Below are 68,983 nucleotides of genomic sequence, written 5' to 3'. Positions count from 1 at the left end.
CGGCTTTGCCCACGGGTTTCCGTGGCTCTGCCTTTCCCTGAGGCTGGCTGAGAAGGAAACCTTGCTGTGCTTGGGAGCTGGAGGAGAGGACAGACCGGAGGCCACAGAAAGGACTCTGCTGAGAGAAGGGAGCAAGTGGGGGAATGGGAGACCTGTGACAAGCATAATCAACTGGGGTTTCACCTTTGTAGTTGCTCATTATGTCAACCAAGGCATAGAAATTCATGGCTTTTCTACAAACCCCAGTGCAAGCCAGAGGACACCTGGGTCACCTGAAGTAGGGGAACTTTGGGAGACACCCAGAATTAACTCCGGTGAAGAGTCCTACCTCGCTGCTCAGTTCCCCCCCAGGTTGTCACTGTGTCCTGAGAGTGTGGAGGCTTATGATGGAAAGGAGCAGTGACTGCTGTGAAGAACTTGGGTAATGGGGTGTCCCAGGAAAGGCAGGCCTGTGCCGTTTGACTTGGCAGCTGCTATGACAGTTAGTGAGGCACAGCATGTATCTTCAACACAAGGATAGTCCTGGTTGCCATCGTGTTACCAGGGAACTACCTTGGAGCCAGGGATCTTCTGATGCACCTTGGTGTTGCACAAGGGTGGAAGGAGCTGAACCCAGCCTTCCTCCATGCCCAGCGATGTGTAGGGCAGGTCCTGGAGGAAAAGCACTTGCTTCAACAGAGGCCACATCAGGCAACAGAAGACAAAAGGCCGTCTGCGAGAGCAACCATGTCGTATTGTAGGGATGAAGTGATCAGGACAGGAAATTTCTTCTGGCAGGGTAGTGCTCATGGGTTAGGCCCAAGAGGAGTAAAACTGTCTATTAAGCCATGCCCAATAAACTTAGCTTACATTAACAGGAGAATACGGAATGTAAATATTCATGCTTCAGGGCATAAGGTAACCACTAAATGCCTAGTGTTAAAAAGAAACTTCCTCCTCAGCAATTTATTCCCTATTTTTTGATGATGAGAACTTTGCTCTGAAGCTGGTGATATAGGTCTTGTCCAAGACAGGATACTGGCCTGGACACACCATTGGTTTCATCTGGTCTGGCAATTTCCATGTGCCTTTAGCTCCTCCAACCCCCTTGGTTAGCACTGGGCAGAGGACTTGGACACTTTATTAGCAGTAGTGTAGAAAACCACTGAAGAACAGAAGGAATTGTCTGTGATGGCTGTAGGAGATACAGATTTGACTTTATAGGTGAGAAATTTAAATAGCAATAATTTGACAGGAAAAAAGTCTGTAGGGGAAACTAACAAAAAATAACTAAGGAACATCTCCTGACTAAGGTTAGATCATGGACTGGAGGAAAAAGGTGTGTAAAGAAAATGCAGAGGCTAGCAGCTGATAAACAGGTGAAAATGATGGTGCTGATCCCTTCCAGCTGGAGCTCCCATCCATCATTCACACCTCTGCCGGGAAAGCAGCCACTGTACTGGTGATTGAATAACCTGTAATCCACAGCAAAACCTGCTGCTCCTGCTGGGATCCTGCACAGGGCCAGGGATAAATACCCCACCACAACCCTGGAAATCCCTGGGCACCGCAGGATTTGCACAGGGCAGGGGCAGATTCAGTAGTTTTGCTGGCACAAATCTATTGACTTCAGAAGATTACTCCGGCTTAGCAGTCCTGTAGTACAGCAGCCGTAGATCTAAGTGTAATTAACATTACATCATCTGTACCACAGTTTCAAGGTTGAAATAATCACGTAGTTCACATATTGGAAATTACAGGATGGTTTTCATATAAATGATTAACTGTCACTATTACTTACCCCAGAAAAGTAGTTTCTATGGTATTTGGTGTATAAATAATACCCTGTACCTCTATAGCGCTCGGTTTCAAAGTAATACTTTGGTGCTGTACCATAACTAATACCCTCCCATTCTGTAATAACCGGTCTGCAAATGATGTCTTTTCCTCTGTTGTAAATTATACCATGCAGTTACTGCCACTGCTGCTATTGCATTCAGTCTGGTTAGTAAATAATACTGTCTCCCTACCATTGTAACTGGGGTTTAAATAATACCCTGTCCTCACACAGCAGTTGGCATGTAAGTGTCACCCTAATCCTACTCGGTACTTTGGAGTGCACAGAACATCTTGCTGCTGCAGAACAAATTGCAGCCTTCCTCTCTGTAGTATTTGCCCTCTAAATATTACCCTGCTGTTTTATATAGCACTTATTGTATAAATAATACCCTGCTGCCTTGTAGTAATTGATATGTAAGTGATACTGTCGGACTGCAGGGTACTTAGTCTGCTAATACTGCCTGCTACACTGGCATTAGATGACACAGCAGGGCTCTGCAGTGGAGGATGCTGGACTCCCACCTCAGCCCTTCGTCACTGTTACTTGGGCCTTCTCTCAAAAAACAGGGTGCTCAGCAGCCGCAGAGCTAGAGCTATCCTGCAGCCGTCACTGCATGTCAGCAGGGAAAGGGGATCACCCCTTTGCTTGGCCAGCTAGCTCACGGGATCTTGACCCTTCCTGGTATCTTTCAAGATCACAAGCCACTTTGCCAGAGACAGGGTAAAATCTTTGCCCCTTCACGATTCCCAGATTCCCTGCAATTTGCCTCCTAAAAAAACCCCTTGATGTTAGCTGACAGCAGAGATCACCTTCCAGTCTCAACGTATGGTTTCCTGCCTGTTATAGGACAGCATGAAATGATTCAGCACCACTGATAACGTTGAGTTGTGTTTAGCAGAGGACAGAAAGGTCTTCATTGCTCTTGTTGTTCAGCTTTGAATCTGTCCAGTGTTTTGAAATGCTCCAGACCAACCCCAGTGTCCCCCTGAGACTACAGCACTCTGTAGTGTTATACCCGTTTCATCTGTGTAATTATTCCCATATTGGTACGCCGATAGGCATGCGTACCTTCCTTTGCACCTTTCTGAAGTATGTGAATGTTTTTGGGCCACTCTTTTGCTATATCCAGGCAGGCATGTGGGTTACAGGCATGAAGATCTCAGAGTCAACCAAGATCTTAATTTCAGTTCATCTTCAACGCTGTGCTTCCAGCTCTCACTAACATACCCAATGTTACTTTGAATTAGCTAGCCCAGGCACCATCACCACTCCGACCAAGACAGCACTGAGTTCAGTGTGGGCTACAAAATCTTCCTGAGAAGCAAGATAAGTTCTTGAGTTAGTTGTCCTCTGCTGGACGTCACACTGCCATGACATGGTACTTAGCCATGCCAGCTCAGTCTTGTCTATAGTACCTAGTGACATTCCCCTTGAAGAAAGTGCCCCTCAGTCTTCATCTGCGTTCTCCATTAGGGAAACTACGTATTTTCTCCTAAAGGCCCTGTTTTAAAGAGTTAATAATCTTCTGTCCTTCCTTCTGCTAACCCAAACAGATGTTCTCCTTTAGTCAAGGTAAGGTTTGTATGCAGAGGTGGTATCTCCAAGAGCAGCTGAGAATGCCAGAAAATAAATATTCTTTGGCTAACACAAGTCCTTTTTCCCCGCTTTTCAATCCACACAGGCCACCTCAATTCTGCTCTGGTTTTGCCCAGTTTCATACAATTGCTACTGGCCTCCTACTTTGAATGAGTGCATCAGACCAACATAAACCCACATACTTTGTGAATATTATGCTCAGCCCTTTCTTTCCTAGGTGCTAAGTCCCTCTGCTCCCCCTGCATCCTCCATGGCAGCTCAGCTGTTCACGTGTTGATGGGGTGAGGGTGTTTTGGCAGCTTCAGAATCAGTCTAGCGTCAAAGACAAGAAGGTTGGGTTTGCTCATGCTTAAAATGGAAATATCTTTCTCATCCTGTAGTCTCAGAGTAATGCTGAAGCTTTACTCATGCCTCCATTATGTGTATTGGTGAAAGTGAAGACGCTCAAATACATTGGCTGGCACCTTCTCTTCAATCCTGGCACAGTTTATTTCCAGTTTCTTCTAGCCTCCAACCGGATTGCTCTCAGTTCTGCAACTGCAAATGCAGCTGACTTTTTCTGTAGATTTGTGGTGCCTCAACAGTCAGAGATGTCTCTCTCATCTGTGCTGTTAGTGTAATTAAACAATAACATTTCAAAACTGATTGGGTATCAGGGTCATTAGACACTCAGATAGCTGATTGGATTTATCTCCCTTATAAAATTATTTCCAGAAGTTGCATCAGGGACTGAAGGCCACATTCTGCAGAAGCAGCGGGGTGCCCAAAGACACAGAGAAGCACTTCTGCAAATTCCATTAGGTGCCTCACTCATCCATTTGCATCTTTAAATTCTGAAATGCTGTGGACAATTTGGCAGGCTATCAGAGTTTTACTAAACAATTTCGACATTTCCAGAAATCTCACGGCATCTCATGAGAGTGCACTGTATCTTCTGCTGTTGTATCAAAACTTGTATTCACGATCTTTTAAAGCTCAGTTTAGAAGCCATCTGCTAATTTTGTTAACCACCAGTGGGGCTTGTTTCTCTTGCTCTCCAAAATACTTGCTTATGCTTCTCATTCTCTTTGGCAACATCCTTATGGTAGGAAGGAGATTGCATTGAGTCTTTCAGAGAGCTAGCAGAGTGCACAGCCTAAGGGGACAGGATGTCCAACATCACTTTTGAACATCCTCGATGCTGCACAAGGGTCTTGAAAGGCCACAGACATTGGCTGGACAAGTCTGGGGTCTGCATGGACCAGTCTTTGAGGGCCAGAACAAATATCAGCTGTAGTCCCTCACCTTCCCAGTATGCTTCCATTAAAAATCATTCAACCATGTTTGCAGGAATGTTCATCCTAAATATTAGAGAATTTTTTTGTTTTGAACATTTAACTGTCAATTAGTTTTCCTGAACATCGCTCCCGTTGTGTGGTTTCTTTAAATGGTGCGGATCAATGTACATTAATGCTGTGATGGCTTTTCAGTTGCAGCTATGGAATTACCACGATCTGCAGACTGCTCCACGACAGTACCCAAATGTTGCATTTGATTAGATCCAGTTCACATACTGTGTGTAAAAGCCAAACAGGATTTGCCTTGCTATATTGTCTTATGGAATTAATTCTTCTGTTTGAAAGCAGAGTGCTCTGTACAAACTTGTGGGGATTTAGACTTCCTTTAGAGATCTCTCCCTGCTGTCTGTTCGGGACTTGCAAGCAGTTACTTGTCTAGACTAGGTTTTAATACCAGAACTTGGGCTTAATGTTCCTAACCTCAGAGGTAAATGGCATCTTTTCTAGTGATTCCAGTGGTAACTGGATATGGCCACCAGATAATTTACCTGCCCATCTTATTGGAAGAATTGCAAGATAGTTTGGTCAAAATAGATCATAATTATTACTTGTCTTTGAATTGGTCTTTTATGCCAATAGTATAAAACAAATTTTACTTTTATACAGTTTCTCTTGCTAGTGTTGTGTGTCTGAGTTAAAATACCAGTGTAGCATTCTCCAGGACCCATTTTAAAGCCCACATCTCCTCCATCAACGCTGGAGCATATTTGCTGGTTTGAAACACTTTACTAGGCAGTTATTTTGCCTACAAGGGGATCTGTGTTGGTGCTTTTCTGTTCCCCAAAATGTGGGCACTGTTGGTTTTAAGCTGTTCCACGTACCTCTGGAAAAATAACATTTTCTGTTGCCCTTACAGAACGCTTCACCAAACGCTGGGCAAAGTTTTGGCGCTCTCCCTCAACCACATCTCATACATAGGAATTTATTTGCCTCTCACAAAACTTTGTATTCCCATCTAATTGCTGTTTTGGTTTCCTCCATACCTCACTTTCTCTTTTTGAAAGAGCAAACTGTAGATTTGGGCTTAGCAGCAGTGGCTCTCCAAACGTCTGTGGCTTATGTTAAGGTTAAATTTCTTTCCCTTCACAGTCTACACCTCACAGAATTATTTTATATTTCATGTAAGAGCCTTGCTTTTATTCAGGATTCCCGTGGTCTCCCCAAATTCACATTTGTGCTCTCTAGGCTTGGTCAGAAGCATACTTTCTAGATTGCAATATCTTTAAAGCAGGGACAGTTGTCTGCCTGTACTGGGGTAATTCAGTGGAGCCCTGAGATCTGAGCTGTAATGAAAAGATTATTGCTATGCATTCATTAACCCTAGACTGAAACTACTTTTGGAGAGGCCAATTGTCTCCATCTTGCTCTTTCTTTCAATGTCATATCATCACTGTTGCTTCCTAAGTAATACCATACTTAAGCCCATTTATAAATTCATGTATATGTAGAGAGAAAGCTCTATATATACATAACATACATTCAGGTCAAAGAGTTTGGCTGTTTTTAAAGTGCAGTGTTTCTATTCTTCAGGCTAGTTTCACCATGTGTTTGAAGGGAACAGACCTTTCAGTATAGGCAGAGTTATGTGAAGACACAGATTTCCTCTGGAAAAAGCGAAAGGCTGTGATTGAGTTTTGGATTGAACAATGGGTCTCATATGATTAAAATTTATCCTTTTACATTTGTTGCTTGTTTCAGAAAGTGTTTGTTTGAAGGGTTTTCTGGGGGAAGTTTTGGACTGACCCAAGATGGAAATCTCAGCCAGGGAACTGAAACCCTTCTGCCAATTATGCCCTCTCCTATGCTGAGGGATCTCGTTATCCTTTCTGCTGGGTGGATGAATACATCACCCAGAGACCAACATCCACCTTCATGGAGGGGCCAGTGGCTAGAAGAGGACAATTTCATAGGCATCTTTTCCAACACCTTGCTCCTTCCCTTCCAGCTCCCTGCCAGTCTCATAAAGTAGGACTTAAAGCTTTTGAGGTCTCTGATGGATGGTCTTTCTCTGTGGCAAACCCAAAACAAGCTTGTTTGGCTGTGAACTGTTTTGTCATTATGTTCTTTCTTGTCGTGTTTTGTCTTCCGCTGTACAATTTGGCTTGGTTCAAAAGTAGCAGTATAGAAGAAAAAAACAAGGGGAAGATTTATTTTCTGCCTGGAGTCCCTGGTGGTTTCTTCCCAAAAAGAAAAGAACAGGCTGAACCAAAGGCAGGAATTACTGTTTGGATAAAGTGACTTGACAACTGAATAGGAGCAGTAGATGAGTGTCCGTGCCCAATGGGACTGCCCCTAGCAAGGAGAGCTGAACATCCACCAACATGGTGAAATCCCCTTGAAATGACTGGTGCAGGACGGTGGTTGACTGTGCCTTGAGGTACTTCCATCCCCCAAAAGGAACGGAGCAAGATTAAAATAAACAGGGACCTTATTGACTGAGTCAATTAAATTGAGTTAAATACACACTGTGTCTCTTGGCTAAGAGGGAAGAGGGCACTGCATGCCAGAATGGTCTCCTGGTACATGAACAGTTTGAGCACACAAAAAAAGGAAGGAATTGTACAAGGATACAGGGCTACCAGATGCCATGAGATAGCACTGTCTGGGGGAGTCACTGGGGACAAATATAAAGGAAAAACCTGAAAGAAGAGGTGGCCTGGTGAGATTTTAACAGGGCCTTAAACCCTCTGCACACTTACAGGAAAGCCCCTGGTTTGTACAGCCGAACAACAGCCACGGACACTGGCCCTGCTCAGCACCCGCCTGCTGCGTGACTAGGTCCCTGGAAGGAGAGGCAAGGGGGAGCACATTGTCTGTGGTCCGTGTAATCTTCCACTGCTGCTAAAAGTGTCAAGAGGGGGACAAAGTGGGCTGGGACAGCTGGTCTAGGAGGAAATGAGAGGAGACAGTGAACCATTCTCCAGCTGTCATGCATGAGGCGGTTTCAGGCGGTGTAATGCCCAGCCATTTATTAAGCTTTCCCAGAACCAGAGATAGGAGTGAAAAGCTGCTTCTCTTTCTTAATCCTTCCTGTACCATTCAGTCTCCTAGATTAATACAAGATGGCATGGCTGTTTTGTGCTCAGTCTAGTTGTCAGACGTTTGCTGGCAGAGGAAACTGAGAAGTACAAGAGTCTTCCTCAACACAGCCAAGGGAGCAAAACCCTCATTATAGTCTGAATGTGAAGTCTGTGGTCTCTGTTTATACTGTGTGCCCTCTGCATAAACTGGAAGGCAAAGCCAGCCCAGTGCTTCCAGAACTGAGGTTCATCATATCAGTCCCAGAAAGCAGACAACTTTGATGAAAACCTACTGCAACATTTTGGTAAAGACTCTTCTTCAGACACCGGAGTGCATGAGATCCTTCATCAGCAGTGGCAAAACCCACACCTGCATTATGGTTGGGGGTTCAAATTGCTGCCAGAAAAAATATCTGAAGTCCTAGTGACTAGAGGCTTGAGAGGAAAAGCTCTTTTGCTCCTAAGAGACTCTCTCTGCTTGCCTGCACAAGGAGTGCACATGAACATTTGATATGCATGTGCCTTTCTAAGAAGTCACAAATAGTTTGAGCACCTGGAAACAGGAGAAAATAGTAATCCCTTGCTTCTCCACTGAAAATGCCAGTGTTCTGCTCTGAAGGAAAAGATGGTTCTCCAGCTTTGGGGGTTATGAGGAAAAAAAATGCCAAGAGACTGGTAGATTTCAAATCTTGCAGATTATTTATGGCAAGTAGTAACACTCGCTTGGACGACTGGCACTGCCTCCTGAACAGTGCATGGCAGGATGTCTCCCTGCTTTCCAGCCAGTAACTAAAAAGCCCCAGGCCCTCTCCCATGCCATTTGCCCTTTTGTCTTCCAGGTCATCCCAAAGGGAGGATTGAGCTGAGATTCCACCTTCCTAGCAAAACTAAATTGTGCATGTCTTGAATTTATGAGACAGGAAATCTACCTGGGAGGAAAGCTAGGGCTGAAACAGCCTCATTTAAGTAAATCTAAGCACAGTGTTTACACAATGTCTGGAATTAATGCAGAGAAAACTTTCAGGTGCCAACTTTGGAAAGAGAAAATGGGGAGCAAAAAGAGGCAGATACTGAGACTGTGATGAAGCTGGAAGGTCTTCTTCCAGGTTGGATGGAAGGTTGCTTTTACTGCTGTTAAGCACCAGCAGCATGCTATACTTGGTAATGTGAAGGCCAGATAGGATGTGATTGCTCACCTATCTCTTTTGTATCCAAGCTGTGACAGTGTGAGGATGTTTAGTATTGCCAGCTGTGTGTATTTCCAGCATGGATGGCCTTACCAAAGATGGCAGTGCGGTGTGATGCATGTAGCACGTCAGCAGGTGTCCTTAGCAAGAGGTTGCTGCAGCCTTTGTATCATATAAGAGGTGCCTATTTACATGAAGGGACATTAATGCAAGCTGAGGCTACGCACAATATTACACATGACTGATACCAACCAGAAATGTGGTCACACTACATGTCATTAGCATGACCCAAATGTGTGGTTATTACAGAGGCCCTACAACCATGCACATGGTCTTGTGGCTTTCACCTTGAATCTCCTAAGTTTGTTGACTTTCCAACCCAGCATGATGTTTTCTGTCTACCTGGAGCACAGCAAGAGGAAAAATCTTTACCATTGTGAAGCTGACAGGGACCAGCTTCATGATGTCTCTTCCAGTCCTGCCCAGTGCCTTGTTAGGTGAACTTTCACATCACATCTCTTAGGACCACATATGTTGCATCCAGGGAAATTGTGGGTAGCAGAGTATTAACAGATATCAGATTTGGGCAATAACTAGCAAGGTCAGTGAAGACTTAGGTCTCTGTGCCTATAGATTCTGTACTAAAACATGGTTTCAAAGGTGTTATGGATTTCTGGAAAACAAGCCTTCTGAAGGGCTGAGCTGGGTCAGAGCAGAAGTAAAGGAAGGCAGAAGATGACCATGAATCTTCTGCCAGCATAGAAGCGCTGCAGTGATTTGCTTCTCTGCAGTCACATTCGCATCCTGTTCAGTAGCCAGAGGGACGTTTTCTCATTTTTAAGGCTGCTTCTTTGCACAAATGAGGTTTCAGCCTACTCATGAAACAAGTGAAAAGTCAAATTCTGCACAAGTGAAAATCCCCAGTGCAGCCTGTGCATCATTCTCACGCTCCAGCAGAGTAATGGGCCATCCCCTAACTGGGGCAAGCAGCTGCTGTCAGTCAGCTGAGCTTTACCTGTCCCACACTAGCTCTCTTGGCATCTGCAGAGGACCTACCTGCCTGTTTAGCTGATGCCTGCTTGGAGCAGGTAGTTATGTGGTGATTCAGAGAGGCCTTACCAAGTTAATGGAAGGAGGGTTTTCCAGGTCACTCCGTCTTCTTTCTCCTGCTCTATACTGGGCTTAGATAGCTCAGATCCTAGGTGCACAGAAACAACAGCTTTCGTGTTTCTCAGTGGGTTCTATAGTGAGCCAGTGCATTTGAATGGAAAAAGTTGTCACTTGAAGGGCTTGTTCTTGACTTCCTTGGATCATAGCCCAAGCTGCCATCTTTACACCTGACATCCAGGGAGGATCTGGTTTATCTTCTTTTGTGTTTTGGTGAGTTTCCTTCCTGTGCCTAGGGGAGCTTTGCTCAAGACTGACAGCAGCTCCAGAAAACAAGTGTAGATTGTTACTTTCTTTCTCTGGGATATAATTGTTTACCTGCCTCTTGCTACCAAAGAAGGGTGATGAGTGACTGTCATTCCCAGAGACAGCGTATCTTGGAGGAAAGAGATTTCTAAGTTCGATTGCTTCTCTGTAGATTAAATTCTTCCTTCCTATCCCAAGTGAAGGGATAGATCCCAATTACATCTGACCGCTGTGCATAAAAAATAGGGTATAAGGAGGCTTTATGAAGTGCATAATCAGCCTCCCATCTCTAAAAGTTATATGTCTAACAGTGCTCCAGGCTCCCTTACTAGCTGACAGAGAAATGCCTGAACCACTCTTTAGAGGTTCTCAATGAAGACATCTATTTCATAAGGAGATGAGTTGCTCTTTAGAAGTCTCTTTTTCTCCCCTTGGAGTAGAGAGGATTTTGAGTGTGAGCTTCAGGTAGTCTCAAAGGCTCATTGTTCCCTTGAATTTAGAGGCTCTAGGGGCTGTTTGAATGCAGCTCTTGCTTTCCATATTGAGCAGACACTCAGAGCCATGGCAGCTCAGGACTTGGTGTTGATCCCACACCTTGCATGAAAGGCTCCAGCTGTCATCTGCTTGCCATAATAGACATTTTGCAACTTCTCTGTCCTTGAAGGGTAGGAAAATTGCTGGTGCGTGTGTTGCAAGTGACAGACAGTTCTGGTTTTCCTGCAGGAGAGCTAGTTTTGGCGTGGCCAGTACTATAGGTTTCTGCTGTTCTGGAGCCTGTGTGTTTAGCTTGCTTCTGATCTCTCAGGGTGGGGAAAAGGTAAAAAAGAAAAAAAAAAGGGAGAAATGCTGCTGAAGTTAATGGAGATGTAATGTAAAACCTATGTAAATCAGGGAGAATAAGAGCCAACCTGTGGTAGATACCAGAAGAGAGATAAATGCTTATAAAGCTTTTTGTGTTCAGTAGGATGTTTGTTCCAGACCATACATCTGAGCTTGGATCACTAACTGAACCTAGCATATGACTGTTTAGGTTTTGCTAAGATTTTCTGTGGCATCTTGCTTATTGAAAGCATGTCCATATAACCTTGAATATTTCGAATTTTCCTGTAGTGTATGTGCAATATAATTAGATAAACGGTCGAATTATAACAGATTGCACCTTTTTTATTGAAAGAAAAGTCACAAAGACACTGAAAATGGTATAGCATAGAACCAAAATTACAGGTCCAGTCAACTTTGGTTCTTTCTAGAGGAGCACAGAGAGGAGCTCTGGACCACACATTATGGCTGAGGGACACGCTGATACCATCACCAGGGTGTATTAGCAGAGCTATGTCTGACCGTGTTCATGCCTGCAGTAGCAAGGGGTGCTTGAGGACAGGAGCCAGCTGAGGCTTGAGGTGAAATCTGACATTATTCCTAGTCTTCAGTAAATGTTCTCTGTTTTGTGCCTTATGCACTAAGAATGCCTCAGTGCCGACAGTTTGCCATCTCCTGTAGTGATCCAGGCAGCCAATGCTGCAGACTGTCAGCATGTGGAGGACTACATCCCTTGATGACAAAATATCTGAGCAGTTACTGCCATGTGTCTTTCTGATTGGGGGAAAAAGGACTTTATTGTTCCAGGGATGGTTTCAGAAAAAGAGCAGGCAGGAGCAGCGTCCAAGCTGCTCTGTACATAAAGACCTTACTCTCAGAATGGTTTGGAAGCCAGACAGAATGGAATATTTCTCCTATTTTCTTTACAGCTGAAAAAACATGAAAAATCACAAGAGTGCATTTATTGCCATATTTCAGTTCCAAAGTTTGCCTTATTTAAAAAAAGAAGAAGAAGAAATAAAACTGGTTTTGCCCACCCCCCTCACTTTTCTTTTTTTCCCCCCTTCCTTCCCTCCCATTTCCTGGACCAGGCTGAGGTTTTTAACAGAAAAGCTCTCAGTCCTGCACAGAGGCTGGGAACATGCAGAGGGACAATAAAGTGTTTGTTCATAGAGATCATAGAGGAACGGTCTGTAGTTTTACACAGGAGAGGAGAAACCACCGTTTGACTCTGAAGCCTACAAGGGCATGGGACATGCTGTCTAAACATACATGAGAACCCTCCTGATGTCCCTGCTGGGTGATGGTGTCTCCTCAGACCTCATCAAACCCTTGGTTCCCAGTGCTGGTGTCTGAAAATAATAGTGCTGAAGTAAGGCTGGATGGAGGTGACCATGTGTCCTAGAGAAACTAAGGTCTGTTCTGTGATGGGGAATAAACTGGGGATGGAAAAACCAGTTGAGAGAGAGTACAAGGCTAAATGAGTAGTGCTGGTTTTGACTCTTGTTCAGGAGCATCTTTATATCCACAATTTTAAAGGAAATACTGTCTTTGCAAATACCATATTTATGCCCAGGCATATCTTCTAGGTAATGAGTGGCATTTTATTAGCTGCCAGAAACGATATGTAAGTGTATTAAAGGTCTTCCAAAACTGAGAAACAAGGAAGCTTAAAATGACCCATCCACCCCCATCCAAAAAAAAAAAAAGGACAACAGCAGGATTAAGGGTGATGAAAATAAATTTAATTGCAACAAGGGTGATTACCATGGTCTGGAACAAGCAAAGGCCACAGGAGAAACTGCAGATGGGACTCAATTAAAATAGACTAGAACAGAAAATGCTTTCCAGCAAGCAAACAAGTTAGACTGTACTGCAAATGGGCCGTCTGGCTATTTTCCACTGTACAGTCTTACTGTGTAGGCACTTTGTTGGACTTTCACTGTAGTGACTTTTCCTTTTCTTACTCCCTCCAGATTCTTCAGTCCTTTGAAAACATGGGGACAGGGTTGGAAGAGCAAGGGATTAAACTTGTCTGCACATATGTACACACTTCCTTCCACACACACTTAGATTCTCAAATAAATTTATTTATATGCAGCCAATTTAGGACAGTCTGCACACAACCTGATACAGAAGCATGGCCTTAGGCATAAAATAAAGTGGCAATAAACTTCAGTGAAAGGGACAGTTGTTCTCTGGGGTGGAGAGCTCCTGAGCCTACCAGCATTTCCCGACTCTGTCTTTTTTGGAAAGGCAAGAGCTTTTCCTGAATTCTTCCTGGCCCAGGCTGAATTGGAGAGGGCGTTGTTTCTGTCTCAGTCACTGGTTACAGAAGATAGGATGGCCGGGATTTCTGTGGCAGTTTGGCTGGATTCTTGTTCCTCCACACTGCTTGGTACCCTGCACAGGGACAGTTATTCTGCTGCAGAGGCATAGCCGTGACCTTGTGTAACTTGTCCTACCTCCTCCTCTCTTCTCACCACAGAAGCTGCCTGCTCCAGCTGTTCTCCCAGCAAGCGCAAATGGAGTTTTGCAAGAAAGCAATCTGCAGGGCTGGAAGGTGTTTTTGTAGCATGGACCTTGCAGAAAGCATAGCGTAATCATTGCTGCTTGTGTGTAGGGCTCTGTGCTGCAAGTATTAGTCCCACCCAGTGCTCCCCACTAGAGCTTGGGCAATCCTCTCTTAGTAGTCACCCTAGGAAGCGCTCCACCAAAGTGTCTGCAGAACTGTTCAAGGTGAACTTTCTCTACTAGGAGATAAGGACCCTGCAACCAAATTGGAGTTTGTCAGCAGTGCCCTGGTACCTCCTATAGGTTCAGTAGTTCATAGAGTAGCTCAACTTTTTCTACTAGCCTCGATGATTTTCAGAAAAGTAGTCAAATGAAGTTATCTCCAGAGGCCTGTGTTATTTGTGGCATATATGATAGGGGCATCGACTGTATCCCCAACATGTTGCTCAGGTTCATCTCTCTCCTTAGCCATTAAGGTATAGTCGGGGGCCAATCAGTAAGTTGCTGTGCAAGGGACTCTCCTGCCACTGCTTAGCCTGCTCCAGGCTTTACTCTGCCTTTACTCAGTCAACCAGCTCAGGCACTTTCTTATCCCTGAAAACTTTTCCTCTGTGCCAGATCCCATCTCAGCAAGCACACGCTGCTCCAGGTTGGTTCTCCCATGCACTGAACTGTACCTTTGTGCTCCTTGGGTACAGCTTATCTAATTGAACTCACACCTCTGTAGAGACAACACCCACACTTGAGCTAATCACCCTCCTCTGCTCTGACAGTCAGTGGAGAAGGGATCATCAGTTTTGAGCTATGCATTATATTATCTGTTTTCGATGTTGCTTTAGAATAAGAGGAACATCCTCCCCAGTTCCCTTGGCTAGACGGACCAGGTCTCCGTAATCTGTGCTATCCATGTCTGCTCAGACAGACCTCTGTCTTTACTTACTTATGTCCAGAACTGCTCCTTCAAGCAGCTGTTCGCTCGTTATCACATGCTTGGTCATCCCACTAGAGACAGTGTGTAGTAGAAGTATTGCAACATGGAACCACTGCTGTAACAACGGGATGTTAAGTATTCCCAGCATAGTGAATCCCAACAAGACCTGTGTGCAGATTCAGGGTTGGATCTCTTTGGCACACTGAAGGGGAATGAAAAATGGAGATCAACATTGCAAACAGCACCCTGAGGAGTAGGTTGGGTTTCTTACTGGCGGGGAGTCAACACTTTCACAGAATACACCCAAAACATTGTTTTTGTGATTTGTTTAACCACTGATCACAAGGAAAAGCCATTGCCTCTGGGCTTCTGTGGGAGAAGAGGAGGCTGGGTTTTTTTCTCCACAGCTAAACCAAACTGCAGAGGTACTGCTGATCCCAACTGTTATGATATGAAGCTATTTTTCCTTGTGAAAGATCAGCATAAAACTTGAATAAGAGTAGGAGTACATGGGCTTGTCTTAGCTTTTGTGACAAAGTGAATTTCCTCTATTTAGGGCATTTTGTTCTGTGATGTCTAACTGATGCACAGATGAACCTGCTCTCCTCCTACCCATTGCCAATGTACACAGAAATAACAACTGTGTGGGACTTAGAACAATACGTTTGCTATAGACACGGACTGTAAAAATCTTTTCAGCCAGCCAGCTCCTGTTTTATTTAAACATCTCTGTTTCCGTGTTCTGGGATGTTTCTACTCTTTAGGAGGCAATCCCGGTCTAAAGCTGCCTGCCTCTTTTGGCTGAGTTCATCACATGACACTCAGGTTTGTTCAGCTTGCTTTGATTCTGGCAAAACACAGAGCCAGCTGAAAAGTACCTGATTTAAGGAGCCTGGAGAAATAAGAGCTTTTATATAATGCTCAAGCAGGTATTATGAGTAAAGACTTAGTTACTAATGGCTAGGAGAGTGTCCTTTACCTGAATCGCCTCCAAGTGCCTTCTGCCCTGGAGGGTCCACCCCTGCTCCCAGGACTCATGTGATCTTTGCTTTCCTATTTCTCCTTTTTTCCGGAGGATGAGTATGGAGGATATCCACTGGAATGGCAGCTTTGGGATGATGCAAGTAGAAATAATCTGAGCCCACCCCACAATCTCATTCCAGGGTGACAGTCCTCAGGTGATGTCAGGCTGGTCCATAGTGAAAGGAGTGACCTACTCCAGGAGAGCTCTGGATGCACAGTCCCACAGTTATTTGTTCTTGTAGGAAGCATTCCTCTACCTAAACAAGAATACACTTCAGAGGGTGAACATCAGTTTCCCCCCAAAGTTTAAAGATACGCCAAAATGCAGAAGCTGTGTCTGCTTCAAGTTTCCTGCAGTGCCTCGTGTGTTAGCAGTGACTGGTCTATCACCTGGAGGTGTTCCCCAAAATACAGGTTAAGCCCTTTTCCTTCTCCTCCACTGGCAGCTTACCCCCGAATCCGTTTCTCCCTGCCTGACATGGAGGCAGGGGATGCCTCGCCTGGGCAGACTTCAGGCATGGCTGGCTGAGATTGAGCAGGGAAGGCAGTTAATTTTACAAGATGTCTTTTTTGCCTTAGATCTTACAACGCAGGTAAAAAATGTGTGTGATATTCACAAACATAATTCTTTGTACTGCCTAGTGCCAGGTAAGATGAATAATACAAGAGCAGAGATCAAAACAGTGATACATTCGTATTCATAAATTTTAATGTCAGAAGGGACCATTCTGGGCTGATCTCCTGTGAATGTAGGCCCCTTAAACCTCACCCTGTTACCTCTGTATTGAGCCCACTAACTTGCATTTGCCTAAGCCATGTCTTCCAATAAAGCCTTCAAGTCTGTATTCGAAGCTACCAAGGGACAGAAACTCCACTGTTTCCCTTGGTACCTGTTCCAATGATCCATCACTCCCTGTTTAGAATGTGGGCTTTGTTTCCCATTTGAGTTTGCTTGGCATATGACTCCCAGCTATTAGTTTTGGTGATGACTTTCTGTTAGATTAAAGAGCCCTTTAGCATCTGCATCTTCTGCTTAAAACAATATTTGTGCACTGTTGTCAACTTCTCAGTCTTTTTGTGTGTGTTGTTACAATAATTAGATTCAGACTTCCTAGTCTCTCCCCATAAGGCATTTCCTCCAACCCTCAGATCCTTGCTGGTGGATATATTCTGCACCGCCTTTTTCTGACACCCCTATGCCAACCCAGAAGTGCACACAGTATTCCGGTTGCTTACCAGATGCACAGAGAGATATTCCTGTTTGGTTTTATGTCAGATAATGGCAGTAGGTCTCCTGAATGACTGCTTTCTAGGACACAACATCCCAGTGTCAGGCATGTTCTGCATCCCTTGTATAATTTTATATTTGATTCTATTAAAATACAGTCTATTTGGAAACACATTGGATCTATTACTGACCCCTGTAGATGCCCATTAGAAATATCCCCTTCAACATCAGTGTCCTTCAGATGGCTCCTTTTAGAGACCTGTCAGCTAGGCTTCTGCTAAGCCATTTTAATGCTTGTACTACTGACATTACATGTCTTCATATCATGGAACCCTGTGAAAGTCAAACCTTATCAAAATCTAATTACATTATGTTACAACCATGCAGGCAGCTTTATCAGACAAACTTAGAATCATACCAACTAATAAAATCAAGTTTGGAAGCACCTGTTTTATATACAAGTGCCTCAACTAAGATTCATATTATGCCTATTCTTCAGTGTTTAATGAATTGAAGTCTGTATCAGATTTTTCATTATTTTGCCTGGAATTTATATCAATCAAACTAGCGTGTATTTATGAGGCTCATCGTTGTATATCTTGGCTGACTATTGGCACAGTGCTTCAGTATTCGGGACCTGCCCCAGTGCTCCAGAGCAGATTATAAACGAACATCAGTGGGCCAGCAATTTACTCAGCCAGCTCTTTAAGGACTCTTGGGTATGGTTGCTTAGCCAAGCTGATTTCAGACTGTTTATCCATAGCAGATGGTGTTTCCAATTCTGCTTGCTTACTGATGAGCAGAAGGCACTTCACTGCCCCACACAGGCCCTCCTATGGGCACATCCCCCTGCCATCGACCAGGTACCGACTGCCAAACACCTTGACCTCTTCTGCAGCATGGCAGTTGACTTGGTACTAGCCATCAGTAGAGGGAAATGGTGAAGTGAACTGTCATGCTGCAGAAGAGGTTCATAATACATTGCTTATGCGGATATCATTCCTAATGGGAGAGACACCCAAACAGACACACAACTCCACCATTTCAGCCCCCAAGGTTGGCACTTACCTGAAAATAAAATTTCAGGCCCAGCAGAAATTGAGCTATGTCCATTTGATCTTGTTCAGCCCTACAGCTACAAATTCAAGCCTCCATGCTTCTCTGCTGATGTGTTCCAGCCCTGTTCTGTCCTATTTTCTGCTAGTATAGGTGTCTCTATTAACTTAGATTTCACAAAGATAAGATTTTGTGATGTGTCAGGTTGAAATGAAGGTCAATTTTTTCATAAGTGAAAGGCTAATGCTGGACTGTACAGGATGAGGTTTATTTTTGGCCTTTTCTTGTGCCAGTGAGGATATTTAATGGACTTTTCTGCAAGGTTGATAGGCATATACTCAGAATGTTCCCTGTCAGCTGAAGTCAGCTGGGATCTTTCTAGATCACAGGACTTGAACAGCCAATATTTGGACAGGTGACCTCAAAGGAAAAACCAGTGATTCAGTAGGCGTGGTCCTTCCTGCTGAGTCAGTGCTGGACTATGACGCCAAACAACACTGTGTTGCCGGAGGACATGTTTTTTATTTGAAATATCAAAAACAATTTGAACATTTGTGGCTATTTAAAATCTCATGATATTATACTGGATGATAATTCAGTTAGGATTAATTTAGTTGGCCTCCCTGTGTTGCTTCTGCCATTCAATGTCAGGAGGATGGTCCTTTCCTTTCCTAAAACTTTCAGAAGTAGCAGGTGGCTCTGACTAATTGAGGCATCCCAAGAGGATGTTTTTAGGGTAGAATTAAGATGCCCAGAATTGTATCCTGGAGATTTCTTGTATCAGTTGAGGATCCATTTGCAGTTAAGGTTATGTGTGCTGTCAGTGCAAGAGTATTGGACCAAAGCATTATAACCTTTGGCTTTTCCACCACATAGAGGGCAGATTTCCCTTCAGAGCACTTTAAGGTATACAAAATGCATCCAATCATCTGGCCCAAGAGCCAGTGCTGGCTTGGATGGAGGATGCTGGTGAGGGGCAGCTCCTATTCTGAGGCAAAGGCTTAGCGGGTGTGATGGTCCCTCTTGAGTAAATACATAATAAGTGTGATGATCTGGTGGAAAATTGTCTTTCTGCTCCACAAGGAAGACTGAATCACAAGAGAGAGAATGGGAGAGCAATATAATAAGTGATCTATAATAACACTTCAGTCTGTTATACATAGCAGAGCATCTTATTTATTTGTCTCACAGACTCATTTCCTGAAGCAAGAGGCACTTTGATACGGCGTCCTTCCCCAAGGACCAGCTTTCACTGCCAGTCACATGTAGGAGGCTTAAGGGGCAGGTGAAAGCATTGCACTGCCCCACAGCAGCAGCCGCAGCACTTGGCTCCCTATGAACATACAGCTCTCATAAATCCTTTTTCCCTGTGTTGTTTCTTGCAGGTAAATTATGACCACTTTACTATTAGTGTTTGTGTGTTTGCGAGTCATCACCGCAGCCATCTCTGTGGAGCTCTCAGGTACGTGCCCTGGGGTGTGGGAAAGCGAGACTGAGTGATGTGCTGCACTCTGGTCCCATCCCCAAGCGTGGGCAGCTGCCAGAAATAAGTGTACCCAAGGTCTGCTCTGTGTACACACAGGGCTCCTCTATTTGGATGGCTGCTATGCCATAGCCTCTCACTGTTCTTGTGCTTGGGGAGCCAGGGAGATAGCTCCAGGTAAAGGCAGATTTATGGGGAAACTAAGGGAAGTTCAGCATTCCCTTTTTTAAAGCCTATCAGGTGTGATCTTGTAGTATGGGCAGCAGCTACACTGCAGTAGAGAGCCCTTCATTCCCACCTCCAGCACTGGTCCAAATCCCAAAAGCAACCATGGCACAAGGGTCATGGTTGCAACTTCCCTTTCTGCAAGTTATTTTCAGCAGACTAGACCAAAAAAGGTATGTCTGAATATGTGGGTAGAGGTTTGCAAAGCAGATATAGGCATTGGAGCATATGGAAGCACTGGATATTTTGGATTAAATGCGTTATTGATGTAACCATTGCTTTGTTTGGGAACTGGCAGACAGTAGTGATGGCCTGGAAGTGAAGATACCTGAGCAGTCTCCCCTGCGTGTTGTACTGGGAAGCTCCCTGAACATCCCCTGTTACTTCAACATCCCAGAGGAACAGGACACCAGTGCTCTGCTGACCCCACGGATCAAATGGAGCAAACTCTCAAACGGGACCGAAGTTGTCTTGCTAGTGGCCACCGGTGGGAAAATCCGGCTCAACACCGCATACAGGGAGGCAATCTCTTTGCCCAATTACCCCGCCATCCCCACCGATGCCACCTTGGAAATCAAGGCGCTGAGATCCAACCACACTGGGATTTATCGCTGTGAAGTGATGTACGGGATTGAGGACAGACAAGACACAATAGAGGTCCTAGTGAAAGGTGAGGTCCTGCCTTTGCTCTTTCCTCTCAAGATCTTGCTGCCTGGCCTGGGCAGAAGGGAGGAAGAACTATATGGGCAGAGAAGCTACTGCTCTCCCCACAGACAGAAACCTTTTCAGTAAGGTCACAGATAAGGCAACGGGTAAGCGAGCAGAAGCCGAGCCATGCATTTATTTTAGCAGGCTAGGACCAGACTAAACAAACCAGTAAAATGACTCATGGCAGATTATATGGCAATAAAATTACTCTTCTGGCAGAAGGTAAGTTACAGAGACAGCAAGATGACATCCTTGGCAGGAGGTGGTACTGGATACACTGGGCTATTGCTCAGAGGGGTGAAGCTGGAACAGGGCCTTTGTAAGACCTTTTATTTCTTCCAAACATTTTAGGAGATGGGATGCCCTCAGCTGGAGAATTGGTCTGTTGTGGAAAAACTTTCCCCATCATCTTGCAAAGCCCATCCTAGTAATAGGTGGATAAAATAACAAAAGTTTCCTACAATCCTTATCTGTATCGTGGTTTTTGTTTTCAGTGTAGGACAGGGAGACAGCTTCCACTACAACAGTTAACTGCTGTTCACATGCACTGGAGTACAATTCTGACAGTAAAGGCTGGGAGCCCCCGAATTGCCTCCTGGTGAATTTTCCACTTGACTTAAAGCCTGCTTGTGCCAGACCAGAGTGTACCGATAGCCATTCTTTATAAAGATCCCTGTTCATCAAAAAAATATGACTTAGATATGTTTGCAGCAGATCTGGAGATTGTAATTGTTTCCTGGGTGTTTGTACAGTGATTGACACTCTGCAAGCCTTGGTCCTGAGCAGGACCTTGGGAGGCGGCAGCTTTCAAACCTGCACAGCAGCACAGTCCCTGCTTTGCCCCACTAGCTGATTTCTGAACCATGCTTTTAAAACACTGCACAGAGCTGTATCAGGAAAGTATTGAGTCCTTCTGGCGGTGATATAGCTCTGTGTTCTGGGTGATGGATTTCCTCCCACTGTTCACACTACTATTCGGGTACCAGCTTTTAATGCACTGTGACTTTGTTACAGCACCATGGGAGGGCAGTCACTGTCTGAGGTCACCAATGTGCTCCACAAGGTCCTGTGAAAGGACCCCATCAAGTCATCCTTGGCTTGAGATGCTCAAATACAGACAATCAGCATAAATAATTCATTGTTTCTAGTTGACATGTAGTATCTGTTCTTTGAATCCATAACTTCTTTGGAAGAAAAGGGGCTTGTTGTTCTCTAGCAGGCGTGTGAGTGATGGCCATTGTGTTTTCCAGGCATCGTATTCCACTACAGAGCAATCTCCACAAGGTACACCTTGAACTTCGAGAAAGCAAAGCAGGCCTGTATCCAGAACAGTGCTGTCATTGCTACTCCTGAGCAGCTGCAAGCTGCCTACGAGGATGGGTACGAGCAGTGTGACGCTGGCTGGCTGGCTGATCAGACTGTCAGGTAATGAATGGTGGAGGGGAAAGGAAAGCCACAGCAGGGTCATTAGGGAAGGCCTTCTGTAACGAAGCCATGGACTGAAAACAGTTGCGAAATAGTTGCTACATAGCAGCTGTTGTAATTGCTGGTGTGCAGAGGGAGGTGGTGGATTGCAAGCCGTTCTCTGCCAGGGAGGGAATCTATAGTCGGAAAGCAGAGTGACCACTGTCCTCCTCAGCCGGTGGTGACAGCTGAGTGGACAATGGCTTAATCCTGATCCTTCATCCTCCCTGAACAAAACAGATGCTATGCCAAGATGCACAAGTGTGGCTCAACCGTACCGAGCTGTGCATCCCCCACTGGGGAGGCACCTTGGCCTGATGTCTTTGGCCAGTGCTCCCAGGGACCTGCTGTGCTCAGGACCATCAGAGGGAGGGCAGGACAGCAGATCATCCTTCCCCTTCCCCATAACCCAGGAAAAGCCATAAAGCATCACACTACGCAGTGCTCCGCAGCTCCCTCCCAGCCTTGCTGTGGCTGCCGGGGTCCTGCCCCCCACTCCTTACACACCCTCTCTCCCCCAGGTACCCCATCCACTGGCCCCGGGAGCGCTGCTACGGTGACAAGGATGAGTTTCCAGGAGTGAGGACCTACGGTGTCCGCGAGCCAGATGAAACCTATGATGTTTACTGCTATGCAGAGCAAATGCAAGGTGATTTGGGGCTTTTATTGCTACTAGACACAGAAGCAGCTAAAGCTTTGATCATGCCTAGACTGGACAACAGTAAATACAGAGGCAAAAGGCCTAGAGGCAAGACAGGTTAAAGATGGAAAAGTACATACCCAGCAAGGCCAGATGATCTCTACAGTGTCTTTGTTAGACCTTGGACAATTTTAATGTCAAATGACTAATGCAGTACAGAGGGTGGAGTCTGTCTAACCTCCACCAGAGTCCATGCCATCCTGTTTGTCTTTGGTCATCCATTTGTGACATCCAGAAGTGTCCATCACCCATGCTTATAACAGGGATCCATTGAAATATTCAGCACATCAGAACTGAAATTTTCCTTAATCTTCCTCTTGCCCTGTGGCTCCAGCTGGTTTGGTACGTTTTGCTCCAGTTTGTATTTGGTCTGTAAGACTCACTTTCTTCTGGTCTTCATAGACAGTCACCAACATGGGGTTGCGGTTCAGCTGTAATACACAGGACTTTTCATCTTATCCAGACTCTCAGGAGTGGGAAGCTGAAAGAAAGGGAATTGGGATTAAATTCTACAGCTTAATCCTGTGCTAATGGATGGTGTGATTGCAGGTAAAGTCTTTTATGCCACCGCCCCCGAGAAGTTCACCTTCCAAGAAGCTTTCGACAAATGCCGCAGTTTGGGAGCCCGTTTGGCCACCACGGGAGAGCTGTACTTGGCCTGGAAGGATGGCATGGACATGTGCAGCGCAGGCTGGCTGGCTGATCGCAGCGTCCGCTACCCCATTTCCAGAGCACGGCCCAACTGCGGAGGAAACCTGGTGGGCGTGCGGACGGTGTACCTGTACGTCAACCAAACGGGGTACCCTCACCCCCACTCTCGCTATGATGCCATCTGCTATGGTGAGTGCATCAGGGCTGTGAGACTAAGCAATGTGTCTCTACACATCAGCAAGCAGGAACTCCCTCCCCAAAGCTAACCTCTCGCTGCTTTAATTATTTTTTTAAAAAAAGTAGGGGGGAAAGCAGGTTTGGCAAAGGACTTAGTCCCCCATTCATGTTCAGGTAGGAAGTGGATCCAGAAAGTGCATGGATGCCTGGCCTGTATGGGAGGACTCTGAGGAGGTGGGTGTAACACAACCCTCTTCTCTCCAGTCCTCCCACACCTTCCAGCTTTGGTAGCTCGCCTGGAGACATGGAGCAGAGCTCAGGCGCTTCATGTACAAGATCTTGAATGCTGGAGGTGGAAAAGAAGGAAAAAGAGAACAGATCTGACCCTGTAGATGTGTATAGTGCTGTGATGTGGTACAGACATGTGCCTGAGTTTCCACACTGGTTTAAATCAGAGACTGCTGCAGTCTCTGGCAATCAGAAATGGGGCAAAATTGCACCTCGTAAGTCAAGAGCATCCCAGCTGCTCCCCCTTTCTTCTAACTGCAGACTTCTCCCTGCAGCAAAAAGGGGGCAAAGCACAGGAACATATGGTCTATTCAAGGCAACCAGAGGCTAATATTCATATAGGATTGCCATCTTTAAAAAAAATAACAACAATATTTTAAAATACATTTTGAAACCCCTTTGATACAGACCTATTGTGCCCAGATGCATGCATGATCAGTGTGTCAGTAGGCCCTGTAAAACCTACCAGACCCCTTCAAGTTATCCAGCTATGTGGCCAAGCTAAAGACTGGTCCATCAAGCCACAGCCTTCTGGTTATCTCAGGATATGCATCTGAAACTGCTGAGTACAGCCAGTCCTTGGCTGAGCATCTCTAATTCTCTGAATGCCTTGAGGTTTGAGAGGTACTGACTAAAACGAACTAGCAGGAAAATGGAATTGGAAATAAATAGAGCAAGGAAAGCAGTATTAGGGGAAAAGCCTGACAATGTCTCATTATCTCTCCCTTCCCAGCCAAGACCTGCCTTGCTCCATATCCAAGATGTGCCTCCTTCACCTGCCCAGTTCTGTTTTATGCTACTCTTTAAACCGCCGTCCTTGCTGTAGGCTGACCTGCTCAGTGGCATGTTAAGCACATTCTCCTACACCCAAGGGATGTGACTTGAGCAGAAAAGTGATTTGGGAGGGGAACGGTGGGAGTAGTTTGAATGTATTTGGTACAGCAAGTGGCCTTGGCTGTCCTGGTGATGGAGTTAGCATGCTTATATGTGATGAGCTCTTAAGTCGTCGCCTGGGCAGAGCAGAAGGAGATCGTGATCCCGCTGAGACTTCATGCATTGAGTGAGAGGATCCTGTTGTCTTTCTCCCACGGCTCAGACCTGCTGTTTAGGTTATGCAAGCTCCCTCACTTCCCTCCGGCCACCTTAAATTCCTTGCAGCAGGCACTAGAGGTCAGTGCAGACTTGGATATGGGCAAGGTGTTCCCGGGAAGGAGAGCTGGGAGGAGAGCAAGGAAAGTCCTCTCTGATTTATCAGCTGTGGAGCATGCGGTGGCTCATTGCCTCTAACTCATGAACATGCCCTCCATGCTGAGGTGTTATACAGAGCCATAGTGGAGGAAGGACAACCACTTCTTTTACCAGACCGTCATGATTTCCCTGATCCTCTCAGAGCCAGCAAACACCCAGCTGCTTCTTGGAGGCAGCACCAGCACAGTACACCTTGCTACACTGACCACGTCCTCCTCTCTGATGGCTGCTTTGTCTCCTCATGTAGGGGACGACGCTGAGACTCTTGTCCCAGGGCAGTTCATCGACGAGACGGGAAGCGAGCTGGGCAGCGCTTTCACTGTCCAGACCGTCACCCAGACCGAAGTGGAGCTATCTCTGCCACACAACGTCACGGAGGAGGAGGCCCGTGGCAGCATCGCCACCCTGGAGCCCATTGAGATCACACCCACCACCACCGAGCTGTACGAGGGCTTCACTGTCCTGCCCGACCTCTTTGCCACCAGTGTCACAGTAGAGACAGCTGCCCCAGAGGAGGAGAACGTGACCAGGGGGGATGTCACAGAGGTGTGGGCTGTACCTGAAGAGATCACCACCATAGCTTTAGGCACTGCCATCACCACTGAAATGGCAGAGGTGAGCTCGGTGGAAGAGGTCGTGGGGGTGACTGCCACACCAGGACTAGAGCCTGCCTCGGTGTTCACAGTGGAAGATCAGCTCGTGCGAGTGACAGCAGCCCCTGGTGTCGGTCTCCTCCCTGAGCAGCCCATCTCCCCCACGGGTAAGTCACCTGGAGTCCAAGAAACATGGAGAACAATTTCTCCTAGAGTTAACGATTCAGCTGAAAACAGCCTAAGCTTCTGCCTTCACAGAGGGCATCCAGGTCCCTGAACGTGTGCAGGCCTGTTTGGGATAAGGGACAGGCTGAGTGTCTCCACTGCGGTAGGACAGGAGGGGTGAGGAGGAGGCTGTGGGCCACCCCATCATGTGCGGAAAAGGGTTCAGCTGGTTGATGCTTGGGGCTGCAGCAGTCATACTGTGCACTCACATGTGCATCTGGCTCCAGGGAAGGGGAAAGTCAAGGTAGGAAGATCCTAGAGGAGGGCTAAAGAGATCCCCAGAACATTGCCCTCCATGGCAGTGGAGCTCAATGAATGAGGCATCTCCATCAAAGTGGGTTTGACAGGCACTGGTCCTTGCATTGTTGCTGGGAAGACCCTTTCTGGTCACGCATCTCAGTGGAGGGGGGTCCTGTATCTACTGTCTCACCACGGCTTGTCTTCCCCCAGGTGTGGTGTTTCACTACCGTGCTGCCACCAGCAGATACGCCTTCTCCTTCGTCCAAGCCCAGCAGGCCTGCCTTGAGAACAGCGCAGTTATCGCCACTCCTGAACAGCTCCAAGCCGCCTACGAGGCTGGCTTTGACCAGTGCGATGCCGGCTGGCTGCGGGACCAGACAGTCAGGTAAAACTATATTGGCTTTGGGAAGACACCCTTCAAAATGACTATTCAGCCATGAAACTGAGGCTTTACTCTGGTCTGTCCTGCTGCTCTGCTCATCAGCATCTAAAGCTTTCCTGACCTAAGGTTCTCTCCAGGCCATGATATCTGGTGGCCAATAGACCTGTTCTCAACCTGTCCTACCTGTTTCCTAACCTGTGTATACTTCCTGCAGCGGTGAGCTTCCCTGACATGTAGTAGAAATGGAGGAAAGTTTGTATTTATTGCCTCAAGCTGTAAGTGGACTTGTTTCCGTGTCACTGTGGGGGCTCTGAGCACCTCTGATGGTGAAGCGTTTGAGTCCAGCTCCCAAGTACACTGAGGTTCTTCGGTCCAGGGTACATAAGGCTGACCCTGGGTTACCTCCTCTCTTCTTTCGGTAGGTATCCCATTGTGAATCCCCGAAGTAACTGCGTAGGAGACAAAGAGAGCTCTCCGGGTGTGCGTTCTTACGGCATGCGCCCAGCCTCAGAGACCTACGATGTGTACTGCTACATCGACAGGCTCAAGGGTACATTCTCCCCCTTCCCTCGGCACATGGCTGTGAAGCAAAAATGTGCTTCACACCTCCACATTTGCATGGGAGGGGGTGGGATGCAGGGTCTCATGCCTGTTTTCTCTCCCATCCCTCAGGCGAGGTGTTCTTCGCAACCCAGCCAGAGCAGTTCACCTTCCCAGAAGCTCAGCAGTACTGCGAGAGCCAAAACGCCACGCTGGCCTCTGTTGGCCAACTCCACGCCGCCTGGAAGCAGGGCCTGGACAGATGCTACGCAGGCTGGTTAGCCGACGGCAGCCTCCGCTACCCCATCGTGACCCCCCGTCCCACCTGTGGGGGGGACGCGCCTGGCGTGAGAACCGTCTATCAGCACTACAACCAGACGGGCTTTCCCGACCCGCTGTCCAGGCACCACGCCTTCTGCTTCAGAGGTACCCTCCAACCCCTTACAGGACATGTGGACTTGTCTCCTCGGGGAAGGGTATTTCATGAGGGAGGTTGGGCACATCGGTGTGCTGGTTTGGGTGAAGAACTTCACCGGCATCTTGGACTGTGAATTTCTGGAAACTCCCTCCAATACCTTTCTGTTCCAGCTCTGCCACCTGCGGAGGAGGAGGGGGTCGCCTCGTTCTTTGAAGAAGATGTGCTGGCAACCCAAGTGATCCCTGGAGTGGAGGGGGTACCCTCCGGGGAGGAGGTGACCGTGGAGACAGAGTTTGCTACGCAACCTGAGAATCAGACAGCGTGGGGGACAGAGGTCTTCCCAACCGACGTCTCACTGCTCTCAGGTGGGTCAGAGCTGCCCCATCTGCTGGGTCACACTTGGCTGGTGTTGTAGGATTGGGACACTCCCAAAATAAATGGGCTGTGTCCTTGCTGAAGGGGACTCCCTCTAAATCTAGGTGATTATCACCTTATTAGCAAAGCCTGAGGCTGCACACACAGGAGGAGCTACACATGTATATTTTTTAACTTTTGTCTAAGACTGAACTAAATAACCAGCAGACCAGCATGCACAGCATTGCCAGAGCACCACACAAAATATTGTGCATCTGAGATGGGGAAGGCAGGCTAGAAACCGATCTCAGGCCATGCCTTCTAGAGAGGGCAGAGCTACAGTGTGGTCAGAGCAGCACTAAACTTTTTGTCTTCCACATGTCACCTCCGAGGAAGCAGTAGCTTGGTTTTGGCACCCGGGAATTGGTGTCGCTGTTGCCGTCCTGCTGTGTCAGAAGATTATATATTCTGTCAGTTTCCCAGAGATATTTAATTTATAGTAGTTTAAGATATAACGTTTATTAACAAATTTGAAGGGACCAAATTATTTCTGCAAGCACACAGGACTTTGTGCCTTTATCCCAAAGGTATCAGTTTGGAGGTAAAATCAATCAGGAAATTGTTAATAGCTTCTTTAAAACAATTTAGTAAATAATTTTCCTATCTCCCTCTCTTTGTTCATTCTTTCTTTTCCAGTGAGTCCATCTGCTTTTCCCCCAGCTACTGTAATACCAGAGGAAACAAGTACCGATGCTTCCATCAGCGAAGTGTCAGGGGAGGTGACTGCATCTGGAGAACATCAAGTCAGTGGTGAATCTTCAGCATCCGGGTGGGTACCTGGAGTCCTGGATACGAGTGAAGAACCGACTTCTGGAGTTTTTGAACTTAGTGGAGAACACTCAGGGATCGGGGAAAGTGGATTACCATCAGTAGACCTGCATACCAGTGGCTTTCTACCTGGAGAAAGTGGGCTACCCTCAGGGGACGTGAGTGGCGTGCCTTCTGGCACTGTTGACATCAGTGGCTTACCTTCTGCAGAGGAAGATGTATCGGTGTCTACTTCGAGGATACCAGAAATTAGCGGGATGCCATCTGGAGTGGAAAGCAGTGGGCTGCCTTCTGGATTCAGCGGAGAAATCTCTGGCACTGAGCTAGTCAGCGGCGTGTCATCTGGAGGGGAAAGTGGATTCGCCTCTGGTTTTCCTACCATCTCTCATGTGGATACCACATTGGTGGAAGTTGTAACAACTGCACCAGAACGGCAAGAGGAGGGAAAAGGATCCATTGGAGCCAGCGGTGAAGGAGATCTGTCAGGGTTCCCATCCACTGACTGGGTCACCTGTGGCGGAGCCCAAGGTTTACCTTCAGGAGCTGAGCTCAGTGGGGAGCCTTCTGGGGTGCCCGAGCTCAGTGGGGAGCCTTCTGGCGTGCCCGAGCTGAGCGGGGAGCCTTCCGGGGTGCCCGAGCTGAGCGGGGAGCATTCTGGGGTGCCTGAGCTCAGGGGGGAGCCCTCCAGAGGGCCTGAGCTCAGCGGGTTGCCCTCAGGACTGGGTGTCAGTGGAGAACCATCTGGAACACATGAGGTCAGTGGCCTGATGGACCTAAGTGGCCTAACTTCTGGTGTCGATGGAAGCGGTGAGGCTTCGGGCATTACCTTTGTAGATGCCAGTTTGGAGGAAGTGACAACCCCCTCAATTACACGAGCAGAAGCAAAAGAGATTTTGGAAGTCAGTGGAATGCCTTCAGGAGGTGAAGATGCATCAGGCATGGCATCTGGGAGTTTAGACAGCAGTGGTGAGCCTTCTGGGTATGTAGACTTTGGTGGGAGTGTTTCTGGAGTGCTCGAGATGAGTGGACATCCAAGTGGAGTGATTGACAGCAGTGGAGAAGTCTCTGGAGTTGATGTCACCAGTGGCCTACTGTCTGGAGAGGAAAGTGGACTCACCTCTGGCTTTCCCACCGTCTCTCTTGTGGATACCACTTTGGTGGAAGTTGTAACACAGATGTCAGTTGCACAGGAGGTGGGAGAAGGGCCATCTGGGATGATAGAAATCAGTGGATTTCCTTCTGGAGACAGAGGACTATCTGGAGAAGGGTCTGGAGCCATGCAGACTAGTGGGTTTCCTTCAGGGACAGAAGACTTCAGTGGAGAGCCATCCGGGATCCCATACATCAGTGGAGACATTTCTGGAGCCACAGACCTAAGTGGACAATCTTCAGCAGTGACTCCTATTAGTGGGGAGGCCTCAGGGCTTCCAGAAGTCACTTTAGTCACTTCTGATTTGGTGGAAGTTGTGACAAGACCAACGGTATCACAGGAACTGGGTGGGGAAACAGCTGTCACATTTCCCTACAGTTTTGGGCCAAGTGGTGAGGCCTCTGCATCTGGTGAACTAAGTGGGGAAGTATCTGCATTGCCAGAAAGTGGTATAGAAACATCAAGAGCTTATGAAATCAGTGGTGAAACATCTGCATTTCCTGAAACTAGTATAGAAACATCCACAATTCAAGAAATCAGTGGGGAAACATCTGCGTTTCCTGAAACAAGTGTAGAAACATCCACAATTCAAGAAATCAGTGGGGAAACATCTGCATTTCCTGAAACTAGTGTAGAAGCATCCACAATTCACGAAATCAGTGGAGAGACATCTACATTTCCTGAATTTAGCATAGAAACATCAACGATTCAAGAAATCAGTGGGGAAGCATCTGCATTTCCTGAAGTTGTCATAGAAACATCCACAAGTCAAGAAGCCAGGAGTGAAACATCTGGATATCCTGAAATTGTCATAGAAACATCCACAGTTCAAGAAGTAAGTGGGGAAACCTCTGCATTTCCTGAAAGTAGCACAGAAACATCCACAATACAAGAAATCAGTGGGGAAACATCTGCATTTCCTGAAATCAGAATAGAAACATCCACAAGTCAAGACATCAGTGGGGAAACGTCTGCATTTCCTGAAATTAGAATAGAAACATTCACAAGTCAAGAAGCCAGGGGAGAAACATCTGGATATCCTGAAATTAGCATAGAATCATCCACAGTCCATGAAACCAGTGGAGAAACATCTGCCTTTCCTGAAATTAGCATAGAAACATCCACAATCCATGAAACCAGTGGAGAAACATCTGCCTTTCCTGAAATTAGCATAGAAACTTCTACAGTCCATGAAACCAGTGGAGAAACATCTGCCTTTCCTGAAATTAGCATAGAAACATCCACAATCCATGAAACCAGTGGAGAAACATCTGCCTTTCCTGAAATTAGCATAGAAACATCCACAATCCATGAAACCAGTGGAGAAACATCTGCCTTTCCTGAAATTAGCATAGAAACTTCTACAGTCCATGAAATTAGTGGAGAAAGTTCTGCATTTCCTGAAATTAGAATAGAAACATCCACAAATCAAGAAGCCAGGGGGGAAACATCTGCCTATCCCGAAATTAGCATAGAAACATCCACAGTCCATGAAACCAGTGGGGAAACATCTGTATTTCCCAGAATCAGCATAGAAACCTCAACAGTCCACGAAACCAGTGGGGAAACATCTGCCTTTCCTGAAATTAGCATAGAAACTTCGACGGTCCACGAAATCAGTGGGGAAACATCAGCATTTCCTGAAATTAGAATAGAAACATCCACAAGTCAAGAAGCCCGAGGTGAAACATCTGCATTCCCTGAGATTAGCATAGAAACACCAACAAGTCAAGAAGCCAGTGGTGAAACATCTGCCTATCCCGAAATTAGCATAGAAGCATCCACAGTTCAAGAAGTAAGTGGGGAAACCTCTGTGTTTCCTGAAATTAGAATAGAAACATCCACAAGTCAAGAAGCCCGGGGTGAAACGTTTGCATTTCCTGCAACTAAAATAGAAACATCCACAGTCCACGAAACTAGTGGGGAAACATCTGCATTTCCTGAAATCAGCACAGAAACATCCACAGTCCACGAAACCAGTGGAGAAGCATCTGCATTGCCTGCTGCTAACATCAACACAGCTGCCACATCTTTGGCCAATGGTGAGCCTTCTGGTGCTCCCAAGGAGAAGGAAATTCCTGATGCAACATCTGGAGCTGTGACACACTCGATCGCAGGCATTTCAGGGGAAATATCTGTCCCAGATGTTGTAATTAGTACCAGTACTCCAGATGTTGAACCAACACAGGGACCCAGGAACCCTGAAGAGGGTCAGCTTGAAATAGAGCCCTCCCCTCCCGCAGTGTCGGGACAAGAGATGGAGACAGCTATTGTTCTGGACAATCCCCATCTGCTGGCCACCACTACTGCTGCCCTGCCTCAAGTCTCACAAGAAGCAATAGATGCATTAGGACCCACTACAGAAGGTACTGTGTCTTCTTGTATGGAAGGGAACACGCAATGGAAGGGAAGGAAGGGAGGGGGCATAGCTGTCACTTTTTTGCTTCTTCTACAGCAGAGAACATTAAGAGAAGCAGACTTCGCCAGAACATTATTGTGGTGGGAAGCCATAAACGTGGGGGTTTTCACAGGTCGTGTTCAATAGCTTCTGTCTTAACAAATGATAGTCTGTGTTTGGGCAGGTAATGCAGTTATCCAGCCACAATAACTGCATCCCCAGAAGCCTCCAGGACTTCCCTCCTGCCTGTCCATGGCAATTACATGTCCCTGGGGAGAGCAGCAGAGGACCAGTTCAAGGGAAGCACCAGGAGATGCATATCTGGCCTTATCCCACTGCACCATAGCAGTAGGTATCAGTCGCTCCTCTGAATTGCTGTTGCTGGTGGACGCAGCTGCACCCCAGCCATGATGAGCAGCCCGGTGGAGCTGGCACGTGCCAGGAACATGATGGAGGCATCATCTGCTTGTGCCCCCCAGGGTACCCGGGCCATCACTGGGACATAGGCGAGCTCTCACCTCAGTGCTGCTGGAGGTGGGAGCTCGAAAAAGAGTATTCTGTGAATGGTCATTGAGAGCCACTGTGACCAGGTCCCTGAGTGTGATATAGCTGGGAAAGGCACCAGGGCATTCATGCCCCCTCTGAAATTGCTCTAAGCCATTGGTATAATCTAGAGAAAACAACAATTTTTTTCTTCTCATGTGGAAACGAGAGCAAAGACGGCTCCACCTGCCAGAGGCTTCCACCCTGGCTAGGGGATGCAGCTGAAAAGTTGGGTAAGACAGGCTGCAAGTCTCTGTCCTGTTTTGTTTCTCTTTCCGTGATGTGTTGACTTGCTACCTGTATCCCCAAGTGTTTCATAGCACTTGCTCCCGAGTGGGAGGCTGGCAATCAGCAGCTTTGTAGTGCTGAGGGGGAAGAAGCAAAGCAAGCCAGCTGGGGACAAAAATCTCTGCTCTGAGCATCATCTGCGCTGAGTGCAATGTTTGCATCAGGCAAACTGCTCCGATCCCTTTGGCACAGGGCGTGGCCGCCCTCTGGTCTGTGTCTTACATTGCTCTCTGCAGCTAGAATGGGCTAAATGTGTGAGATGATGCTCAGAGCATCACTACCTTTCTTCAGCTCTGCTGATAAATGCCCTTCCTTCCACCCTGCCCCTTTTTGGTGCTGTAGCACTCTGTCTTTGGTAGGATCCCTTGCTGCCAAGTATAAACAGACAAAATATTTAAATCTGAGTAACCATTTATGGTGAACACACTCTGCTAGCTTTCTGACGAGCTTCCCCCGAGCAGTGTTCACGTGCTGTGGAGGCATTAGGATACTGCAATGAGAAGAAAACGAGATGGGATGTTGTTGTGCTTGCTGGTGGCTGCTTCTTGGCCAAGGGAGGAGCCCAGTCACGATAACACAGGATGTCCTGCAACATCCCTAGCCAACGGCTTGGTTTCATTGTGCTGCAATCAGGAGCAGGGTCCTGGGGACAGGCCCTGTTTGAAAACCATCAATGCTTGCACTGTTGTATGAAGGTCCTACATATGCCCAGTCCTCAATGGGCCACACGTTCATGTAGGATATATTGCTTAAGTATGGTACAAAATGTATGTGCAGAGAGATTTGCTCAGTTCCTTCCAGCAAAAGCAATATTAATTCCACCTGCTTCCCACATTACCTCCTGAACTTTTTGGTTAATTTACACCATTCAGCATAGGTAGCTCTGGACTCAGTAAGGGTCTGTAAGTGCAGGGCTTTGTGAAGCTCAGCCTGGTTTCTAACATCATTTCCATCCCCAAAGTGTTTTGAATGAGTCACTGCATTTCCCTCTGCGTCACTCCTCTCCCTCTGAGAAAACAGGTAATCACAAACCTTTGTTCAGCCCTGTTCATAACACATTTGAGGTCCTGTCTGTCTCTGCTGAGCAACTGCACAGCGGATGCTGCAAGAGTGCGTGAGGGCAAGTCAGTGGGGTCATTCCCACAGCACTGGTCCAGCCTGGCATGACATCGGGTAGGGTGCATGGGGCACCTGGCAGGGTGCTGCAGGATTTAAGCACCCAAAAGCCCTCCTTGCGCACCTAATGGGCTCTGCTTTTGGGCCATGCCCGCTGCCACGTCCAAGCCTGGAGACAAAAACAACCCAGCAAAGGCAGGGTTGGGAGGAAGGAAGGAAACTAGCCAGTGAGGCTCTGGAAAAAAAAAAAAAAAATTTAAAAATTTTTGGCTCCAAAGTATGGTTTTATTTCACTGCTTTTTCTTTTTATAAATTACCCACAAGGCGATTGCCAGATTCTTCAGAGCGTTTGTTAGCCAACATTCTTGTGAAGTATTTTGAAAGAAAACCATGTGTTCAGCCGCTCATGTGTGAAGAAGCTTGAAAAATGTTCTGAAATTAGAACATGTTGTGTATTTCCAAGTCACAGAGATGACGATGTAGCAGCTGGGGTTTCTTAACAGGTGACAAGGAGAGCTAAGCGACCACTGCATGAAGTTTAATTGTAGACTCCTCATAAACTAGAGATGGGCTTGAGTACACGTGTGGCTGTTGCTCCCACCAGGGAAGATATTCTAGGGTAAAACTTCTCTTTTTATTGGTAAGCTTCTTTACTACAGTGTCCCTATAGGGTCAAATACAGTCCTGGTCGGAGTCTGAAGGAAGCTCATCCAGGTGGCAAGAAAGTGTATTGACCATGAACTTGCAACACCCCTGCAACAAGGTGAACTTCTTCTAGAGAATTAGAGCAAAGTAATGACAAAAGAAGCGGGGAAAAGAAAAACTAATCACAGATTTCCTTTTTTGGGTCATTACTCTTTACAGTGCTCTGGGGATTGTGAACATGGAAAGTCTACAAGGAAGAGCCATAGGCTGGAACCCAGAATGCTACTTCCCATGTTGTTGCTGCCTTTTTACCCGAAGCTTCCCAGTCTTGAAATTTAGCTCTTGCAAAAAAGATCAGTTCTAACATCTGTGCCTTGTGCTGTGCTCAAGTTTGTAGGATGTAAGGGATGCCCATTAGGTGCATTTAATTTTGACTAACATTAAAGCACGGGTGAAGCTAGTTCAGCTTACAGAAGGAGCTTAGAGTGAGGAGCAGGGAGGCATCTGGCTGTTGCCCTCTTGTCCTGTCGTTGAAGGGTTAGATCCAGCAGTCTTTTTTAGTGGGATGGTCTAAGAAGAATGATATTTTTCTGCTCTGCTGTAGTCTCTACTTCCCTCTAAAAGCCAGAGCCAGAAGCATATAAGACGACCGAAGATTAACGCTTGGAATGCCAGTATTTTTTAGTATTTAACCAAATTGAAGGCTATGCATGCACGTCTTTAGTCAGCAGTTTGATTCCTCCACGAGGACAGGAACCCCACAAGCTTGAAGAATTGTCCATAAGCTTGGCTTCTTCATCCAGAGTTTTGCCAACTCAGCGGGTCTTTTTGCTTCTGGTAACATTTGAAGAGAAATAATTATTAGTTGAAAAAAGCATGCTGGCGCTTCAGTGAAAGGCTGTGGTTTGGAGCACTCTGACCAGTCAATGACTTAAAAACTTCACTCAGGTTGGGGGAAAAAAGAGAAATGTGCTGAAATGGCAGCTATCTATGTTAAGTTTTGCTTGTCTGGTGAAACGAGTTCATGAAGTCTGCTGCCTATGGCCCTGACACAGCTGAAGGTTAGAATCCAAATGAGGAAAGGTCTCAATGGGCTTTCCTCATTCTTCATGCCCTGGAATTCCAAAGGATAGAATTTTGTTAGTCCACAGAAGATCAACCGAGAAGAAAAAAGTCTAGAAAACATTCACCTGATGCATAAAGTTTCATCTAATGTGGAATGAAGAGTATGTTCTCAAGGAGGAGATGGAGGTACCAGTCCTGGCTGAGAGACAAGCAAAAGCACAGGCCATTTGTGGCTGACCAGATGATTTGATGTCTCCTGGATATACTGTCTATTTTGCATCAGAAGTTTAGTAGCTTAATTAAAACCTTTCTCCGAAGAGGCAACCTACAGTCCTGGATTAGCATTATATACATGTCAGTTTACTTCTACACATAATATTTTGGAGGCAGAGATGTCCAAATTCCCTGAGGTCTCCTTCTGTGAGAGTGTTGGACAAATTGAAAGTCCCAGCAGATCAACAGGTTCTCCTGGAAACTTGCTGTTCTCTAGATGAATATAGCTTTTTAAGACTGTAGCAATATCTGCCCCTTCTGCTGCATGGAGGCTTTGGTTAGGTTTAATTATTGTAGTTAATTATTTTAATGACTTAATTGCTCATCGTAAGTCACTAGCTGGCTATGTGATGTTTGATGCTAGCATTTTACTTAAAACGTGAAAGAACTATTTTCCCTCACTCCTTTTCTTGTAGGAGTCACCCTACAATTGCTCCAATGTTTTTCTTCACTGTTTGAGCTATCAGATCAGCAGTTCAGACTTCCCAGGAGTCTCTGAAAAGCAAATTTAATTTGTATCTAGATTATTTTTTTTCCTCAGTCTCTAGAAGATAATTATCTAGCTGGTCTCCAAGTCCCTGTTTGCATAATCACACTTGTAAGGAGACCTATAAAGAAAGGGTGAGGGGCACAACAGGGACTGTTGGACATCCTGAAAATGCCTTGCCTTTCTGTCTTACATTTTCCTCTCTGCAGAACAAAACCAGGAGTTTAAATCCTAGGGTATATTTCTAAACCTGTTACTCACAGCTTCAACGAAACTATACAGTTTGTTCAGGGCTTGGGTGATAGCATCCCCTCTGTTCACAAGCTGCTTCTCCTTAGTAGATGTTTTAAGCACAAAGCTGACCTTGTTTAATGGGTGTTCTTGCTCATCTTCCATACAGGCTACCATTGAGAGAAATGTACAGACTGTATTGTTTTAAAAAGTGTTAGCACTGTTTCTAGTATTGTTGTCTTAGCTTCGGATGAAGGATTTTAAAAGCATTTCCTCCTCACCACTGACACTGCAAGTTCACTTTTGTATGCCATTTGCCTTCTGAGCAAAACCAGGACCAATCTATTTCTCTTTCATTTCTAAAGGATTTCTCTTTCCAGTTTCCATGATCTAGTACAGCAAATTGTTTTCAAAGGCATTGGGAGAATACTTATGTTGTGTTTAGTTGCACCAAAAGAAAATAGTTCTGACTAAATATAGTATGTGTCTGGCAATGTAAAAGAAATCTTAGGAAGAAACTGGTGAAACAAATTCAAAGTTTGCATTGTAGCTATGTAATTCCCCTTGCTTTCTCCAGCCAACAGTTTACATCTTCCAGATGCAAGATCCTGTTTACATTGGATATTTTGTTTTAATTGTTTTAATTTTTTTTAAAAAATCTAGAAGTTAGACCTTGGGTCCTGTTAGTAGCAGAAAATAGAAACTGTTGTGACAATAGATTTGAATAATCTTTTGCAACTTCTGGGTGATACTAACCGCAGTACAAATCGTCTTCTGAAGAGCTGCTAATTTTGCATTATCCTCAAGAAGTGAGTTAATAATATGTTCTAAATCGGCTTCCTATTCTTGGCAGCACAAGGCATTTTCTCCCCTGTCTTTGTTTTAGAGCTGAAGCTCCTGAAAGCGAGGGCTGCCTCTGTTCTGCACCCCAAGCCCCATCACTTGTCCTTTGTTAGCGTTGGGTAATAATAGCAGTAGTCTTGTCTTCTTGTCGGTTGATAAGCACTTGAGCTGCATCTCAAAGCAGAGCTGACTTTTTGAATGACTGCTCACCCAAGCAAATAAATAGCTCACGTCTGTGTAAGATCCTTGAGTGTCATGGTATGTGGCAGCTGGTGCTGTGGAAATGGGGGCTCGCTCCGAGCTGAGCAGAGCTGGACACCTAGCACACCGCAGGCTTTTCAGCTGGCTGAAGAGGTATACAGTGATTTACTGATCTCATCTAGCTCTAAACTTTGTGGAAGTGGACACATTTATGGTATATAAAAGGTTATGAAGAAAATAGCCAAGCGTTGCGTGATAGATGGGATTATTTTTTTTTACTGGCGTTCTCACCTCCCATAAATCCTACGGCTTAGATGCGATATCCTAGAAGCACCCACAAACCGACTTGTCAGGGTTTCCAGAGACAACATCAGTGCCAATTTTACCATTTAGAACTTACTTTTCTAAAAGACCTTCAAGACGCAGATTTTCTGGGAGGACCACAGTCAGCAATGCTTCCTCCAAACCAGCAGATATATTTGAGTTTCCTGATATGAGGTGATTCTACATCCAGATGGAGATAGGGTCACAGCTCCAACAGCACAACAGGCTGAAGGGGGAGTTTGGTATTTATGATCATCATGCGTTTAAAACATCTTCTCTCTAGCCATTTGCAGCACGCTCCTGGGAAGAAAACCTGTCTGTGTCTCACTTTTATTTGTTGTCTGTTTTTCCAATACTACCTACAAGTACACACCCTTTCTCTATGTGTCATATATAAAAATATATATGTATATGTATGGAGAGATATATAACATATATATTATAGCCAGAGATTTGTTTTTACAGTATATATAATATGTGCGATCATATTATATACAATATCTGTAAAAGGAAATTCTGTTCCAGTGTTATTTCCCAGCTGGAAATTCGTGGCAATGACTTTGCATGTGTGTGCCTGCTCCCTCCTCCTCCAAGACCAGCGATGGCAACTCACAGCAGGTCTCCTGCATCTCAGAAGAGATCTTCGATGCGCCAAGTTTTAGTCCACATGGCCAAAGACAGCTGAAGACTAATTTTTCCCTGCTAAACATTGTGCTTTAGCTCTCGTACGTGCTTTGTTCCCACTTCTGCAGCGTGCTTTCCACTTCATGGAGCCTAAAGGACAATGGAGAGCCTTTCCTTACTTGTTCAGCTGGAGCCCACTGGAATCAACATGAACTTCTGCTGCCACTGCTGTTGGGAAGCCCAGGAGGCCTCTAGAGTTGTAATGATCCCTCAGGATACCTCATTTTCCTTTATGCTCTCTATCTTCTAGGAACTCCAAGTGTAACTAAAAAGCAATAGTCAGTCAAGTTCAGCTCCTCTCTTCTACTAGGCCTGACCCCTATTTTGTTCTGGAAAGTCTCAAAGTATTTATTAGTGACATGAAAACAGGAATTCTTTTCATGTTGCAGCGAACAAAGAAATCAAGAAGGCATTACTGAGTATTTAGAAGGGCGATCCAGAGGAAAAAATTCCTTCTCTCAGGGAAGAACTGCAAAACTGGAGTAAGAAGTTCATCAGCCATCTGAGGAATAATTGCATTCCTCGCAGTGATACAGCCTAGAATAACAATGAGAATCTTCATGCTCCGAAGCATGAACGGATTTACCATCCAAGGTCAGAAAGAATTTTCTCCATCACTTAGGCACGCTACAGAACATGTCAACTTTTAGTTGACATATCAGACATTGACCATTGAGTGACTAGACAGCCACATGGGGTATAACACGCATCTGCTCTCATATGTCTGGAGACACTGAGCAGCTGGGCCACAGTTCTGCAGGGAGACAATATCCGACTGAATATACGCCAGTCAAAAGATGAACATGGACCTCGGGGAGTTGCTGCTCTGCTCTGGTATTTCCATAGCCAGCATGTTTACCATGTTTGAATGTTTCCTCACTAACCCCTCTCATCCACAAGAAGAGCATGGAGTGTTAGTCAGCACTTTTAAAGCCTTACATTTCTTCTGAGTGTGAAAGAGAGAAACGCTGTCTCGCATGAGGATCTAACCAGCCATCATTTAACCTAACCTGCGTGGATGTGCTCCCACTTTCTTCCTTAGTCTTCTTCCTTGTTTCCGAGTTGAACATCTCTGAAATCTTTCCATTCTGAATGACTCTTCCTCTGATTCCAAAGCTCAATAAGTAGGATTAAGGCTCCGTCTGGAGGGATCCTGGGAGAAGAGCTTTTACTTCCAATACAAGCTAGATTTTACAATATATAGATACAAACTGGCTACCTGTGGCCTTCTTCAGAGCATCTATGCTTTCTTCCTTCTGCACCAGGTTGACAGGGGATGGAAGTGCTATGAAACGGCGGCATTTACTACCTAGGCTTACACTAATTAGTAAGTTGAGAAACATAGAGTTGGGGGCCAAACTCTTCCCATACCAACTTCTCTTTTCACCTCCGGAAAAGCACAAAGAATCTTAAGAGCTGTTCTATTTAGATGGGAAACTAAGAATATTTTCCTCCACCAAGACGGAATCCACAGCTGGAAAAGATGTACCAGCTTCTTCCAGTCCCATTGCAAGCAAGATAGTGCATAGTGGGGACAGGTATGGAGAAAATGGCACTGCACTCCAGTATTCTTCACCAAGAAAGAGGCACACATAGCTAGGCTTAAGATCCTCAAAGGGAAAAAATTGAGGGTCTCTGAGCCACCTTTTAACCTACTTTTTTTCTTCTCTGCACTTTCTTCATCTTCATTGAAAAGAAATTTCTTGCCCCAGAACTTCATCTAAATTATGGTTCAGAAGAAACTAGTCGTGAGCACTGGCAACCGGGAAGGCCAGTTAGGAGGTAGAGGTCTATTTCAGGATGTTTCCATCTTTTATGAGAATTCCACATTCTTCCTTGTAGACCCATAGCCAGTGGAGACACAGACACAAGTTTGCATGTTTGATGCATCAGGCAGAGAGAGCGGACAAGGAAGTTACCACAGCTGTCAAAGACACTGAGTTGTGTGTATTGGATACATCTTGCTGAGCTTGTACTGATATCTTCAGAGTGGTGTTCAACCATCAAGTGACAGAAAACCAATGTCTTCCTTGTAGGGTGGGTTGGGTCTCTTGCCTTCATTCTTCCAGCAGCAGCAGTGGCAGTATGTTTTAAAATAAGACCCTAGGAACTCCCAAGTTCCCCCCAGACAACTGATAATCCCTCCTAAACACGCAAGGAAACAAGTTCTCCTGTTGGTGGAGTTGTCTGCCCAGAGCCCTAATGGAAGCCCTTGATTTCTTGCAGACACCGATGAGTGCCACTCAAGCCCCTGTCTGAATGGAGCTACCTGCGTTGATGGCATCGACTCTTTCAAATGCTTATGCCTTCCCAGCTACGGAGGGGACCTGTGTGAGATCGGTACGGCCTACCTGGCTTCAGCTAATCTTACTAACTGCTGCACTACCTTGTTCCCACCCTCCCCCCAAAAAAAGTTGATCCCAAGTGCTCTCATCAGTCCTGCCCCCATGTCAGTAAGCTAACCTCTAACAGCAGCTTAAAATACACTAGGGAAAAGCTTTGAGACTTTTGCTTATATAGTTTGATTAGTTTGTCCATCACAGCACCATGTCCTCTAAGCTTCCTAAGCAGAAGCTTCTGGTGTCTTCTTCAACTTTCTCATTTTTAAGTTTCTCTAGTGAAGTTCCATACAGCTCGTTAACAATGTTGATTACAGAAGTCGCTGTCTCTTTGGGTCAAGGGTCTTTCTGTTCATCTGTAACAGTAGGGAAACATCTGAGTACATCTTCACCCCAGGCAAACTTTCTCTGCTAGACTAGAATTTCATGGAAGGATGCTTCAACTGAGCCATGAAAAATGACTGTGTTTCTTTCTGTGAAGATGCAGCTGAGAGAAGCCTCGTTCACTCCAGGAATCTCCACCGATTTGACGTAGCATGATATTTTTGTCAACTCTTCAACATGGTTTCCTGTGGCAAAATCAGCAGGGAATGTATATCTTTGAGAAAATGTGAAGTGACCTATTTTTCCATCAAAATTAGGTACTCTGACCTGCACTGATACTTCTTTTTGTTTCCAAGGAAAGAAAAAAAGTTGGGGTTTTTTTCCTTAAAGCTGATGAAAGTCCAAACTTTTATCAGCTTAGCTGAGGGGAAGCTCTTCTGCCTTGCTCAAACAAGAGAAATAACGTTGCAGTGTCTCTTCACCTTGGCACGAGTAATGATAATATATATCGGGTTTTCTCCTCCCGTTTCTCTGCATCTCTCTTTCTGCTTCCAATATGAACATATGGAGTAGACCATAAGAAGAACGCTCAGGATCATTGGACCCTCTGGGCAGGAATTGTGCTGTCTTAACATCACTTTCCTAACACAACCTAATCAGCTCCTGATTTACCAGTCCATGCTACCTGTTGTTGGAGATCCCTGTAATCCAGGAAGAGACTTTCTACCGTGCAGCTGCTTATGATCTTGTTTCGTCCAAGCCAGACTTAATTTCCTCTCTTCTCTGATTTGTGGGCTCATGATGCCTGGGGGCTATAGGCTGGGAGATGCAAGAGGAAGCCAGTGCCCCAAATCCAGTGGGAAATGTAAATCTTCATTATTCCCATGAGGCAGAGCATCCATTCTGTCAGTCTCCAAGAACAGCAGGACACCATAGGTGAGCTCTGCCATCTGTGCACACGGCCAGTCCTTCTTGTCACCACAACAGTGTCCCTACCAGGGAACAAGATTTTCATCATTCTTTCCCAAGATTATTGCTGTCATATTTCCCTGTAAGCAACAGCTATGTAGAAAAGAGTGGCCTTTCTCCTAGGAAATGTCCTGCTGAGGTTCTGTGCTATGTGCTGTCCCATCGCCCTGTGATGACAAGGGGTAGCATTCAAGCTGCTGGGAAAACGTCTTAAAAGACAGAGTGTGTTCTCTGCTCACCTTCTGCAAGCTATCTGGCCTGCAAAGACCAAGAATCCTTAGAGCTTCAGCTACTTCCAGATAACCCATTTGATCTCTGAAGAAAGCAGAAAAAGTTTTTAATGCCTCAACTAACTACCAACATCTATGAAGAGTCTGCAATCTCCAGCTGGAAGAACACCAAAAGGGTGGATTAGGAGGAATTAGTGTGATTGAAGGAGACAAGTGCTTTGACCTACCAACTTTAACAAAGAAGAAGGAAACTGAGTACAGAAAACCTTACTGGAAAGGGAGAGAGGCATGAGGATTCATGAAAGCCCACCACTCCAAGAGCAGCAAGTGCCTGAGAAAGGATGGTAGATTGGGCATCTGAAAGGCTGAGATTAAACACATTTCATCTTCTGTTTCCTTTGGTCACGTGGAGCAGATGTGTGGTGTTGCATTGCATGGGAGCTGCTGAAGGTCTTTTGTGGTGGTTTCTCCATTTGCCTCTGCTCTCCCCCACCTGTGGTTTTATTTTTTTTTTAGTTAATGGGTTCAACTCTTCAGTGTTTCTCAGATGGTAGAAGATGTTCTGAAAAGTTAAGATATTTTTGTACTTCTCTAGCTGCTTCCAAGCTCTTTCCTTGAGATTTCATTTTCTCTCTCCACCATGGTAAGTTCCTGCCTCCGTCTCTTTCCTCCCATCTTGGTAGGCTTGCTTCTCCTCCAGAGGCCCAGAACCACACCAAGCGATGCAACCACCCGAACCTGGGCTCTCCTCCCCTCTTTCATTTTCAACATACATGTGTTGATTCTGGGCATCTGAATTCAGGTTCTGGAGTTTCTTTCCAAAGCAAGAAAACTCTGCGGGCCAGCACAAGTGGAAAGAGAGAGGTTCTTGCTTGGTCAGTTACTCAAAAACAAAGTCCAGGAACATGACACAGGGGTTGAATTGCTCAGGAATAAGTTTGTATCACTCAAGTTTTCTACTCTGGTCACTCTACTGCAAACACGGGGTCTTCAACACAGGCTCCCCTCTCTGCGTGTGTCTTGGATGCCTTCTGATAATTTTCCTTGGGATTTCCCACAGGCAACAGTGTCAGGGTTTGCTTTTTAGTGGAGGTGACCACGTGTTGTCCCATGCCATGACAGGACGAGCTGCTAAAAGGTGAGTTGGAAGGCTTCCAGACCCATGCACCAACTCCTTTTCATCCCTCCTTTGTGTGTTTCAGACCTGGAAAACTGTGAGGAAGGCTGGACCAAGTTCCAGGGCCACTGCTACAGGCACTTTGAAGAGAGGGAGACTTGGATGGATGCAGAGACCAGATGCCGACAACATCAAGCCCACCTGAGCAGTATCATCACCCCAGAGGAGCAAGAATTTGTGAACAGTGAGTGCTGAGGGCAGCCTGAGACTGGACAGGCGTCCATCCGTTGGACTCTGAGTCTATGGGCAGATTTATCCAAAATTATGTAAAAACTACAATTTCCCCCACTGCTGCTCAGATATTTCCTAACAAGGCCTCACCCTTGTGCAGGAGAGGAAGAACTGTCCAGCCATCAGACAGAAGAGGGCCCTTTCTCAGCTAGAACAGATCTTTGCTCTTACCATGTTGCTGATGTGGCTTGTTCACAAGATGTTCACTTGATCCAACAAGCACAGTAACCCATGCCAGCGTGGGTGGATCCATGCTCGTGGTGCACTGAGTGGGGAGGGAGATGCATGAGCATGATGCGGGGAAAAAAGGACATCAGGGGCTAGTGACCGGGAAAGAGCCAAATGACCCAGAGGCTCCAAGGCCAGAGACAGCTGAGATGGCAAAGAAACGCTTCCAACAAGGTGTAGAGGAACCATGACCCACTCTTCTCTCCCTCTCTGGCTCTTCCAGGCCACGCACAGGACTACCAGTGGATCGGCCTCAGTGACAGAGCTGTGGAGAACGACTTCCGCTGGTCCGACGGGCACTCCCTGGTGAGCCTGGAGCCCGCGGCGCGGGCAGGTGCTGGCTTTTGGGGGGGGGGGAGGTTCCCCTTGGGTGGGAAGAGCCCCATGAGTTACGTGCTGAGTGCTTGGGTTGAGCACTGAGTGGAGGCAGCCCTAAACTTTGTAGGGCTCGTGGTTTTTCCGAGCCTCTAGTAAAGCTGGTCAGCTAAGCTACTGGGCACCATCACGATAGAAATAACCGCTGCAGTAGCAGTGCTGGCAACCCATGGTCTCTGCTGGTGAGATACATGGGCAAGGCAGCAGCAAGGATGAAGGAGGGTGTAGGAGAGGGAAGGGCTCAGCCTTAGGTGAAGGGCTTTCCTCTCTTGGCAGCAATTTGAGAACTGGCGGCCCAACCAACCTGATAACTTCTTTGCGGCGGGTGAGGACTGCGTTGTAATGATCTGGCACGAGCAAGGCGAATGGAACGACGTTCCCTGCAACTATCACCTCCCTTTCACCTGCAAGAAAGGAACAGGTCAGCACCCTGCACTGCGCCGGCAAGTATGGGGGGCTCAGGCAGTGGCTGCAGGGCTGGAGTGGAGCCCCCAGTGCACATGAACGTGGGTCTTGTCACTGCAAAGGGTCGTCAAAGAGGTGGAAGGAATTAGCAATAGAAGGTGGCCAGGGCTCTAGGAGAAAGTTTCCCGAGAGCTTGAAAACAAATAAGACAAGTCACCAAGGATGGGGTTTCATGTCCCCAGGCAGAGCCATACCCTGGCTGCAGCATCACTCCCACGTACCAGCTCCGTGCCCTCCCACAGATGCCAGCGGCTGTTGTGATGCCTGGCTCTCACTGCCTCTCTGGGAAACAGGAATGGAGCCCTGAGGCAGACTGCTGCTTAATTGCAAGACCCATCACAGAATTTCCATATCCCCCTGCCCCTAAATTTCGTGGACAGAGGCAATCTCAAAGGGATTTAAGGTTTTATGCATGGGAGAAGAGGAGTGACAAGGCTGTGTGTACCCAGCCTTTGCCGGGCAGGCAGGAGCTGCCCGAGTGTGAGCTGCCTGCTCAACCAGGCAGGACTCCTCAAGCTCTCCATGTTTCTGCCCACCTCCTGCAGTGGCCTGCGGGGACCCCCCTGTTGTGGAGAATGCCAGGACCTTCGGTCGGAAGAAGGACCGCTACGAAATAAACTCCATGGTGCGGTACCAGTGCAACCAAGGCTACATCCAGCGCCACGTGCCCACGATTCGGTGCCAGCCCAACGGGCAGTGGGAGGAGCCACGGATATCCTGCATGAACCGTATGTCTCGGCCCCTTTACCTTCAGATTAGGGCTGATGAATCCCTGCAGCTGGGAGAAGGAGCTGGGAATGAGGGGGTCATCATCTTAGGGTGCAGGTTAGCTCTGAGCCAGGCAGAAGGGGACATCATGGTCCCCTTGACTTGTTGAAAGCTCCCCCGTGATGGGGCCATGGGAGCTGGCATCTTCTGGGCAGGTGCGGGCCATGGGGTCTGGCTGTCGGGACAGCCCAGACAATTCCTGCCCTGGAGGCTCCTCCACGTATGCAGGGTAGGGGCAGCTCCAGAGCCAGCAAAGAGCACCAAGGGGCTTACTAAGGGCCCAGGCTACTTAAAGAAAGGAAAGAAAAAGAAGTGGTTTCTGAAAGGGTGAATTTTGGCACCACCTGCACCAGCAGAGAGAATAGCAGGGGGGAGCTGCGGTCCCCCCGAGCTCTTCCCCGGCATCCCACTGCCCTGGGAGCGGACAGGAGCCCTGCAACAGAGCTAAACCAAGGGACCTGGCTGGGCTCCTGACCCTTCTCCTGTCAGGCCTCCAGCTGATGGCAGCCAGCCCTCTCCCACTGGCGTCCCACCCCACTCGCAGGCCTGCCTACACCCCTGTCCCATCCCTGCTCGCCTGCAGCTTCCCAATAATTTTGTCGGCCTTGGCCAAATCGCATCTGTCCAGTGGCCTCCTTTCCAGGTTCTGGTCCAGCTGGGCAATTCCAGCTAAAGCAACAGTCCCACAGCCAGGGAAAGTCGATACGGGCTTAAGGGACACACCTCCACCCCAGGGAGGAGATGGAAGGAGGAGGGATGGAGGAGGTGTCCGAGGGCGACCGTGTGGTGCAGACCAAGCCGCTAATTCCCTTGGCTCTGCCACGGACCCGGAGAGTCACAGGCTGCTGCCAGCATGGACCGCCAGCAACCAAGAGACCTGGGCTGTTCCCAACCAGCTTTTGCCGCTTCCATCAAAACCCTCCTGCAATTATCACACTGGAGTGGTGCCAGCTTCGAGAGAGACTGGCAGCAAAGATCAGGCAGAAACCTTGTCCCTGCCACCCAGGCTGGGCTGTTTCCCCTCCTGTGCCCTGAGCACATCCCACTGCTGATGGACATTTCCCTCCCTGTCCCAGGGGATCAGGGAGGGACTGATAGGCAGCGGACGAGATGGGGAAGCGGTCCCCATGCCCACCCCGTTAGCAGAGCTGCCCCCCCGGCTGGGCACAGGGAAGTGATGGGACAAGCATCCGTGGAGAGGACGCTCCTGCCCAGGCTCCCAGTAGGCACTGGGGACCTTCACCCCTGGGTGAAGCAAAGCTCAGCTGCAGGGGCGAGAGAAGGGCCGATTCTGTGTGGGCAGGCAGGCTGGTGCCGGGGATGCCTGCGGCTGCCCATGTTTTTCCAGGGAGCCAGGGGCCGGGGCAGCCAGCGCAGGACAAGCGGCATCTCTGTCCCACCTCCTGCTAACAAGGTGCCTTTTCTTCTCCTCCCTCTTCCACAGCCTCCAACTACCAGCGCAGGCTATACAAGAGGAGCCCCAGGAGCCGGTCAAGACCCAGCGGCAGAGCCGTGCACAGACCCACCCATTAGAGCGGGGCGAGAGAGACCGAGGGGGAAAGCAAGAAAGAGAGATTTTTAACGGAACAGTTATATTAACAGAGTCGATTTCTTCTTCTTCTTGTTGCTTTTTTGTCATATAAGGAAAAAAAAATTATATTAAAGACAAACCCACCTTTGTGTATATATATAAAAAAAAAAATTAATGTTTTTCCAAGCACCAAAGCAAAGCGAATTAGATCTCAGCATTTTTACTAACCGTCCGGTTCCAATTATCTTCGTGCCTTCGGGGACTGGGAGGGGGGGGGTTGCAGAGGGCAGGGGGGTTAAGTTAAATAATAAAGATGATTATTTTTTCCTGATTTTATCCACGAACAATGTAATTATTTCTGTTATTTAATCTCCGGGGTGAACAGCACCTTTTGGGGTTTGGGGTTTTTTTTTCCAGTATCCTCCTACTGCTGCAGCGCGTCAGGGCGGGTGGGAGGGCCGGGGGGCTGTGGTGGAAGGAGATGCAGGAGGAGGGAGGCGAGGGGATGCTGAGACCCAGGATCTGGGCACTGGGGGCTGCGGCCCCTCTTTGCTTTCCTGCTGCCCTCCCTGCAGTGCAGCACCCATCCCGGGATGATGTGCTCTTTCCAGGGGACCGTGCGGGGCACCAGCGTTCCCTGCACCTATTTATATTTTTGAACATAACCTATTTTGAAAGAATGATAAATAATAAAGAGAGTGAAATCAGAATGGGCACTTTGTCAGTGTTGTTTTTTGGGGGAAGGGGGGTGTCAGCGGGGGGGGTGGGGGGTGGTGTCCCATGGCAAGGCAGCACAGAAGGAAGGGGAGCCCAACCAGGGTACTCCAGGCTACAAGGGACCAGCTCAGCCCTAGCCAGCACCCAAGGGTGCAGCCCTGGGACAACCGGGCCGGGGGGGGGGGGTCCCAAGTCCCAACCGAAGAAGGATCCTGGGGTAGGACATCACCCCTCCCCCATACAGCTCTCACCCCAGGAGGGGGTTAACCCACATGCCTAAAACCTGTCACCAGCAGGAACCGCTTCACCCTCCAGCTTTCAGTCCTGACACCCAGGGGGTTGATTAACACTCATTAATGTGGGAGCACAAGGCCCTTGCAGGAGCTCGGGTGGGTGCGGGGCTGAGCCAGCAGCGACGAGATGATGCTCAGCCAAGGATGAGACAGTCCCGGATGTCCAGCCAGGGATCACCAAATCCTCTCGCTTTGACAGACCCCTCTTTCATGCTGGGACAGAGATGGGGACACAGCCATGTCGCTCCAGGGCTTTCTCCACTGATTTATTAGAAGACGTCCAGGAAAATACATCTTTTCATAACCAAACGCTCGAAGAAGAAGGCACCAGAGTTCAAGTGGTGTCCAGGCGAGGGGCGCATTGAGATAAGGCACTGGCGCTCCCGTGGGGACAGGCACAACGGCATCCTTCAGTGAGATGGGGATGGGGCTGGAAGAGGAGCCAGGATGCAACAGAGGCACCCGCTCTCTGCCTCTGGCCAAATTCAGCCTTGCCTCGCTCCCACCCTGCGAGCTCAGGGGCAGGACCAGCCTGGAAGGGCAGGCGGGTGTCAGTGACATGCTGCCACCCTGGGAAGGGGCCACCAACCACGGGGTGGCAGAGGCCAAGCGGGGTGGCAGCAGCCCATGCGGATCGTCCTCATGCACACTCCATGCCAGGGACGGTCCCGCGCTGCCCCAGCCGGCAGCCACCCCAAGCAGCTGCATGTGCCAGCTGCTAAGATGCGGAAAATATAAAGGAAGGAAACAAAATAAAACAAAAAGAAGCCTCCCCTCCCCGTCCCACCTCCCCCCAGTCACCCCCAAAACAGCCCTGGGAAACACCTGACGCCAGGCACTGTCAGGCTGGAAACATCCTCCGGCCAGGAAGGAGCCCTCCCAGCTCCTTATCTCTCCTTGTAGCAGAAGACCCCAAATCTGCCCTTGCTGGGGAAGCCAAAGCTGCGGACACCAGGCTCTGCGGGGCCGCAGTTGGCCCGGGGCTTGGCAATGGGGTAGCGGACGCTGCCATCTGCCAGCCAGCCGGCATCACAGCGGTCCAGCCCCAGGAACTTCCAGGCGGAGTAGAGCTGCCCCACCTGGGCGATCTCAGCCCCCGCGTCCTGGCAGCTCTGCTTGGCCTCCTCCAGCGTCATCCCGGCCGGGTGGTCCAGGTAGAAAACCTCTCCTAGGAGGGAGATGGGAGCATCAGTGCTGAGCATCATCTGGAGCATCCCCATCCAGAGCATCCCTGCCTGGAGCATCCCCACATAGGCTGAGCCCTGTGCCCTAAGGGGGAGGGAGGACATGGGATGCCACTGATGGGGCGCAGCATCTTTCTCCAGGATCCCACTTCCCAGCCCCTACCTTTGAGTGCAGAGGAGAAGCAGAAGGCATCAAAGCGGTGCAGGTGCCGGTGGCGTGGGCCATAGCTGCGGATGCCCGGGGCGAGGTGCAGCCCACCGCAGGGCTTGCGGGGCAGGTGGATGGGGTACTGCACGGTGCCATCAGCCAGCCAGCCCGCATTGCACCAGTCCAGCCCCTCACTCCAGGCCTGGAAGAGCTGGCTGAAGGTGGCGAGGATGGCACCCTGCTCCTGGCACGCTCGCTCGGCTTCGTGGAAGTTGAGCCTGTACTGCCCATGAGGAGGCTGGTAGGGGAACACGATGCCTGGGGGCAGACGGGGCACTCAGCCGGCTCTGCAGGCAGCCCACCCGCCCCAAGTCCAGCCCCGGCAGGAGCCGCAAGGGTCCCCAGCCCATCCCAAATTCAGGCTCTGGGACAGGGACCACCCCCAGGGTGGCACAGTCTGAGGCTCAGGACAGGGCTGCTCTGGGCATGCAGCTGCCAGCAGCGAGTTGCCAGCGACATCTTGTGGCACGGGGACACAGGGGCTCAGTCCCGGGGACACGAAGACCACCCTCATGGGGACAGCACCGGCACGCACAGGGATGCACAGACTAGGATAACAGGGATGCAGGGACCACCACACCACGGACGTATGGACCACGGTCCTGGGGGCCCACAGACAGTGGTCCCAGGGAGACATGGACCACCTCTGTGGGGATGGACAGACCGTCGTCATGGGGATGCACAGGCTACAGGAACAGGGACACAAGGACCAGCACCACGGGGATGTATGGGCCACGATCCCAGGACACATGGACCACCAACATGGGGATGGATGGACCACTGTCATGGGGACGGATGGACCACGGGAACACGTGCACCACCACCACCACAGACCACAGTCACAGGGGCCAGTGGGGACAAGCTACCAAGGGAGGGAGGGTCCAGGTGCCAAGGGGGTGGGCAGGGGCACAGAAAGGGGGATGTTTCCCCAGCTCTGGGCTTGGCGGTGGAGCCAGGGCTGAGTCAGGTCCCTCGTGGCAAGTGAGCAAGAGGGGCTGGATCAGTCACCAAGGTTCATCACAAGATGCATGGGGACACCGAGGGCTGGGAGGCGAGGAGGCGGTTGCACATGATGCAACACAGCGGGAAGACGGGTGGGTAGAGGCAGGAAATGCTGCGGCCACAGGGTCACCCCCAACTCTGACTCCACAGTAGCATACCCAGCATCCCAGCTGGGCAGACAGCAGCTCACTCGCTGCTGAGACCCCACAGTCAGACAGCCCCAAGCCACCACCCTGTCACACTGAGCATCCCAGCCCCTTTCTGCCCACAATTGGGCTCCCCAACCCCCCTGCCTTGCTACCTCCCCCAAGGAGGGGGTGCCCCAGGAAGGCCAGGCTCACTGGCTTGGTGCAGGGGGTCACGCGGTCCCCACCGTGCCCCCACCTTGCAGCCGGAGGTCCACCACGTCGCTCTCATCCTCCAGCCCATCGATGACCTCGCAGCGGTATTTGCCATCATCCTTCAAGCGCACGTCGCTGACGACCAGCGAGGCCTCGCGACGCCCAGCCTGGTGGAGGTGAGCGCGGCCCTGGAAGTCCCCAAAGGCCACATAGGTCTTGCCGATGGCTACCAGCACATCCTGCTCCTTGGTGTAGTCATCCCGCAGCTTGGACCACTTGATGCGGATCTTGCGCTTGGCTTCCATGTCGGGCTCGTAGTAGTAGTGGCAGGGTAGGGTGACATTGGCACCATTGGAGCTGTAGATGGGGTCTTTGGAGGTCTCCACCACCAGCTTGGCCCCATTGAAGTAAAACACTGGGGACAGGGAGGGAAGGCATGAAGCGTGGGTTAGGGTCCAGGGCTGGGTGGCATCCCCAAATCTTCCCGCAGCTGGCCCGCCCCCTCCCTCCAGCCACCTCCTCTTCTGCCTGAGCATCCCATGAGCACCCCCCGAGCACCCCCATCTGCTCCTCTGGGTGCCACATCCCCTCCAAGAGATGTGTCCCCTCCCCATCCCAGAGGCGGGGGAGGGACTTCAGCCCCTTGCAGCAATCTGCCAGCCCTGCTTTCAGCCACCCTGCTAATCCCCGATATACCTTTCTCCTGCCCCTTGTCCTTGTCATTCATGATGCGGTTGTAGTAGAAGCCATTGTAGAAAGGGTGGTGGGAGCTGCTGGCCAGGCGCAGCAGGGTGGCCTCCAGGAGCAGCGGGAGCAGCAGCATGACTGGGGAGCAAGGCAGAATCCTGAGCCTGGGCTGCAGAGGGGGAAAAGGGCTGCGGTAACACCCCAAATTAACCAGGAGCACCCCAGCCTTGCCTGGCACATGGTGCCGGGCAGACCCCATCGCAAGGATGCAAGGAGAGGGGTGGGAAGAGCCGGCAGAGCCGCTCGCCTGCCTGCAGGGAAGGGTGCAGGCAACCTGAGCTGTGCTCCCAGACCTGCCCCACGACTGGGGCTCCCAGTGCCCTCCATCCTCATCCTCCCACCTGGGTCACACCACGCACCACCGCATTCGCCACTGCTGCCCGTTGGGGCTTGCAGAGCACCCAGCCCAGAGCGGGGAGCTGAAACCAAGTCAGGGACAGGGCAGCCAGGGGAAATGGGATCCCAGGGCATCCTTTGAACAGGGAGCACTGGGAAAACATCACATAGGGGGTGCGGGGGCAGAGAAGTGGCCGAGCCCCGCTGTAAGCCGCAAGCTCGGTTTACAAAGGCAGCCGAGCGTGCAACCCAGCCGAGGAGGGGAGGAGAGAGCTCGGGGCTGCCTCCACTGCCCCAGCACCGGACAAAGCCCGGCGGCACCCAGCCAGCCGGGCCGAGGACCCCCAGCTCTGACCCACGGCTGCCGCTTTGCGCCACGGACGTGTCTGGCGCTGATGCCGTGCAACACGTATCGCTCCCAAACCACGTCGCCTGGGTCGGGGGAAGCCCGGCTGGCCCGCACCACCACAGACCCGCGCTGCCCCGAGTTCTGGGTGCCCCAGGCACCCAAGGGTGCCCTGCACGGGGCTCACCCAGGGCAGCTCGCAGCAGTATTTGCCGGCTTGCGAGCTTTCCCAGAGCCGGCAGAGGGGGCACGGCACCCGGCAAGCCTCCGGGAGCCCCCCTCCAAGCCTGGGAGGGATTTGACATCTGTGCCCCCCGGGCAGACAAGGTTTACGAGTGCCTGCAAAGGTGCCCCAGGCCAGGGAGCTGTGGGAGAGCGGGTGCTCAGTCCCGGCAGGGTCCAATACCGGGTACGGTGAGGGTTTCCGGGGACCGGGGCGTGCAACCGGCTGCTCTCACCGCGGGTTGCTTGCTCCGCGGCTCTGCTCCGCGGCTCTCCTCCGTGGTCGGTGCCACTGCTCACCTTCCCGTGGGCTGCAGCCTGCGCTTGCCACCCACCGAGGTCCGCGGAGCCGGTGCCGGAGGGCGCGGGGTGCACCCGTTCGACGGCCAGCGCAGCCCCGGGAGCCCAGCGGCAGCGGCGCGTGGCACCGCAGGCGCCGGAGCCCGGCAGGCACGCCGCCACGTGCTGCCCGCCCGCGCGGCAGGGCGGGCTCGAGGCACCGGCAGCTTCGCACCTCGGTTTGGGGGGGCACCGGCCCCGGCCCCCCTGCGCCCCCAGGTGCCTAGCCACCCTCCCAGAGCCCAGCGTTGCGGTCGCATGCCGGGGGGGCCCGGCGTCCTCAACCGCAACGCCAGTCAGCGAGCATCGTGCTGCAGCGCCCACCGTTGCGATGCCTGGCACCTTCCGCGGTGATGCCCGGCACCCTCCAAGGCGACGCCAGCCCTCCCTGCCCTCCACGGCAAGCAGGGTGTCCATCACCCCGGGGTGCCAGCCCTCCCCAGCCCCGGCTCTGAGGCCAAGCCCTACTCACGCTAGTTGCGGGCAGGCTGCAGGCAGGCGTGCAGGCAGGCTGCAGGCAGATGCACTGTGTTTAGGGCTCTTGCAGGGCTGAGAGGAAGCAGCTCCAGGGCCTGCCTCTTAAAGGGAAACACACGCCTTTCCCAACCCCCTGCTCGCAGCCCGGAGCTGGGGTGGGTGCCCCCGGCCCCCCGCCTGCCCGCCGTGCCTGGGTGATGGCCTCCCCATGTGCCTGCACGCTGCCCGCATGCTGCCCGCACGCCTCGTCTGTGATGTGCCGGCTGCCAGCGTTGTCCCCGGCCTGGAGGGGGAGAGTGGCAGGGAGCGGGGTGCACCGCTGGGGCTGGTGGGACCTCGTGATGCCCCGTGCAAAGCCCCGGTGAAGCCATAGTGCTGGGGGAGAAGAGCCATCCCTTGTCCCGCATCCCACCGGCGGGACCGGTTGCAGTCCCCAGGCAGCGGTGGTATCGAGCGTGCCCGTGGCAGGAGCACCGTGGGCACGACCGGCTCAGGATGGGTGGGCTGTGGCGGGGGCTGGTCTGTGCCTGGGATGTGCAGGCAGCGCCTGCCTGCTCTGGGTTCCAAGGGAAGTAGCTGAGCCACAGGGTTCAGCCTCTTCAGGGTCCGCTTGGGGCTATGGCAGCAAAGCAGAGGGACAGAAACCAGGGCAAAAGCTTTGGGGTGCCTGGTTGCACCCATCTGAGGGGGCATCATCCCTAAACTTGGGTGATGCCCTCCACACCAGCTTCCACCAGCACATGGACATGCAGCCCTGGCTCTGAGAGTCACAGACCCGGCCCTCAGGAAGGGCAGCACGGTGGCCACACAGCTGGGGGGTGCTGGTCCGGGAGCGGCCAAGGGGGCCGAGCACACAGAGGAACCACGGAGCGGCGTGTGCCCTGACCCAGCGACCCGCAGCCCTGGCCCAGCGCGCCGCTTCGCCCCCCGCTTTGTTGTTTTATGGCAAGGAAATGAGGCGCGGGGGCCCCGGTCCGGCCCTTGCCGCTGCGCGGGACGGCGTCAAGCCGGAAAGAAAACAACTCGTGCAAAAATAAACTGCCCTGGGGCTGACTGTGGGGTGAAGGGGGCCAGGACCCCTTCTCGACGGCCCCCCGGCACGGCACGCTCAGGGTGCAATCTCGTCTGCCCGTCGCCGCCACGCTGATAGGGAGCAGCTGGCACGGAAACAGCGTTATCTGCCGCCAGCGCCGGCCCGGCAGCTCCTGACCCCCGTGGGAAGCCCCAACTGGGGATGGCTGTGGGACCCAGGGTCTGGAGGCACTGCTCTTCCTTGCTCTCCTTTTTCCTGCACACCCACCCCTAGGGGCCCGCCAGCCCTCCCTGAGAATGGACACAGCGGAGCCAGGCAGTCCAGGGATGTGGGAGCGTGACGGCTGGGCACACTGCCTGCTTGCCTGCCTGGAGCAGGCTGCTTTGCAGCCCACAGTGGAGGGGCGATTACATCTCCTGGCACGGCAGCACAGGTCTGCTGCGCTGCCTGCATCCCAGCCGAGGGTCCCCGGCCCCCTAGCCCTGCCTCATGGCCGGAGGAGGTGGTGGGATGGCATCCCAGCTGCATCCCAGTTGCATCCCGGCCACCTGTGCTTCCCTACAGTTGCTTGCCCAAGTTGTCCGTGTCCCAGTGAGCTGGCGATCCGGATGGTTCCCTCCACCCCCCCCGGCTGTGCAGATAGACAGACAGCCGCATCAGGGCACGCTGCTCCTTGGCATGGCCACCGCATTGTTTCGGAGTCGAGGAACAAGCCTCACGGTGCCCTGTGCTGCCTGCACTGCATGCACCGCGGCGCCTGCCAGGAGCCATCCTCTGCCCGGCCCAAGGAGGGGAGTGGCAGCGGGGAGGGGGAGAGAGATGCTTTTGTGCACCTCTTTTCAGCAAAAGCTCATGGCTCACATTTGGCCACGGCTTTTGTCTGGATGTGGTCACCGATGCCCTCCATCTCCTCCTGGGGAGCAGCTGGCGTGGGGAAGGATCCAGCCACCAGCAACCCCCCGAGGAAGGAGGAATCCCCTTTGCTCCCTCCTGCCTCACCCTATTTTTGGAGCTTCAGGGACGATCCCAGATTTGTTTTCTGCTCCCCAAGAGGGACCCTGGGTGGGACCGTGGGTTTCAGGGTAAGCGAGGCTGCACAGGGTCGGAGTAGCTCTGACCCGGGAGCACGTGTTCAGGGCACATGTTTAGGGCTGGCTGAGCTTTAGGTTGAACGGGAGCCATAAAAATGTCATCCCTGTCTTCCCCACCTCAAGCCCGGCAGCTGACAGCTCCACCGTAGCCCCAACGGAGAGATTTCTCCCTGAAATGCCACTTGTGTGGGACAATTCCAGCAGGAACCTGTTGCCCAAGGCTCAAACTGGGGAGGAAAACCCATGTTCCTGGTGGGATGAAGGAGGCTGTGGTCTGTGCTGGGCTTTCCGGGTAGAGGCAAGAGGATGCTCTTCCCGACGGCTGCTTCCTGAGGAACCGGCTCACGGGCAGCTGGCAGCACCAGCAGCCGAGTCAGCAGGCAGCGGGGTGCCTCAGCCACAGCGTGCCGGCCCTCCGGGCCTTCCTGCTGCCCCAGCAACCCAGCCGCGTCCGGGAAGAGCATCCGAGGGACACGGGGACAAGCATGAGGGGCTGTGCATGGCGTGGAAGGCGCCATGGCCCTCGCCAACCCCCCTGTCCTGGGGCTCCGGAGGAGGAAGGAAACACCGCAGAGCTGGGAAAGGGCTCAGCATCCGTCAGAGGGGCTTGCCTTGGGGGTGGCAATGGGCAGGGGGAAGCAGCGGCCGGGCGCTGAGGATGTGTCCCCTGCTCTCACATGCGGCATCTGCTCCCGTCACCCTCCCGTGGAGCCTCTGCCGTGCTCCCAGCTCAGGGCTGTCTTGGCTGGACCTGGAACAAGCTGCTCTTATCTCTGCCCCAGCCTCCCGGTGATAAGGGTGGCATGTCTGGAGGTGGACCGGGCTGACTGTCCCCCCTGTCCCCGGCTCTAGCTGTGGCTGCTATCTGTCACCAAGCAGCCACAGCCACAATGAATTCAACCCGGTCTCTGCAATCAGCCCCGTAGCCCCTCTGGTGCCCGGGGCTGGCACCCACAGGGCCAGGCAGGAGCCCACCTCCCACGACCAGGGCCCGGGGAGGGAACGCATGGCTGAGCAGGGCACTACTGGCAGCGCGAAGGTGCATGGAAGTTGTCCGGAGCTGCGGGGACGGAGAGCTGTGGTGGGATGCAGGTGGCCCTTGGCCATTCGTGCCAACCTCAGGGGTCCCTGCCCAGTGTGGCAGAAGACTCTGGAAAGGAGCAAAGCTCTTCTGTCCTGTTGACCCCAGTGTTCCTTCCCTACCAGGGACCCTGTCCTCGATGCAGGGGGATCCTGCTCCATCAGCATCCACTCCCCTGCCCTGCCCAGGGAGGCTCTGCTGGGAGCATCCCCACGGGCAGCCCTGGCAAAACCCGTAGCTCCCTCCAGCCCTGGGAGCGTGCTTGGGTGTAGGAGGCCATTTTCCTCCAAGCTGGGGGATTTGCTCTAGGATCAAAGCCAAAGGAGGAGACGCAGGGCGTGGGCTGCTGATAGCAGCTTCCCCTCCCCAAGTCCCATCCCGCTGCGCTTGGCCAGCTGCGAGCACAGGCTCCAGCAGCTGTGACAGGGTGGAGGCAGCGGGGAAGATGCACAAAGCCCTGGTACCCTGGTTTTCAGGCAGGGAAGGGAGCTAGGAAAGTCTGGGAAAGCGGGAGAGGTGCAGGGTCAGCACGGCAGCCAGCAGTCCGCTGGGACAGAGGAGCTGGGTGGCTCAGAGGGGATACTGGCAGATTGCCGGACTGCTGGGCTTTGGGAGGTGGCTCTCGGGGAGGCACAGAGCAGCCAAGCCGACAGTCCCAAAGTTTCAGCTGGTTTTAATACTGTCAGAGATGCCCCAGACTGGGGCCACCGCCATCCCACCTGGGCTCCCTTGGCGCATGCCAAAGTGAACCTGCCGCTGACCTGGCCCCACGGCTGCTTCACATCCCAGCAGGTGGGGGAAGCATCGCCACCAGTGCCGCTGCCGAGACACCCTGCCCATGCTCCTGCTTGCCGGTGCCAGGTCTCGCTCGTCTCCTACTGCTAATCCCGAGGGCTCGAGCATTGCAAGAGGCTACCCTCCACCCCACAGAAAGGGAAAAATATCAGGTTACAAAAAGGGTCATGGGACAGCTCTCTGCCTACTGCATTTGGGTGGTTTAACCACCACCTTTCCCATCTTTTCTCCGCACTGTTGTGGCTACAAACCAGCTCTCTCCCACTACCAGACCACAGTGCCCTTGGTCACTGCTTGGCTCTGGGGACAAGGGACCTCCAGGCACCCCAAACTGCAGTAAGGTGGGGACGGCAGCAATGCTGAGACTTGGAGGACATTGGAGCCAGCAACCCGGGAAGGAGAATGGGCAGCACCTGCTGAAATGCCAGCCGCAGCGCCTGCCGGGACCGCCCAGTGGGAAGAGCCACCGGCAACGGGGACCCGGTGCTTCTTGATAGGAGCCGTCTCATCACTCCCCTTGCGCTATGCAGTGCTGACACCGCAGGCAAGGAGACCCAGGGCCTGGCAAAATAGGCAGGGGACAACAGCCGCACAGGTTTTTCGGAGCCCCTTCTTGCAGCCATGCAGGGAGCAGGAGGGACATCAGAGGCTGCAAGCCTGGGGTGCCTGCCCTAAGCCCCCCAAAACTGCTGAGCCCCAAGCTGCAGCACAGGCAGGGGACTGCCACTGGCTGCAGCCTCTCTGCTGGAAGCAGAAGCAAAAAGGGGGAGAAAATTTGTCTCCAGGCTTAGCTGGGAGGATGCAGCCAAGCCCTGGTTGCAGGACGCGGTTTCCCAGCAAAGCCCCATTTGGGGGATAGGGTCCCCGAAGGAAGCCCCAGTTGCAGGAGAGGGTCCCCCAGCCAAGCCCCAGCTGCAGGAGGGGGTCTCACCCTTAGCTAGTGGGGCAAAAGGGCAGGAGCCATCCCTACATCCCACCTGCAAGGACCCCATAAAGTGCAGTGCTGCGGTCCCAGCACCAATGTGGGGCAGGGGAGCCCTCCTGGCTGCCTCCCGAGTTTCGGGACATGGAGAGGGGGGTGTGAGGTCAGAGCAGGAACGGGCAGGGGTGGGCAGGGTGCAGGCTGGGCGGCGGGGAAGAGCAGCCCCATCCTTCCTTGCCGGGCGGCTACTCGTCACAGCCCAGCAGCTCCACGCGCAGGGTGATGCGGTTGTGCCAGGCCACGGGCAGGATGCGGACAAAGCGGGCATAGAAGGGCACGTCAAACACGTTCTTCTTATGTGAGTAGTTGTCACTGTTACCTTGGAAGATCTAAGAGGGGAGAGGTGGGTGTCAGCACCATCAGGATCTCCCCACCACCATCCCATCCCATCCCACCCCACAGCGGCATCCCCAAGCCCCGGGAGGTCCTTGCCCTTCCCCACACACCTTGGTGCTGTTTGTCTGGCCATCCCGGTAGAGCGTCCAGGATGTGCCGTTGTCACTGTAGGCCACCTTGTAGGCTGCCACATATTGGATGTGCCCGAAGTCACGGGCTCCCTGTGTGATGATGCCCGTCACCTTCTTCTGGTCCCGGAGGTCAATCTGGCATGGAGACAAGGCTCGTCAAGGCTCCTCGCAGGAGCATTGCTCCCACTCCAGAGCATCCTGCGTGTCCTGAAGGCAGCTGGGACGTGCTGGCCCTCAGGGGTCAAGAATGGAGAAAACACCGCTTGACCCCCACCCCAATGCCAGAGCGACTAATAAAACACTACTGTGAAATATTTGACCCTTTAACACTCACATTATCCCTTGAAGCAACTTGAAGCAGGACACAAACCCCACCATCTCAGCTCCCTTCCCCACCGCTGCCACCTCGACATTTTTTGCTGAAAAGGTCAATGTGGGAATGACAGCAAAAAAATCTCAATTAAAAAAAAAATAAAGGATTCCCGGAGGAAATGCATTTCCACTGGAAAGTGATTCTGGCTGAGAAAATATGCAGTTCAGCACGGTCTGACATTTGGATTGTGAGATGGTTTCTATTCTCTTTACTCTGCCACACTGTGCTACTGCTGCTGGCAGGGTACAGGGTAAACCAGAAAATGAGCTGAGAGTCTCCTTAATTTAGTTTCTATTTTATGCTTGTCAAGGGCAGTACTAGCTATATGTATAAATGTATATGTGTATATATATGAGTATACATGCAAATCTATATACACGTACACAAACAGGGAGTCAGCAGTGCGACAGCTCAACTCAGAGTATCATCCCAACCCCATCAGCAGACATCTTGATAAGCTGGTTTATTTAGGGCCGTGAAGCAGCTGCTTTTAATCATTTCCCAAATAAAAAGCAGGACAAATATCTAAACTGCTTTGTCCTATTATGTCATGAAATCATGTGAAAAGTACAAAAACAGGGGAGGAAAGGAAACTGAGAAGGAAATTTCAAAACTACTTGTTCCCATTCCAGACTGGGAAGAGAAAAGCAAACCTGATTTTTTCCTGCAAAACAGAAACACGGTGTTCTGGGCAGCTGGAGGGTCATGGGACGGCCACCCCAGGCTGGGATGGCGCTTTCCCAAGGGGTGATGGAGAACTGAGGTGCTGCGGGCTCAGTGCCCTCCACAAGAAGGTCTGCAGAGATGGCACCACCCTGTCCCTACGGGCGCTGATATTTCTGACCCAGAGCTCCAGCATCGCTGATAAAACTGGTGGCTGCAGCCCTATCCTGACCTGCCCCCGCGATCCCAGCTCAGAGAGAGCACCGCCGGGCTGCGTGCCCCAGAGCAAGGCTCCAGCCACACCGTCCCGGTAGCTCTGCCGGGCCTCTCTCGCAGTGCCCACCCTGCTTCCACCCACCCCGGCACAGGAGGTGGCCCCAGGCACAGTCGGAGGAGCTGGGGAGGACAAACGAGGTTACAGAGGGAGGGCACCGAGACCCACCTGCAGCCACTCAGACTGGCCGTCGTGGAGCGCTGTCCAGGCGTTGGTTTTGCCCGTCTTGTCCAGGCGAGCGTAATGGGGGTGCCAGGTAAAGGCATCGATGCCCCAGGTCTTGAAGACACTGGAGGCTGTGATCTGCTGGTCGGAGATCAGGCGGGATTTCATGCCCAGAGGCTCCGAGCAACCTGCCGTGTTGAAATACACTGTAACACAACGGTTTACACAGGCAGTGAAAAGGAAAGAGTCCACGGCACTGTCGCAAGAAAAATCCCGCAGCCCCGGCAGGCACCATCCCCACGTTCCCACATCTCCACTGCCCGGAGTGGCAGGCAGGGCCAGGCAGGGAAAGACTCGGCAGATGTGCAGGGTTGCAGCCAGCTTGCCTTTTCCCGGGATTTTTAGTTCCCAGCTATTCCCTGGCTCACAGTGCCTCCTGCTGCAGGGACACACAGACATCCCTGCAGCACAGCCCAGCCCCGGAACACAGACAGCTTCAGCAGGAGGCAGAGGAGGATGCTTTCAGGGGTGAAGAGAAGAGAACAATGCAAAGACATCCCCAGCCGAAAGCACAGCTGGCACCACACCCACGCAGCAGCAGGACAGCACCCAAGCCCCCACGGCACCCCACTCACACCCTGGCACACGGGTCCCGCTCGGCTGCCGGGAACTTGCTGCAGGGCAGGAATGCGGGAGGCACAGGGAAAGGGCTCATGCTAATCACCCCTCAGGTTTCCCAGAGGACTTTGATCCTCCGGTACTTTTCAAGCTCTCCGGAAGGAAAAGCAGCTGGTTCACAGCTTAGGCAGGGAGGGGACACAATAAAAAGCCCTGGCTTGGGAAGGCGTTAGCAGCCTGAGAATGCAGCTTGAGCCTAGCTGAGCTGGTGGGATTAATGGCTTGTGCTCCCCAAAAGCACCCGTGGGTATTTCCAGGCATCACGTAGCCAACGTGAGGAAAAACAAGCGCTGACAAATCCCCTGTCCCAGGGGATCAGAACCAGTACGAGGGGCGATGCCCTGCCCCATGTCACCCCCCCACCCTGCTGTCCCTGGGGAAGGGAGAGCCACCAACATTTACCATTCATCTCGCAGCCGATAAGTTCAAAGCGCAGCGTGCAGGCGCGGCGGCACATCACAGGGTAGATGCGGATGAACTGGGCGGTGATGGGAGGGTTGAACATGTTGGTCTGCATGGTGCCATAGTCCGTGTTCCCCTGGAAAACCTGCAACGGGGAGCAGGGCTGAGTGCCCCAGCTCTCCCACAGCCTCGTGCATGAAATCCCTTGCCCAGCAGACAGACAGACCCCGGCACTGCCAACGGCAAGACTGGGGGAAGCTGGGCTCTGCTTTTGTGCCCTGCAGCAGTGCATGACCTTGCAGCAGCCTCAAGACTCTCAACAGAGCTTTACAACACCCCGTGCTCCATCCTCGTCCCAAGGATCCACACATGCAGCAAGACCGGCTCCCTCCCGCTATGGCAACATTCCTCAAATTGCGAAAAGCAGAGAGGTGGCTTGCTTCTTTCTTTTTAACGCAATAAATAGTCAGGTCATGTTTTCATGCATTTTTTCCACCGCTGCAGAAACAAGAGAAACTTTTCTTTTTTTTAAAGCAAGGCAGAAACTCCCAGCCATTCCCTGGATGCTCAAAAAACAACCAGGAGACACTTGCCATAAAAAAACAGAGTGGAGAGTGCTGCAATCAATGAGTACTCCTGCTCTGAGAGTAAGACATGCTGTTGGCTCATGCTTGGTGCAGACACAGCACCGAGCCATGTAAGCCGTTCACTACCACTTCCAGACCATGCCCAGTTCCCACAGTGTATCAGTGATAAAGACGTTATCTGAATGACCTAAATAAGTCAGCGCTGCTTCTTTCGTTATGATTATGGTCAATTAAACAGAGCCAGAGAGCATTGCCTGGCACTGGAACCGCCTATGCCGTCTCGCTGCAAGGACAGTTCCCCATGTGGCTTTGACCCAGATCAAAAGCACTTTCCCAAACACGGGGACAGTTTGGGATGCAGCTCACAGCCCCCTCAGCACCCACAGCACCGCTGGGTGGGGGGAGCCAGCACGGCCACTGCTTGGAGCATCGCAGCCCACCTTGTCCGCGTCCTGCTTCTCGTCCTTGCAGAAGGTGAACTCCCGCCCATCCAGGCTGTAGGCAACTTTGTAGGCGCGGACGTACTCCTGATGGCCCACACGGCGAGCGCCTTGCGTGATGATCCCGCTCAGCCGCATCTTCCGCAGCAGGTTGGCCTGGGGGGGAGAGGAGAGCGTGAGTACGGATGGGGTGCACAGCTCCTGTGCCCACCGGCACTGCTGAGCCTGGCTGGGAGGGTGGGCTCACGCTCAGCATCAGGACCAGTAAAGTGGCTGCCCAGAGCACTGTGACTTCCTTGGGATGAAAGTCCTCCATCCCTCCAGACTCGCATCTGGGGGTGGGCAGAGAAAGGGGGATTGCCATCCCAGGTCCCCATCTGCACCCTCAGGGACCTTGCCTTCTCCAGGCATGTCACAGGATGCCCCTGGGTGGCACCTCACTGCAGCAATTTAGCCCTGCCATTGCCACCAGAAGCAGAGAAATCCCACAAGAGCAGCCCAGCAAGACAAGCCATGGCTACTAGGGCTGCCCGCTACACCGGTGCTCCTGGTCCTGCCACTGGTACCTGGATCCAGGGATTCTTGTCATAGTTGCTGGAGGTCCAGGCGTTGACGATGCCATTGTTGTTGAGGCGGGCGAGCTCCGGCCCCCAGCGCTGGAGGCCAAGGAAGCCATAGTAGACAGAGGATGCAGAGAGCTGGGCGTCAGAGATGGCTCCTCCTTCCATGCCCAGGAGAACGGCACAGCCTGGGGGCAGTGGGGACATCAGCACCAAAGAGAGACGGGTACCAGGGAGCAAAACCAGGGGGTCATTTGCCTCTTGTCTGGGGACAGGGCAGGAGATGGAGACCAGCACTAGGACCTGCCTGTCCCTCAGGTGTTCCCCCCCTCTCCAGCCTTCAGCCAAAACCACACCATCCATCAGTCCCTCTCACAGCACGGAGGTCTGAAGGGGGAAAGGGCTGCTCTGGGGCTGCCCGAGAGAGGAGATGGCATCTTCCCAGGGATGCTCCCTCCATCAGGACCAGGCTTGCTGGCACCAAGGGCAGCCGGCACACAGCCACCCACAGCTGCCCTCCAGATCCCCTAAACCAGCTGGTGAGATCTCTCCTGGGCATGCTGGTGATGAGGAACAGGGCAGTGGAGAACAGGGAGGAAAGGGATTTCTGTACAGTTGGTGCTAGGGACTTACGGACATGGCAGGTCTTCCCCAAGAACGGAGAAGGGCACTTGCAGGCGTAGTCACCGTCTAGGTCTAGGCAGGTGCCTCCATTTTTACAAGGCTGGGAGTAGCACTCATTCTTGTCTAGAAGACAGAGTGGGGAGCTCAGGAGGTGACCCCAAAGCCAGTCCCGGGGAGGAGACCCCTCATTCAGTGCAGCAGTAAGAGGGGAGAGGCATCCCCTGAGCAAGGACCACGGCAACGTTCCTGCTGATATGGTGGCATGGGTTAAAGCTCTAACCCAAGGAGCCACCTAAGCCTTGTCCCCCCTGACTGCAGTCACACAGGTGCATCGGGACACAGCCACGGCAAGGCTGGGAGCTTGTGTGGAGCAGGCTGAGCGTCAAGGCACCCCTTGTCCCATTACTTGAGGCACTGTGGTCCCTCCAGAAATGCAGAGCAAGGCTCAGACGCTGCCATGTCCCTGCACCACAGTCCTTCCCTCCACCCTGCAAGGTCCAAACCAGCCCATGGCCCCTGACAGAGCCCAGTGCCTGGTGCAGCCACAGCTGCAAACACCCGCAGTTGTCCCCCCCACTGCTGCCTAGGGGGTCCCAAAGCCTTTAGCAGCAGAGCAGCCCCCCCCCAACCCCCTCACCCCACTGTACTCACTGTTCTGGCAAAGCACCCCATCATACCCCGCGGGGCACTTGCAGATGTAGTCAGTGAAGACGTCCCCCCGGTTTGGGACCAGATGGCACTCGCCGTTGTTGTGGCAAGGATTGGGGTGGCAGGGGCCTGGGGAAGGGGAAAAACGGCTGTAATATGGGCACAGGTGGAAAAGAAGAGCATCTAGCGCGCTGCTGCTCCCTGAAGATGACGCATTCCCCCCAAGTGATGGAGGTCACTGCATCCCTGCTTGGATCTCCACTCTACGTGCCCGTCAGCATGGCTGGACCCCAGGGCCAGTGGTGCAGGGCCACGACGAGAGCACGCTGCCACGCTGCAAAGCTCCTGGCCTTCATGGAGCACCCATGAGGGGGTCAGCCCCTCACCTTTCTCCGTCTCATTGCAGTCAATCCCAATGTAGCCCTCGGGGCAGATGCAGAAGAAGGGGGTCTCATTAATCCCAGTCAGGCAGGTGCCCCCATTCTGACAGTGGTTCACGTCACAGAAGTCACCTAGAAGCAAAGCCACGTGTCACTGCAAGCCATCCCTAAGGAGGGCATCCACCAGAGCCCCGCGGATGCACACGGAGGCATCCCGGCTCAACAGCAGGAACTGCTCCTCTGCGGATGCCGCGGGGAGGGGAGCACCTGGCAGGGCCGGCTGCTGGATCCTGCACTGGACCACCGGCATTCAAGAGCGATGGTTGAGACCAGGAGCATGAGAGGGCAGCCAGGACCTGCCTTGCTCTGGCACATTAAAAAGGAGGTTTAACAGAGCCTGCAAGTCAAACTGAAGCCAGGGGAAACCCAGGTTTTTGGTGCATCAAATGTTTCTGCCGTTCAGCTGGGAAGTGGGGGTGGCGAGGCTGGGGCTCACTTGGGCAGGAGCAGGACAGGATTATTTATTCAAGGGAATGGAGCTGATCCCATTGCTGGGCTTTGCTAATGAAAGTTAGTACTCTTAAGACCAAAAAAAAAAATCATTGTAGGGGGAGCCCGCATGCCTTGGTTCTCAGGTGCTGGAAACATGCAAGGAGGGAGCACAGAGTCCATCCCTGCACGATGCCTGCCAGACCTCCACCACTCTCCAAGCAGCTCCCACAAGGCAGCCCCAGCCCACAGGCAGGCTCCCCAGGGAACTAGTGAGGCTGCACCATCTTCCCTACCTGTTCATCCACCTCCAGCATCTCCCATGGTATTGGGTTTACGTGGCGAGATGGTGGTGGCAGGGGGCTGCAAGGGTGGCTTCTGCAAGAAGACACCAGGAGCTGCCCCCATGTTGGAGACAGCCAGTCCCAGCCAACTCCAAAACAGACCCACTGCTGCCCAAAGCTGAGCCCAACACTCATGTTGCCTCTGTGATAACATAACTAAGATAAGGTAAAAAACGCTGTGCAGCAGCTGTGGGAGAGGAGTGAGAAAAATGTGAGAGAAACAGCCCTGCAGACACCCTGGGCAGAGAATAAGGAGTGGGAGGAGGTGCTCCAGGAGCCAAAGCAGAGATTCCCTGGCAGCCCATGAATACCACAGCGAAGCAGGTTGTACCCCTGCAACCCGTGGAGGACCACACCAGAGCAGATATCCACGCTGCAGCCCATGGAGGACTCCACACCAGAGCAGTCTGTTCCTGATGGGCTGTACCCCATGGAAAGGACCCACACTGGAGCTTTTTCATCTTCTTTTCTCCCCCGTCCTGCTGAGGAGGGGGAGTGACGGAGCAGCTGGGTGGGCACCTGGCAACCAGCTGAGGTCAACCCACCGTACCCATCAACCTTCTGCTCCCCATTGCAGTGCTGAATCAGATTGCAAGAGACAGGCTGAAATTCTTCCCACACTCAATTTATTCTGCCCCAAGAGCTGCAAGATGGCAACACTCTCCATAACCCTAGACCAGATTCCCACAGATCTGGCTGAAAGCCTCAATAACTCCTCGCCAAGCACTGGGACAGCACATCCCTTGATGCCAGGCTCTTCTCTGCCACGCTGCAGGAGTCTGAGCAAGGGCTCAACTCAGGTGGAGACCCAGGAATAACCCCCCATTACCTGCATGCCCTGGAGACGGTGGAAGTTAATGAGCTGTGGGCTCGCTGCCTGGACCCACACCAAACAGCACGACTCTCATTAGCCTAAGCTACTACTCAGAGAGCTCCTACTCATTAGTCTTTTAATAGCAGGGCTCCTTTGAGTTAATCCTACTCTTCCTGACACTACACATCTGTAGAGTACACACTGGTGGCAGACAGGCCAGCGTTATGTGAAGGTTTCCGAAAAGATGCTGTAGCTCCCTTAGCCCAGCCTCAGGAGGCAGAAAAACTTGGGCACCAGTTCAAGTTGCTGCCTGCGTTGCCCAGCCTGTTCTGCATGACCTCATGCTCTATCAATGCGCTGCCATGAGCTACAGCATGGGAGGAGAGAGCTCGTGCTGATACGTGGGGACGCCTTTGCCCCACACCCCTCCGCAGGTCTCGGACCCATCCAGCTGCCCCATCCCAAGGATCTCTCCCGGCAGCCGGCCAAGGCCCCGTGGACAGAGCTGCTTCTGTTCAGCAGCAGGAGCCGGCTGCTTCCCCAGGCACGGAGCACCAACGAACGTGTGCTTCCCAGCATCCGCGCTGCCTCCGACGCAGGAGTTTCTGGGGTGGGACACAGCAGCAAAGGAGCAAGGGCTCCTCCCAGGATTGGGACAGGAGGGGTCCCAGTTTTATACTTTAATACACAGCCAAGTAACGGAACTCCCTTTTATCCCCTCCCAGGAATAATCCCTTACGTGGTGGGTCCTGCTAGCCAGCCCCCTGCCTAGCAGCGAGGCACACGGGTCACATTTTCCACTGTGGCAAGTAGTTTTGGATGCTCCTATTTCTCGGCTGTATCAGGCCTGGTTTTGGAGCAGTTCAGCATCTCCATCCTCCCCACACACATTTTTCTCCGGTCAGGGACAGAGCTGTCACGGGCTGGACAGTCAGGAACCAAGGCAACAAAGATCAGCCACCACTTTTGGAAATGTTTGCTTATATGAACCCACAGGCTGGCTGGAAGACAAAAATAACATCCTCCAAAAATTGGGACAGCTCATCCCAGCGGGGCTGGGGGAGGTCAGGTCAAGCCTGTCTCATGAGGGCTAAATGGGCACCTCTGCCCAGGGAAAGCGAGCACAAACAGGGCCTTCCTCACAGCGCACCTTCCTGCTGCCCTTTGTCCCCGGGCCCCAGATCCTGCGCTTGGGCTTTGCTCCCCTTTTCCCTGGTCTCCCCCATCCCTGTTGGAGTCAACCACCCCAGGCATGACCCACAGGGTCACGGTGGAGCTGCTTCTCCCCGGGATTCCCCTGGCCAGGCCCACCAGGCACGCTGTGCCAGGCGGTCCCAGGGAAGCTGTTTACATTGCAGGCACGGTTATCTAAGCCTGAAAGCACGGGCCAGCCCGGCGGAGCTATTCCCGGCTCGGGAGCAGGGACGGGACCTGAGCTCCTCTGCTCCCGCAGCGGCAGCCCTGGGGGCTGCGCACCCTCTCACTCGCCACCCCTGCACCCCGCACACCGCAGCCCGGACCCTCGCACCCTGCGCCCCAGATCCTCTCCCTCTGCACCCCGCATCCCGGATCCCCTGCACCCTGGGCTCCCGTGCACCCCGGATCCCCTGCACACCGGACAGCCCTGCACCCTCCTCGATCCCCGGCGCTCTGGATCCCCTGCACTTCGGATCCCCAGCACCCCGGGCCCCCTGGCACCCCGGATCCCCTGCACTCCGGATCCCCAGCACCCCGGGCCCCCTGGCACCCCGGATCCCCTGCACTGCGGATCCCCAGCACCCCGGGCCCCCTGGCACCGCGGATCCCCTGCACTCCGGATCCCCGTAACCCGGGGCTTCCCTGGCACCCCTGATCCCCGGCACCCTGTCTCCCTGGTACCCCGGCACCCCTGGCACTCACCGGCCACGAACAGCAGCAGCGGGAGCCCCACCGCCAGGCAGAGCAGCGCCCCCCACAGCCTCGCCATCTTCATGCTGCGTCCCGAGCCGTGCCGCGGAACCGTGCCGCGGAACCGCGCCGAGCCGAGCCGAGCCGAGCCGAGCCGAGCCGCACCGCACCGCACCGCGCCGAGCCGCTCCGCTCCGCTCCGCTCCGCCGCGGGGCTCGGGGCGGGGAGTGACTCAGCCCGCCCCGGCGCGGCCCCACGTGCTCCGCCGCCCGCCCCCGGGGCGGGGACCGGGCCCGCCGCGCCGGGCAGGGGGTGACCCGTCGGTCGCCCCTCCTCTCCCCCCCCTTCCCCGGAGATCCCCCGCCGGGCAGCGGGAGGGGGCTGCGGGCCGGGGAGGCGGGGGGTGCGGGCAGCAGGGAGGGGGTGCAGGCGGGGTGCGGGGTGCAGGCAGGCGGCGGGAGGGCGAGCGGCAGGCTTGGGAGACTGGCCTCGTAGCCAAAGGGGCTTAATTAGCGGCCCCGAAGCGAGAGCCACCACGCACGGCCCACTGATGATGTTCCGGGTGCCGGGGGTGCGCCGGCTTGCCCCACACCAGACTTTGGCCCTCGGGTGCCCGCTGGGGACTTCCAGAGCCTGGCTGG

The 68,983-nt window shown here is 51.3% G+C and overlaps 3 protein-coding genes across 6 annotated transcripts; 1 reads left to right on the top strand and 2 right to left on the bottom strand.

Moving 5' to 3' along the window:
• The first annotated feature begins 19,335 nt into the window (after positions 1-19,335).
• On the top strand, positions 19,336-48,014 carry ACAN (aggrecan). Its single transcript, XM_030016364.1, has 20 exons — positions 19,336-19,405; positions 19,950-20,321; positions 21,610-21,784; positions 22,345-22,472; positions 23,073-23,363; positions 25,135-25,647; positions 26,156-26,330; positions 26,750-26,877; positions 27,000-27,293; positions 27,456-27,650; positions 28,336-30,226; positions 30,407-30,646; positions 30,707-31,344; positions 31,585-31,983; positions 40,942-41,055; positions 43,780-43,938; positions 44,437-44,519; positions 44,865-45,009; positions 45,599-45,781; positions 47,266-48,014. The coding sequence occupies exons 1-20, from the start codon at positions 19,336-19,338 to the stop codon at positions 47,352-47,354; spliced, it is 6,282 nt and encodes a 2,093-aa protein (XP_029872224.1). The 3' UTR covers positions 47,355-48,014.
• A 593-nt stretch (positions 48,015-48,607) lies between these two features.
• HAPLN3 (hyaluronan and proteoglycan link protein 3) lies at positions 48,608-57,328 on the bottom strand. Of its 2 annotated transcripts, XM_030015155.2 has the most exons (5): positions 53,560-57,328; positions 51,794-51,953; positions 51,141-51,512; positions 49,710-50,012; positions 48,608-49,530 (listed from the first exon to the last, which is right to left on the bottom strand). In XM_030015155.2, the coding sequence occupies exons 2-5, from the start codon at positions 51,918-51,920 to the stop codon at positions 49,250-49,252; spliced, it is 1,083 nt and encodes a 360-aa protein (XP_029871015.1). In that variant the 5' UTR covers positions 51,921-51,953; positions 53,560-57,328; the 3' UTR covers positions 48,608-49,249. The 2 variants fall into 2 exon arrangements, with proteins under 2 accessions (XP_029871015.1, XP_029871014.1); XM_030015154.2 differs by lacking the exon at positions 53,560-57,328 and having other exon boundaries at positions 51,794-52,175.
• A 99-nt stretch (positions 57,329-57,427) lies between these two features.
• Positions 57,428-68,522, bottom strand: MFGE8 (milk fat globule EGF and factor V/VIII domain containing). Of its 3 annotated transcripts, XM_030015151.1 has the most exons (11): positions 68,504-68,522; positions 68,354-68,437; positions 64,814-64,939; positions 64,431-64,556; positions 63,789-63,902; positions 63,162-63,343; positions 62,596-62,751; positions 61,569-61,713; positions 60,492-60,694; positions 58,993-59,148; positions 57,428-58,875 (listed from the first exon to the last, which is right to left on the bottom strand). In XM_030015151.1, the coding sequence occupies exons 2-11, from the start codon at positions 68,424-68,426 to the stop codon at positions 58,732-58,734; spliced, it is 1,425 nt and encodes a 474-aa protein (XP_029871011.1). In that variant the 5' UTR covers positions 68,427-68,437; positions 68,504-68,522; the 3' UTR covers positions 57,428-58,731. The 3 variants fall into 3 exon arrangements, with proteins under 3 accessions (XP_029871011.1, XP_029871009.1, XP_029871013.1); XM_030015149.1 differs by lacking the exon at positions 68,504-68,522 and having other exon boundaries at positions 68,354-68,499; XM_030015153.2 differs by lacking the exon at positions 68,504-68,522 and having other exon boundaries at positions 60,492-60,676; positions 68,354-68,498.
• Positions 68,523-68,983: the final 461 nt, after the last annotated feature.

The sequence above is a fragment of the Aquila chrysaetos genome, chromosome 5, assembly GCF_900496995.4.
Source record: "Aquila chrysaetos chrysaetos chromosome 5, bAquChr1.4, whole genome shotgun sequence".
NCBI classification, from domain to species: domain Eukaryota; kingdom Metazoa; phylum Chordata; class Aves; order Accipitriformes; family Accipitridae; genus Aquila; species Aquila chrysaetos.
This window is presented reverse-complemented; position numbering and strand designations above follow the sequence as displayed.

Excerpts from the sequence above, each read along its gene's own strand:
- ACAN (XM_030016364.1), top strand. The coding sequence starts at position 19,336 with ATGACCACTTTACTATTAGTGTTTGTGTGTTTGCGAGTCATCACCGCA. Across the intron at positions 19,406-19,949 it reads CATCTCTGTGGAGCTCTCAG|ACAGTAGTGATGGCCTGGAA; the intron begins GTACGTGCCCTG and ends GGGAACTGGCAG. Across the intron at positions 25,648-26,155 it reads GCAGCCCATCTCCCCCACGG|GTGTGGTGTTTCACTACCGT; the intron begins GTAAGTCACCTG and ends GTCTTCCCCCAG.
- HAPLN3 (XM_030015154.2), bottom strand. The coding sequence starts at position 52,043 with ATGGGGTCTGCCCGGCACCATGTGCCAGGCAAGGCTGGGGTGCTCCTG. Across the intron at positions 51,513-51,793 it reads GGACAAGGGGCAGGAGAAAG|TGTTTTACTTCAATGGGGCC; the intron begins GTATATCGGGGA and ends CCCTGTCCCCAG. Across the intron at positions 49,531-49,709 it reads CTTCTCCTCTGCACTCAAAG|GAGAGGTTTTCTACCTGGAC; the intron begins GTAGGGGCTGGG and ends TCTCCCTCCTAG.
- MFGE8 (XM_030015151.1), bottom strand. The coding sequence starts at position 68,426 with ATGAAGATGGCGAGGCTGTGGGGGGCGCTGCTCTGCCTGGCGGTGGGG. Across the intron at positions 63,344-63,788 it reads GGGGAAGACCTGCCATGTCC|GCTGTGCCGTTCTCCTGGGC; the intron begins GTAAGTCCCTAG and ends CACTGCCCCCAG. Across the intron at positions 62,752-63,161 it reads ACAAGAATCCCTGGATCCAG|GCCAACCTGCTGCGGAAGAT; the intron begins GTACCAGTGGCA and ends TCTCCCCCCCAG.